Source organism: Olea europaea, chromosome 16, assembly GCF_002742605.1.
Source record: "Olea europaea var. sylvestris chromosome 16, O_europaea_v1, whole genome shotgun sequence".
Lineage (NCBI taxonomy): Eukaryota > Viridiplantae > Streptophyta > Magnoliopsida > Lamiales > Oleaceae > Olea > Olea europaea.
This window is the reverse complement of record NC_036252.1, coordinates 3201453-3273541: the sequence shown is the minus strand read 5'-3', so window position 1 is coordinate 3273541 and position 72089 is coordinate 3201453. Positions and strand designations below refer to the sequence as shown.

The window sequence follows — 72089 nt, the reverse complement described above, 5'->3', positions numbered from 1 at the left end:
AGTAGCAGAGGATTGAGACAAGGGGATCCTTTATCCCCGTCGCTGTTTGTCATTGTAATGGAGGTTTTCAGTAAGATGCTCGAGAAGGCCGTGGGGAAGAGTTTACTAAGGGGCTTTATGGTTGAGCAGTTACAGGTATCTCATTTGCTCTTCGCAGACGACACACTGATTTTCTGTGATGCAGAGGTAGAGCAAATCAGGAATTTGCGACGTTTGCTCTTGTGCTTTGAAGCTGTATCTGGATTGAAAATTAATCTGGGGAAATCTGAAGCTATCACAGTGGGAGAGGTGGCTAACAACATGGTGGAGTTGGCTACTATACTAGGATGCAGGGTTGCGCGATTGCCTATGACATATCTTGGGTTGCCTTTAGGCACTCGGTTTAAAAGCACACACATCTGTAATAGTATTATTGAAAGGGTGGAGAGAAGGCTTGCGGGGTGGAAGCGTATGTACCTCTCAAAGGGAGGTCGTCTTACTCTCATAAGGTCGACATTGTCAAACCTCCCTACTTACTTCATGTCGTCGTTTCCTATTCCTATTGCAGTGACAAAAAGATTGGAGACAATCCAAAGGGATTTTCTTTAGGGAGGATTAGGGCAGGAGAGGAAATTACATTTGGTTAATTGGGGTATCGTATGTTCTCCCATGAGGTTGGGTGGTCTCGGATTGAGGAGTCTCGTACTGTTTAATAAAGCTTTGTTGGGTAAGTGATTGTGACGATTTGGAACGGAGAGGGGGAGTTTTTGGAGAGAAATTATAGAAGCAAAATATGGTGTTATGGAGGGGGGATGGTGTTCAGTCGAGAGTCGAGACTCTTATGAGGTGAGTCGGTTGTGGTATATTCGGCGAGGGTGGAATGATTTTCGGGATAAATTGATGTTTGTAGAAGGGAATGGTAATACTATCAATTTTTGGGATGATTGTTGGTGTGGAGATCAATCACTAAGATTGAAATTTCCTTCTTTGTATCGTATTGCATTTTTGCCGCCTGCCATGGTAAATGATGTTTTAGATATTCATAATGGGAGTATCAGCTGGAACATTGCTTTTGCACGGGGTTTACAGGATTGGGAGTTAGACGACTATGCGTTGTTTTTGACATCTTTATATGAGGTACAAATCAGGACAGGAGATGGTGATTACAGCAGGTGGAGGTTGGCACGGGATGACATGTTTTCAGTCGGCACTTTCTTTAAGTCTTTATTGGGACCTGAGAACAACTCTTTCCCTTGGAAGCCGGCGTGGAAGAGTAAATTGCCACCACGAGTAGCATTTCTACTATGGACACTAGTCAGAAGATAGGTGCTAACGGCGGAAAACCTACAGATAAGGGGTTTTTGTATTACAGAGTGGTGCTTTATGTGTCGGAGGGATGGGGAGATTATCGATCACTTGTTCCCTCATTGTGATGTTGTTAGTTTACTGTGGAATGAGATTTTCGCATCGCAACACATAGATTGGGCGATGCCAAGTCGTATGGAAGACGTGTTAAAGGCATGGAGGAGAAAATTTCGCGACAAGGATAGCAGACTTGCATGGGAGCTTATTCCGGGCTGCATAGTTTGGTGTGTGTGGAGAGAAAGGAACAGCCGATGCTTTGACGATCAAACAAGAACAACAGAGCAATTTAGAGAATTGTTTTATTTCACATTGTACACTTGGTTTAATGCGGTGACTACTAGTCATATAGATGGGATGCCCAATTTTATGACGTTTCTTTTGGATTTGTATTGATAATACACTTTCTTTGTATTATGGTTTGATTAATAAAATACTTGATTACCTTTAAAAAAAAAAAAAAAAAGATAGTTCAGCCCATGATAGAAAACGAAACCACTTCTTGGGCCTGCCAGAAGTAAAGCAACACAAATATGTCTCGATACCCCCGTTGACTACCTCTGCTTGACCATCGATTTGCGGGTGATAGACCGAACTAAGCCTTAGTTTAGTGCCTTGCAGCCGAAAGAGTTCACTCCAAAACTTGCTAACAAACACCTGGTCACGATCAGTGATTATCAATATCGACGTACCGTGCAATTGAATTATTTCTTTAATAAAAACTGCCGCCACAGAAGGTGCTGAGAAAGGGTGTTTAAGGCCCACAAAGTGGCCATACGTACTCAAGCTTTCCACAACTACCAAGATTGAGTCGAAACCATCTGATTTTGGCAACCCTTCAATAAATTCTATGGATATATCGTCCCAAACCTTCTCTGGCACAGGTAAATATTGAAGCAGCCCTGCAGGCATGAGAGTGTAATATTTGTTCTGTTGACAGGAGGCACAAGCTGCCACAGTCCTGAATGTCCTCTTTCATGCCTCTCCAATGGAATGTTTCAGCAATCCTTTTGTATGTCTTGAGGAAACCCCCATGCCCCCTATTTTGCTATCGTGTCCCTCTTGTAATGCCAATAACACAAATGGAGAATCCTTGGGTAGGGCGAGTTTGTCATGGTATAATAGAGCACCCCGTACCAAAGCAAACTCTGGGCACAACGACGAATCAGCTTACAATGCCGTGAGAATCTGGCTCAATTCTGGGTCCTCTTTTACTGCTTTTGATAATTCATCTTGCAGTAGAACACATGGCATACTAAGTGTAGTCAAGGTTGAAGATAACTCAATGCAGGATAAGGCATTGACTGCCTTATGTAGCTCTGGCTTGTACTCTATGTCGAAATTAAATCCCAGCAGCTTTGTTAACCACTTTTGATATTTTGCATTTACTAGTCACTGTTCCAGCAGAAATTTGAGACTCTTCTGATCAGTCCGGACTACAAAACGCCTCCCAATCAGATAGTGTCTCCACTTTTGTATAGCAAATAAGATTGCCATCAATTCCTTCTCATAAATGGACTTGCTACGGGCTCGAGATGGGAGAACTTGACTAGAATAGGCAATGGGCCTCTGATGTTGCATCAAAACTGCCCCCAAACCATGGCTGGACGCATCAATTTCAATCACCAACGGTTTAAAAAATCTGGTAGTGCCAATACTGGAACCGAAGCCATAGCCTTCTTTAAACTCTCAAAAGCAGCCTTCGCCTTATCATTCCACCCAAAGTTATCCATTTTTAACTGTTGCGTCTGTGGCCATGCTTTCATCTCATATGCTTCTACAAACCTCCGATAGTACCTAGTTAGACAAACGAACCCCCGTAGTTCTCTAAGGGATTTTGGGCGCGGCCAAGCTATCATAGCAGCCACTTTAGATGCATTGGGTTTAGATTTTGGTGGAGCTCCTTATTCTTACACTGATGGCCGATCGTGAACTTCTCATCACAATGGTAGCACAATCCTCTTTCACGCTTGGTTTGTACCTTGGCATCTGTAAGTCGCTTGAAGGGAGCGGTCTGTTTTTGGAGTGATCAAGGGCCTGCCAAACGATTTGGGATAATATTAAGAGGAATGGTGGGCTTGGGTATGGGTTTGGATTAGATAAGCATTGGGTTTAGATTTTGGTGGGCCTGGGCTCTATTGTCCAACCTTAGTAACCCAATTTCTTTCCTCCACCATCTGGCTATTTCCATCATTTGTTCCAACCCAACTGGTCTATGTAACTGGACTTCTGCCCTTAACTCTGGCTTCAAACCCATTCATAAAACTCCCTTCTATCACTTTCTCCGACAGAATGTTCAATGGTCCAGCCAACATATCGAACCACTGTAGTGAAGATAGTCCCTTACGGTGGTGGTTTGCCGAACTGCCAAAAATTGGGCACACAAAATCCCTTTTTGTGAGGCTTGAAATCAATGCAGTAGCCTCACCTTCATCTCTTCCCAGTTTAGAATCGGCCGTTCGCTTTTCCTCCCATTTAAACCAGACTAACGCCTCTCTGTCCAGACATACAACGGCAGCATCCATCTTCTCTTCTTCTGTCATCTTATTGACCCCGAAATATCTCTCCACCCTGAAAATCCACCTATCAGGTTTCGTCCCGTCGAACAACGGCATATCCAACCGCCTTACACTCGACTCTCCCCTCCAATTTCCCAGGGTGCCATCTCCCTCATATTGGCTTCCATTTGGTCTGGAGTGGGCTGGCCCAGATTTAGCAGACGATGCTGGTTCTTTTGCCATTCCCTTCTCCTTGCTGTCCCTCTCCTAGTTTGCCCAGTTTTGCAGTAGAATATCCACCTTCTCCATCATGCCTGTATGCATTGAATGGAACTCTGATTGTAATGCATCTAGGTTAGTTTGTAGTTCATGATGATTGCTATCAACCGTTTGCCCCAACACACTTACTCGGTCTGCCAGAGTCGTGACTGCAAGAAGGAATTGGATGCTCTGATACCAAAATGTTAGGTCCCAATCTGTAGAAGAAAGGAAAAGCAGAAGAAAATGCAAGAAAAAGCTATTTGTATTGATTGAATGGGAATTACAACTCAAAAACAGAAACCAACAGAGGCCATTCGAGAGTGCCTCACTCTCCTACCATGACTTACAATCTTTTTTTCATATCCCCGTACTCCATGTATCTATTCTATTTATAACCCCCCTGTGTAACTAACTCTAGCCATGTCACCTCTGCTCAACAGAATTTGTTACTTATCTACAGCCTTCTCAACCCTTCTAGAATAGGTGTATTTGATTGGAGGCCTATCATTATACTACCAGATGCTTTTAATTTCTTTATAGGTTTCAATTTGATTGACTGGAATTCTTTTCTGAACAGATATTAGGCTGGCTTTTGTGTGGTCTGACGTTTACTTTGTTTGGCAGGCATTGCTGAACTTGGAGTGATGATGATGACTACAATCTTAGTAACTCTTGTAATGCTTCTTATATGGCAGTTAAATATCCTTGTGGTGCTGAGCTTTGTTATAATTTTTTTGTGGTTGGAGTTGACGTTCTTTTCGTCTGTTTTATCAAGTGTGGGAGATGGAAGTTGGATCATATTGGTGTTTGGCATAGTGATTTTCTTAATAATGTACATCTGGAACTATGGAAACAATATAAAGTATGAAACTGAGGTCAAGCGAAGGATGTCTATGGATCTGATGCGGAAGCTGGGTCCTAACTTGGGAACGGTCAGAGCACCTGGCATTGGCTTGCTTTACAATGAACTTGCGAAGGGAGTACCAGCTATATTTGGACATTTTCTTACCACACTTCCTGCTGTGCATTCTATGATCATATTTGTATGTATAAAATATGTTCCTGTTCCTGTTGTGGTTCAAAGCGAAAGGTTTTTGTTCCGTCGAGTCTGCCCGAAAAGCTACCACATATTTCGTTGTGTTGCCAGGTAATATATCATGCGGACTGTAATGTCTGATTTATTAAGTTGCGATGGTTAAACTTGGTCCTCCTATTTGCCTGCCCAATTCACCGTGAATGGAGTTTTTTTGGGGTAAAGATTATTTTGCTTCAGAATTAAGATAATAATGGACTGTATCGTGTTTAGTCTGCTGAATGTTATGGGTATTTCAAACTCATTTCACCCAGTGGTAATTAACTGGATTCTCTGATTTTGTTGCATGTTTATTTATAATTTGTCATGGAAGTTTGAGATGTTATTTTCTTCGACTAATGCATAATTTGAAGAAATAGAGGGGAGAGGATCGTTTTTCTCAATTTATGAGGAGCAATTTGGTTGCAGCACTCTGTACTTTTTACCTGGTGAACCCTTGCTTTAAAAACTAGGGATTATGACATGAAGATGAAGGTGGTCGGTTGTGCCTTGATGCACAATTGAACAATGTTGAACATTCTAAATATGTTGATCTAAATTATATTGTCAAACCTTCAATTTCATTAAAATGTTATGCATTGATATGGTAGCATTGGCTTGAAGTCATATTTGCAAACTTTACATAGCTGCATTTTCCAAAATATATTCGTATCCAACCCTTTGTTGTGATTCCATTGAGACCCATCTGGTGGTATGATATGCAGTTTAGATAAAATCGATGAATCTTCATGTGGGCATCTTGAGGCATTTTTAGAAAGAGAGAGTCACTCATTGTTTTGTTCAACACTGTCATGAACAGATATGGTTACAAGGATGTTCGCAAGGAAAACCACCAGACCTTTGAGCAATTGCTGATTGAGAGTCTTGAGAAGTTCATTCGCAGGGAAGCTCAGGAAAAGTCACTGGAGAGTGATAGTGATGAAGACTTAGATTCTGAAGAAGAGAATTCTTTCTCGAGGGTTCTAATAGCTCCCAATGGGAGTGTTTATTCGCTCAGTGTACCTCTCTTGGCCGAGTTTGAGGACATGACCAAGTCCATATCAGAAGCAAGCACCAGCTATATTTGGACATTTTCTTACCACACTTCCTGCTGTGCATTCTATGATCATATTTGTATGTATAAAATATGTTCCTGTTCCTGTTGTGGTTCAAAGCGAAAGGTTTTTGTTCCGTCGAGTCTGCCCGAAAAGCTACCACATATTTCGTTGTGTTGCCAGGTAATATATCATGCGGACTGTAATGTCTGATTTATTAAGTTGCGATGGTTAAACTTGGTCCTCCTATTTGCCTGCCCAATTCACCGTGAATGGAGTTTTTTTGGGGTAAAGATTATTTTGCTTCAGAATTAAGATAATAATGGACTGTATCGTGTTTAGTCTGCTGAATGTTATGGGTATTTCAAACTCATTTCACCCAGTGGTAATTAACTGGATTCTCTGATTTTGTTGCATGTTTATTTATAATTTGTCATGGAAGTTTGAGATGTTCTTTTCTTCGACTAATGCATAATTTGAAGAAATAGAGGGGAGAGGATCGTTTTTCTCAATTTATGAGGAGCAATTTGGTTGCAGCACTCTGTACTTTTTACCTGGTGAACCCTTGCTTTAAAAACTAGGGATTATGACATGAAGATGAAGGTGGTCGGTTGTGCCTTGATGCACAATTGAACAATGTTGAACATTCTAAATATGTTGATCTAAATTATATTGTCAAACCTTCAATTTCATTAAAATGTTATGCATTGATATGGTAGCATTGGCTTGAAGTCATATTTGCAAACTTTACATAGCTGCATTTTCCAAAATATATTCGTATCCAACCCTTTGTTGTGATTCCATTGAGACCCATCTGGTGGTATGATATGCAGTTTAGATAAAATCGATGAATCTTCATGTGGGCATCTTGAGGCATTTTTAGAAAGAGAGAGTCACTCATTGTTTTGTTCAACACTGTCATGAACAGATATGGTTACAAGGATGTTCGCAAGGAAAACCACCAGACCTTTGAGCAATTGCTGATTGAGAGTCTTGAGAAGTTCATTCGCAGGGAAGCTCAGGAAAAGTCACTGGAGAGTGATAGTGATGAAGACTTAGATTCTGAAGAAGAGAATTCTTTCTCGAGGGTTCTAATAGCTCCCAATGGGAGTGTTTATTCGCTCAGTGTACCTCTCTTGGCCGAGTTTGAGGACATGACCAAGTCCATATCAGAAGCAAGCACTTCAGAAGAGGTGAAGGCAGAGCCTTCAACTGATCCATCTTTTCTCGATGCAGAGCAAAGTCTTGATAAGGAACTGTATTTTATACGCAAAGCTAAAGAAGGTGGGGTTGTATATCTTCTTGGTCATGGAGATATTCGAGCGAGGAAGGATTCATGGTTTATTAAGAAGCTTGTCATAAATTATTTCTATGCTTTCTTGAGAAAAAATTGCAGGAGGGAAATTTCAAATTTGAGCGTTCCACATTCCAACCTAATACAAGTCGGAATGCAGTACATGGTCTAAAGAGAGTGTCATAAAAAGAAGGTTTTTTTTTGTTCTCAGCAACTCAACAAGGAATTTTACTGCCAAAAGAAGAGCAACTACTGTAACTTTTACTATTGATGTGGTTACACTTTTGGGTACGGCCAAATGATTGTTATGTTCATAGTTTATGCTTCTCAGGCTCTGCATTAGCCAGTTGTTGGAGCTTTCATATTTTCATAATGGGAAAATTTATTTATATGCTCGTGCTCTTATATGTATCATTATAGTTTTCAAGTATGGATTGTTGTAATTACCATTTAATACAAATACAATTATTGGTAGTGCAATTTTTGCTCGATAGTTTTGCTTTTCCCATTCCATTTAAGGTATCTGACATTGATGGCAAAATTTCCTTAATATTACGTTATATGAGGCTTTAATTTGAATGATTTGTCAAGAGTGGTTTTTTAGTAAATTAAAAGAGTTTGTAATAATGGAAATGGAACTTATTTTCATGAGATCATCAGCTGAGGGAAGAGAAGTCAAAATGGGAGAAATGTAGAATGGCTGCATGCTTTATACAAAAACATTTAAGTTTCTGTTTGATAGAAATTAATTTAAGTTAAAGAGAACAATTAATTTTCACCACATATTTTATGAAATCGAGATTTTTCAATTACACATTTCATTAATTTTTATCAAAATTTATTAAAAATCTGATGTTAATCCTCATCCAATGGAAGCTAAATGTCTTACACATGTTCGTGATCATAATCCGCGAGATAGGTTTTTCATTGTCAATATGAAGCATCTCTTTAGAATAGATGTTAAAGATGACTGATTTTCTTAGTCGAACGATTTCACGAGATTACTCTCCTATTGAAAGTAACTTTTCCAAATTGTCATTTTGTATCTTTTATAAACATTGTCGACTTTAGTACCGCTGTCACAAACTAATTAGGTAAACTTCACTCTCAAATTAACTTGTGAAGAAGTGTGCTTAGAAATTTGAAAAATTGGTCTTTAACAAATGATACAAGATTTTAGAGTGATTTAGAGTTTTGTGTAACTAAATTTTTACCAATTTTAATTTCCTTCTTTATCAATTATTGAAGTGATATAATAAACTTAAATATGTGATAAGGAAAAAATAGAAACTGATGTAGTTAATGCCCAATTTAAAGTAATGCCAGATAAACACAATTACGTATAATTAATTGTGAATGTTTTTGCAAAGTACTGTTTAATAAATATAACTGGACAGCATAATAAATAATTTTTTTTTTCCTTTCTTCTTTAATAATCTAAGAATTCAATCCTTATACCAAATAAATATACCATAAATGAATCGACGCAATTTATTTGACCAAACTTGCTCATTAAATCATCCAAATAATTAATTTTAAGACTGAACATTTCAATTCTTGAAAAGCAAATTGGCTGGTGGACATACAAAGTTGAATTGAATGCTGCACTATTGACTTCATTCAAACAATCACACCTACTTTAAATTAAAAGTAATTCTATTTTATCAAATAAAAAATATTTTCTCTATGCCTTTTAATAATGGTATAAAACAAACATCCGGTTGAAAACTTGTGCATTTTGATAATGTAGAAGAAAATCATTTGGCCTTCAAAGAAAATCTAGTTGTAATATGACTAACCAAAGAGTTCTTTGATACTTTCTTTAATTGCAATTTCATCATATAGGTTCGATGGCAATAGTATCTAAGGAATCCATATAAAACAATCTCTTTTTCTTTCTTTACAATTCTATAATAATTAATGGCTATTATTGATTTTTGGAGAGATTTGTCCGATAAGATTGTTTACCTTACTTTGTTATTCATTGTTTCAACATTCGATCGACACTCAACCTAGTTTTCTACTTTCTATATATGTTTAGTCTTCGTAATTGTAGATTGTGTAAATATTCTAATATTTGTCTTTTAAGGTAATTTTCATACTAGTATTTGTAATAGTAATAAGTATGAGGCTTTTTCTATGATAAATATATAATAGACCATTCAGCTTTTCTAGGTATAATTGAGTAATTCTCCTAATTGACTCTTGTTGTAGGTGACTTAAACGTCACCCTGTACACTAATTCTAGTTCAATTTCGATATTTAGCCTCTATCTCGTCCTTGATAGGTGGTTTCACTGTTGTAATCGTGGTTGACTCTTCTTTTGGGTAACTCTAAATGTCCTCTTTTATGCTAATTCCAGTTCAACTTCGATATTTAACCTTTACCTCATCCTTGATAGTTGGTTTCATCATTCGTGGTAGATATCAACTCTTTGTTAAAGTGAGCCCAAGGTAAACAATTGCTGAAGTAGTGAAAAAATCTTTTTGATAAAAAATATACACATTTCAATATTGCTAGTAATGACTAATGATTGAAGGAAAGTAATTAATTGATTTTTTTAATGAGTTAATTGTTCCAATGGTCATTGAACTTTGATTGGTGTCTTTAATTGATTACTAAAGTTTAAAATGTCGAATTCATTGACCTTTAATTCATGTTTTATATTGTTCACTAAAATTTAAAATATCAAATTTTGGACACTGAACTTTGAAAAATGGTGTACATTATAATTGTAAATCGATATTTTTCAGAATTCAACATTCATGTTAGTGAGTAACGTACAACATTTTTTAAAGTTCAATGGTCAAAACTCAACATTTTAAATTTGAGCGAGTAATTGAAAACATGAACTTAAGTTTAGTGACCGAAACTTGACATTTAAATTCAGTGACCAATTTAAGACATGGACCTAAGTTCGGTGACCATTGGAACAATTAATTCTTCTCCCTTTTTTTTTTTTTTTTCTTCAATATTATTCAATTCATTTAAGAAACATGCCATAAATAAATGGATGCAGAATGACATCTGCAACAAGTTTGACCAAACTTTCCTATCATTCAAATAATTATTTTTCAAATTTGAATTTAACTCTTAAAAAGCAAAGTTGGCCCGTTACATGTTTAATGATGCATTATTGACTTCATCAAATAATTACATCTACTTCTATTTTGACCAAGTAGAAGAAAATCATTCGGCTTTTTGGAAAATCTATTTGAAATGTCACTAATCAAAGAATCTTGAAAACTTTCTATAACATGTAAGAAATCACAACACAACTGTTAAACTTCAATAATAATGACATTTAACGAGCTTTCTCAAATACTATTACTTGTTACCGTAGAAATTCACTTAATCAATTTTTTTGCATTACGTCTCATCTATTTTGACCTACAACTTGAAAAATCTGAGTCTACTTGACCTATTTGATCATTGCATAGGGATTGATCATGTACCTCAATTGTTCGTCCAAACGTAGTCATCAGACTTAAGTTTTTAGTATATTGATGGCCAAGCGATAGGGTGCCACAAGTACGTCCTCTGTCCAATTGCATGATTATGTATGTCCATTCTTGATTTGGCTTAGGTAATACTTTTCTTCTATGTAATCAATTGAAGTGTGAGGAAATTAAAAATATAAATGTCTTTAGATCCTATTTTCTATCTTTTGAGACATTAATATACTTGAATACAACATGTGTATGTTTGTCACATTTAGCTATTTTTAAAAATTATATTTAATAATTTAATCCATATTTTTATTAAAAATAACTTAAACAGTATTGAAATTTTTTGGAAAAATAAAATTTTTTTGGTTAATATTGGACTTACATTTTCATGTAATAAAAATGTTCGCCTCTTTTGTTCATGCATTCAAACTCACGTGACCCTTTTCCTTTGGTTTTGTGGAAAACCAATTCCCATGGATTTTGGCGGGAAATGGGTTTTCCAGGTTTTTTTTTTTAATATTTTTTTTATTTTCAGCAATGGAAATAAATTCTATCGATAATTGTAATAAATTCTATTTCTTTAATTGAAAATTTTCATAAAAAATATAGTGAAATGAATACCAAAAAATTCAAAATTTCAATATTTTGAAGATGAAAAATTATACCAATCAAACAATTTAATTGATAATTCTCAGTAAAACAAGTTTTAAGCAATTCAATTCCTTGAAAATCGTTTTCTTTCCACCTAAATTCTATTCTTGTAATCAAACGACCCTAAGAGTAATATTATTTATACATTATGATTAACAGATCGATTTACAAATTGATGACATAGAACTAGAAGAGATAGAAAGAGAAAAAGTAGAGGGAAAAAAGGAAATTTATTAATATAATATACATCATCAATTTGTACATTAATTTGTAAATTATAATGTACAAATATCATTACAACTAATTCTTTCTTTCTTTTTCCCTCAAAATGGGTTGGATAATTTTTGTATTTGGGCAAAGAGCCGAATATTAAAAGAAAGAAATGAAAGGGCGGCAGAAAATCAAAGGCCCTTCCTTTGGGATTGATAAATTCTGTAATAGCTGACCCAAAATCACAACCCCTAACCCCACTCCACCTACGAAAGTACTACCTTTGACCAGTAAGAAGCCTCTTTTTTTCGACTTGTAAGAAACCTGGGACCTTAAATCAAGAAAAGAAACAGCTGTAATAAACAAAATCAAACAAACAGCGCTTCTGACTGGCTGTAACATTATTACAATACAGACATACATGGCATGAGCTTTTTTTTTAACAATAAAAGAAACAAAGTCAACAAGGGGAAGCTTGGCCTATTGGCAACCATTCTTGCCTGCTTATTTATTATTTATCCCCTTCCCCAACAAAGCTATAATTCCTGCTATCATTTCTTGATTTTATTTTGATCTTTATATAGATAGTTTTTGCTTGTATAGACCTATACTGTTTGTATAGAAATTAAGTCGGCAAGATAGTCAATTCTTGATCTGAAGACTGGAGGATCGGTAAGTGGAAATTCTTGGATACCCAAGTTGAGATTTTTGTTGAATATCTTGGTTCTTTAAGGAATTATATTTTGATTATGTTTTTCTTGGCGGGTTTGTGGTTTATGATGATCAAGATTGCTGTTTTTTGATTTTAAAGGTTCTGGATTTTCAATTTTGGGAAGTTGATAGTAGATGTTGAACTGGAGAGGTGGAACATCAGAATTATATGGGTAATTTCTGCTGTTTTCAGGTGAGGATTTGCTTGCTGTTATTTATCTGGGGTTTCATAGTTTTTCTGCTTTGTCTTGATTAGGTCATCAGAAGGCTGACGATCCCATGAATTTTGAGATGATATTTGTATACATACTGATTTAATTCAAAAGGGGTTTATCAAAATTGGTTCTGTCTGAGTTTTCAAAACTTTGTTAGTGTTTTTGATGAATTATGAGGTATGGTTGAGTTTCCCCGGGTTTGTCAAAATAGTTGAGGGTTTATGATCTTTTTGATGCTAGAACAGTGGGTTTTTTATTTCACAGGAAAATCGTTTCATTTCATTTTAGTTTGATGCTTTGGATAAGGTTGCTACCAATTGTTAGTTACATGTGTAATCATCAAAATGAGTAAGGAATTTGAAAAATCCATCAAATCTTTTGGTACACGCACATTGTAATTTTCCATCATTAAGATTGTTTGTTGGGCATCGAGTGCATCTTTTTGTGTTTCCAATGAGTTTAAAAGTGTAGGTTCCTCTTTTTCTTTAGCTTGCAGGAGGCCGTTCTTCGAGTGGCTCCGGCAAGGGAAGAAGTCATCAGGGACCTGTAAAGTATGGATTCAGTTTAGTAAAAGGAAAAGCAAATCATCCTATGGAGGATTTCCATGTTGCTAAGTTTGTACAGTTTCATGGTCGCGAGCTAGGACTATTTGCTATTTATGATGGGCATTTGGGAGATACTGTGCCGGCTTACTTACAAAAGCATCTGTTTTCCAATATCTTGAAGGAGGTTTGTTTCTCTTTAAATGAATTAGCATGAGATGGATTATGATGTATACAATATATTGAGACAAGCAGCGTTTAACGTAATGAATGTATAAATGGCATTATTTCCTGAACTTGACTGTTAAAGACCTTTTTCAAAGTTTCTCATCAGTTCTTTTGGGTTAAAATTGTTTAAATGATTATTTAAGATCGTTGTTTGAATTTTATGGTAGTTTGGATAATAGTAATACTTTTGGCTCTGTTTGAGCTCCATTTTTGAGAATTGTAAAAAAGTGATTTTTTATTTTATTTATTTATTTATTTTATTATTATTATTATTATTTATTTATTTATTTATTTATTTTGAGAATTTGGTTATATAAGGAAAAATTTTGAATTTACGTACAAAATTATTTTATTGAGAGAATATGTGGTTGAAAATGAGGTTTAAAGAATGAGGCTCAAACGGAGGCTTTTTTATCTTTTTTTTTCCCTTTAAACAGGTAGGTGATGTTTGAGGTGGGATATCCCCGAAAGGACAGTAGGAATTTGTTGTGGTGTGGAGAGTAAGAATGAGCTGAAAGTTCTATACATAAATTTGACAATAAGAAATGGATACGAGTGAACCTTCAAGAATAGATATATATATCACAACCTGAAAATATTCTGAGGGACCTCTGTTAATTTGTAGTAAAGAATAGTATTAGCCTTGTGTTTGTAGGACTTACATCATATGCTGGATGGTTGTAGCCGTTTTTGAAAGTTCAGATTTGTATTTGGTGCCATCTCGCTTTTAAGATGATTTGTTTATCATCAGAGTCGAATCTAGTCGCTCATTCATCTCTTTGCGTGTTTCCTCGATCAACTTTACTTTTTCCTTTCTTTTCATGTGTCACCTAACAGTTATCACCACCAAAGCATAGCCAAGAGCATCTAAATTCTCACTACGTACAGTCACCGAAGGGGAATAAAGTGCTTATATATAAGCTTAGCCAAACATTCTCCTAGTGGGAATTTATCATTCTAACTTTTAAAATACATATCTATTTTATGCTTACAATCTGCATCTGGCAACTCTGATGTGCTAACTTATGAGTTTCTTCTTTTGCACACATTTCACACACTGCAATATGGTCTCTCTCTCTCTTCTTTAATCAGTTGTTTGGATTACTGTATATATGACTTGCTTGCATGTGATGATTAAGTTACCACTTCATCAACTTAAAGGTAGTGATATGCTTTTGAGAGCTATATTTTAGGCATCAATTGGTTTACTCTTCCTACCGTTGTTATATTACTCCAGGAGGACTTTTGGACGGATCCAAATAGGTCTATTGCTAAAGCCTATGAAAGAACTGATGAGGCAATTCTGTCACACAATCCTGACTTGGGACGAGGTGGGTCCACTGCTGTTACAGCAATTCTCATAAATTGTCGACTTCTGTGGGTAGCTAATGTTGGAGATTCACGAGCAGTCCTTTCGAGGAAGGGGCAGGCTATACAGTTGACCATCGATCATGAGCCGAACACAGAGCGAGGAAGCATTGAAACCCGAGGTGGATTTGTCTCTAACATGCCAGGTATTTAATCCTAGAATTTTATTTTAAGTAGCTGTGTTGTACTTGTTATAACTAGCCTGAATCTGTCAGATGCATCTGGTAATCATCTTTGATGCAAGACTGTATATTTCTGATTTATGGCAAAGTTCTTATGACTCCAATGAAATGCTTTGGGAAAATTGCTCCATTAGTTCCCAACTGGTGGACCTTGTTGCAACTTCTCCATCAGTGTTGTCCCCAAATGTGATGCTTGGACTTTTCGAAATGATCGGAGTACGTATGGGTACTCCATTTGGACACTGCAATTTATATAGGGGTTTTTATCTTCTAATTGTTATACAATTTTCGTGATTTTAGTCAAATGAGTTATTTTATCCATTGCTACTAATGCTTTTAGGTTAATCAGATTGACAAAAAAGCCATATTAATAGTGTTGATAGGTTAATAAGGTTGACAATAAAACCGTATTAACCAAATTTGGACTTTTTTCAGCCTCGTCCTTATATCCTACATTTTAGAAAATAAAAGATCTGACACTTAGGTACGTTCCCGTATCCAAGTCCAAGAATCATAGGTCCCCAATGTATTACCCTTGTAGCGTCATTGATTCTTACTAGATGGGTTCTGTCATTTGACAGTTAAGAAGTTAATTTTTGTTTAAAAGACTATTATACCCTTACTTTGAGCTAAAATAAGTAAAAAATAAAGTAAGGGAAAATTGCATAGGATTTCCTAACCTTAGCATTTTGTGCAAATGGGTACCTTACCTTCAACTCTTGTGGCCACCATCCTCAACCCTTCACGTATGTACCAGAAATAGACAGAGTAATTAAGTGTAAGTGGTACCAATGCATCTTCTTTTTACTTCTAACAGTCATTCGTCAGATGACGATGACTACACATTCTGCTTATAATTTTATTTGGGGCAATTATATATGCCTCTTTATGTCTTGGAGTTCAAAATTTGATGACTTATGATATGATCTGCAATCGAAGTACAGTAAATCATGCAGAAAAGTGTTCTAGTAGTTCCACGCGCGTGATTAGAAATACCTACGATCTAATATTGAAGATATCAATTTGAACTCAAGTTGGAGATTGTAGGTCTTGGTAGGAGAGTTGGACAATATGTTAATCATAGTGGCTTTTGAGCAAGTGAATATCTCTGATGATTGTGCCAAAAGCTATGCGTATAGTTTCTCATTTTGTGGACTTATGCAAGTCTCGGATATGTACACATGCCGAGTTAATTAAATGAGTGCCCACTCAACTTTACCTATGGTTACTAGTTGCTCATCGAAAATTGAACGGTTACTCAATGCTCACTGGAATATTCATTAGATTACCCATCAATCACCATAACCAATTTCATTTGTACATATGGACAAATATTTATATATGGCATATAAAAAAACACATCATCAAAAATTTGTATTTTATAAATAAAAAAATTGAAATTAAAATTCCTTCAATTCACCTTCCTTCTTCCCCAAATCACTTTGCTCCCTAGGGATGGCAAAAAGGATGCCCAGACTCGAACCGCCCTGTGGAGACAAAATAAAAGGGGCAAGCTGCTGCCCCGTCTAATCTAAGGCGGGGCGGGGCCGTTGCCATCACTATTCCTCCCCAATTCCACATCCTAGGTTCATAATTCACATCCCCAAAAATAATTTAGGTTGCTCGACTTTTTTTTTTTTTAACTAAATAGTCATATACCCAAGATTATTGAGGAACATAAATAAATTTAAATTACACACACATGCACACTTGTTTGAAAACACACATCCTCAGCAATAAATGAAATTGGGGCATTAATTTTGGATGGTTCACATCCCCAATTTTGTCGATCAGAGCATGATTCAAAATTTTTTCATTTTGGGGAAGAAGGTGATCGATTAATTTTACTGATTTATGATGAGACAAGTGGCTGGTGTGATGAATTCTGAATACAAGAATTATTAGCCATAGGAACTTCGCCGGTGAAAGTTTTAACTGCAAACTCAAAACATGGTCGGCTCATATATCCTTGAGAGGCAAGTCTGAAGTGGAAACTGAAATTGCACTAGATGATGGCACAGTCATCCCCATCATGCTGATTTGGAGGAGAAAGATCTCTATGAGGCCAAAATAGCAGAACCTTCCTGTTTATTATCATCTGAATTTTCTATTTTAAACTTCTCAATTCCAAACTGGAAGATAATATGGGGAAGAAGGTGATTTGGCAATTTCAATATCACTTTCTTTCTTTTTCATTTATAAAATACAAATTTCTAATGGCATGGCTATGATTCAGTATGCCACGTCATTTTTTTTTTATATCCGATGAATAAATATTTGTCCACATGTACAAATGAAATTGACTATGATGATTGATGGGTAATCTAATGAATATTTCAATGAGCATTGAGTAATCGTTTAATTTTCGATGAGCAAGTAGTAACCATAGATAAAGTTTAGGGGTCACTCGTTTAATTAACTCGTACACATGCCACGATGTTGGGGGGGGGGGGCTGAGCATCTACACGGCATTTCACTCAATTTGAGTAAATATAGGTAACAAGTAGATCAAGATAGTTAATGCTACATCACTAAGGATAGAGAGGATGCATGAGCAAATGCACGGGAGCGTGCCCAACTTCTATTCCAAATAAATTGTTAATTATGCATCAGCCTCTCTGGTGCAAATATAAACTGTACACTGGAATTCATTGACAAAGGTTTTGCAGTACAAAATGTATCATCAACAATTCAGCATGAAGCAATTTTATATCTTATCGTGATAGTGCTTGTAACATTATGACTGGAATGCTTATGGTCGCTATGGAAAGTTTTTGACAAGTAGGAAGTAGAAAGCAAATATGATTGCTCTAGTTAGTGTATAATAAAATAAAGCGAGTGGGCTAAAGTTCTGGTAAATTGCATTAAGTCTCACCTTGTATTTCCTTTACTTTTTTTTGGCAAGTCCTAATAGTTTCTCGTAGTAAATCGTGAATGTAAAATCTTGACAAGAACTTTGTCTTGCAAAAACTTTTTTTGGCATTCTATTTAAATACATACAGTGATTGTTCATTACAAGGTCTTCTGAAGGGACTAGTAATCTTGTGTGATTATTTGAATGCAAATTCTCACTTCTTGAAAATCAATGTCGTTATTTTGATATAGAGCATATCCTTTTTACTGAAGCATAGCCTAGTTTTGAATGGTTTTACTTTATTTTAGTCATAAAACCTATCCCAATGCATTTTTTACCAGGAGACGTTGCACGAGTAAATGGACAATTGGCTGTTTCTCGTGCTTTTGGAGACAAGAACCTTAAATCTCACTTGCGGTCTGATCCTGATATTACAAACGCTGATATTGATGCAGATACCGATTTCTTGATCCTTGCTAGCGATGGTTTGTGGAAGGTGAAACCCCCATCTTCCAGAGTTTTCTTTCAATTTTATTTTGACTTTGTTTTTATTGCTCACGACCCTACTTTTCTTTTACCTCCCCTCCATTTCTTGCGGACCCACCTCTAGGTAATGTCCAATCAAGAGGCAGTTGATTCTGTAAGGACGATCAAAGACCCACAGAAGGCAGCCAAGCAACTCTCAACGGAAGCTTTGAATCGGGAAAGTAAAGACGATATATCCATTGTTGTTGTCCAGTTTAAGGGGTAAAATGTTACTTTCGTCCTTGTGCTCATGTTATGCATATAATGTTGCATGAGATGCAATTTGTTAGGGTACAGATGCTTGAAGTCTAGAGAATTTCATCATATAAGGTACTGGTTTTATTTGAAACAACATAAATGCTTTTCGTCCTCTTCAATATTATGTTTCGCCAGTTGTGTGGTTTATTTTAGCTCGATTTCTTAGTCTTGTAGATTTTTACCATTATTTCTCTGTAATTTGAGCAAAAGATTTCATTGGCTGATTGTTTTCTACCATAATTTCTTGTAATAAAGGCTATATATAACATGCAGCCTAGTTTCTATTCGTAGTATGTGCGTTCGTGCATGTGCGTGCGATACGTGGGTTCTCGCAATCTTTTAGCTTTAGCTTCGAAATAGTTCAATTAGGAAATCATATTCTTGTAGCTTGTGAATTATATAATTGTAAAGCATTTTTCATTTTTGTGCATATAAAATAGCTCTTACAATTCATATTCTGCAATAAAAGAAAAAAAGAAGAAGGAAATAATAATAATAATCTCTAACTACTGAGAGAATTTCAAAAGAAAAATAATTATTAAAAATTAATGTGCAACCATATTATGCCCCTATTTGGTGGGAATTAAAATTAGATTTTTAGTATATTTTTATAGAAGTTTTTAAAATGTGTGGTTGAAAAGTTGTGGAGCGATAAAATATGTGATTAATATTGATTGTTTGATTTTAACTTAAATTAAACTCCGATTTAAATCATTACCAAACATGTGCTATAACTGATTGAAAAGCAACTTTGGGTTTGACTATCTATTCATTAGACATCAATTTCACTTAAACAATTATGTCTTTAACTTGTTTATACCATCTAGATGACAATTTATAGATTGTATTGGAGATACTCTAGCAGACTAGCACTTATATCAAGGAACGAGTAGTGTTCTACGTTGTCTTCTTAACTGTCCACGTAGATCTTGACATGTTTGGTGAGATAGATTATATCACAATGATAATGAATTTTTTGTTGGTTTTATTCTCATTTCGCTAAGTAGCCGGTCCACCTAATTTCTCAATAGATATTATAGTTCAATTTTACACAATCGACAAAGATTAATACATTTGAAATCAATTGCTTTATCTAATTGTTTCTTCAAATACATATGTGAAAATTCAACACTATATACTATAATTTTTTTTCCATAATACGTTAATGAGAAATGCTACACTACCAGGGAAATTTTTTTCAGGGTTTGTACAGGCTCTCACAAACAGGTGGGCCCCACCTTATTAAAAAAATATCCAAAAAATCATGGGACCCACCTGTTTGTGAGTAACCTGCAGCAACCCTGTGAAATTTTTCCCTGATAGTTAGGCTTAATTGATAGCTTATGCTAATTTGTAGCCGGATCAGAATAACAAGATTTTGCTACTTATGGCTTAAACAATTATTTAAGATGTTGCTTCGTTATTTTTCATTTGATGTTTATAAATTTTTAAAACTTCTGAAAAGATATGTTTGCACTTTAAATTGGTTGCTTTTACATTCTCGTGAGTTCTCTCTCAAATGCAAGCCAGACTCAATCCTGAACAAAATTATTTTTCTCCATTTCAAGATCAACTTATAAGGAAAACACTTATCATTGGCCTGTCTGGCTTTAATATCGATGTTGTGCCCGATGTTGTGCCTGAAGATGACAACGATTGTTTAGAGACAAACACAGGGTCGAGGTGTTAAATGGGACGGACCGCATTTTAGGCCCTCTTTAGGTCTGACACTACTGGCATGGACCATACATTCTGGGCTGGCCGTGCTGACTGTCTTGAATCCAAATGGTCCAACTCAATTTAATGCATCACATATCAAGTTTAAACAGCCATAGAACCAGTCACATTGAGAAAACATGAAATATAAGTTTTAAAATCTTTGTTTTTCAATTCCTGCAGATTTTATTTCTTCATGAAAGTATAATTTCATAAATAAGAGCTGCTACATGTACAACGGGGATTTTACCAGGGTTTATATTGTCAATTTTTCATTTACAGTTGGCAAAAACAATAATAAAAAAAAAAAAGAAAAAGAAAAGAAAAACTGCCAATCAAATGCTGCCAGCTCAGCACGTGTACATTGCCTGGCCAAAAAAATCCCTCGTTACAAGGGGAATTACTCTACATAAAAATAGCTGATAAAAGTTGAGAAGCAACATCAGATGCTATGGGAAAATTGTGTGCATTCCTGCACAGAGTAACCAGATATTTTCTTCTGTAAAGTTCAAATAAACATTTGAACTTAGGACAAAAATGATCACAAGAATAATAGATTTTTGTCCTTTTCTTTTATGAGAAACTGTGGTAAATTTAAATATGTGATGTTGATGGAGCCATCTAAGCTTTATAGACTTGAGAAACCGAATCCCTGTTCTGTCTAAGAAAGCAGTTTATTGAAATCTAGCAACAATTTCTGAAGGTGTAACTTTCAATTGCAAGGTCCAACTGAAAACGGAAGCTTAATGTCCACACGGGATTTGATTATATAACTAGGTACTGCTGGTGTCATTTGCTGTATTACTTATACAAACTTTATTTCTTTATCTTCCAGCTAATTTATCGCCTACTTTCATTTCACGCTTCTGTGAAATATACACACTATGCTAAGTAAGTAGTTAAAGAGTTGAGATTCCAATTTTGTTGTCCGAATGACTGTCCATCCAATGAATTATTGACATGTCATTAACTTCACTACTAACCAATCAAATTGATGAAATGCCAATAATTCATTGAATGGATAGCCATTTGGACAGCAGATCTCATCTCAGTTGTTATATAAGACATTCAACTAAAGGATGGACATGCCTGAATGATGAGAAATTTTAGTATGGAGGCTTTCTACTTTGTTGTCCTCTTCACGTGTCTTGTGCATACAATTGAGCAGTCAAGAATAAGAAATTGTTTGATCATTTGCAATTGCTTCTTTTACTGCTTTTATAAATGTGTGTGTCATGGCACCAGTCATAACTTTATCTGGAGAGAGAGCCTGCAAGAAAAGTCATCCGAGTTGCTATTATACTGATCAATCTAAAAGTTTAATCTGTTAGAGACGTGATTCAACATGCCTCTCCGTGTTCAAGCTGCATTCATTAAAAATGGTAATAAAAGAAATCATGTGGCCAACCTCGCATTTGTTGAGAAAAATATAGTATACTCAACATCTTCTAAGAATCAAAATAATAAATCACAACAAATAAAACATGCTCGCTATTAACAAAAAGAGAAACACACACACACACACACGTGGTTTTCTTATAGCCTAGAGGCAAGTCAAGCATGGTTCCACTGTAACGAGTCAATGATCGCATGAGTTGTCACACCTAGCTTGAGTGTTCTAACAATCGCTTCACTTAAATTAATTATCAAGTATCATTCCTTCAGTTTTATAATCAATGGGGCATATTGTTTCGTTAAATCCATCTTTCCCATCCCAATTCAAATCAAGTTGTTGTAAGCCATGACCTAAATAGTTAAAAACCAAGGAGTCCCCAAATTGCAGGTCCCTTTTGTTCGTGCGAAACTCACAAGTATAGGGATCGTTAGCAAGTAATGGATTTAGTGAGTTAAGAGTATCATCTCATAGGGAATAAATTCAATTCAAGTTTACTAGTTTCGTATGGAATTCGAATTATGTAAAACAAATTGGAGATTTTGATTCTATTTTTTGCCAAATTATTCTAAGAAAGCAATAAAAGTTTGATTTTTAGTAAATTTTGGATGATTGTATTAGATTTTGATTCCGCCTATTGCTATCAATTTCAACTATTGATTCGTAACCTAGTTCCGTTCATACGTTCTTGATAATTGATAAAGCTATGATATATACCTTTTTTTTCAAGATAAGTTAAATCTATCATAACCACAACTCGAATCTATTCCAAGCCCGAATTCGAATGGTTATAATGCATTAATGTTAGATTATTTATATGATTGCACACGTTATAGATGTTATTCCTAACATCTATTGCATATATGTAAATTTTGCCGTGTTCTAAACTTATTGCGAATTTTTCAACATTACAACAAATAACTAATTATCTAATTGGTGACCAATCAATTAAATAATGCAATGGCTATACAAAATAAATCAAGATACACAAGAATTAAACTAAAATGTTAGTCTTGAATTAGAAGAAAATAACAAATAGAGTTCATCTGCATCTAATACAAAAGTGGATCTAGCCTAGGATATTAATATACATATTATATTACAAGAAGAATAATGGAGTGAAAAGATAAAAAAAATGTTGATCTTCAATTCCAAAGCCGAATTCTTCAAAATCTTGATGTAATTGAATTTCAATTCCTTGCTAGGGCTTGATCTTTTCTCTCAAAATATATTAATTTGTCGCTTGTTCCTAATGAATTTGACAAAACTGTTGTGTATGAAGAGGTAAGAGAGAGTCTTCTTCATTGCTGCCCTTGTCTTGTATCTGTATGATGAAATCGGGTTAACATTCATTTCCAAATTGCTTTCCAAAAGAGTTTTAATCAAATAAGGAAAGTTGCATTCGCGCGCGCATGATTTTGTCTTTGCACAGTTTTTAGCATTTTGGTCATAACTTTCTGTTCTGATGTCCGATTGAGGTAGTTCAAAGTGTGTTGGAAAGCTAATTAAAAGAGCTATAATTCTTTTAGAATTAAAAATTTTCCAATTCGAACATTTGCTATTCGAAAAATAGGTCACAAGTTGGAAAAAAAAATCTAAAAAAGATATCTTATATGATTGAAAGCCGATTTATGGTAATATTCTGATCATATCTATTGGAAAGTTTTCAAAATTGCCCAGTCAATCCTACCATATTCTGGGAGATTTAATTTCCTTAGAATTTAATTTCTTTTCCTTAATTTATTTCTTTTTACGTGTCTTTCTATTGTATATATAGAGACTGCCTTGTAACAATGGAAGAATGAAGGAGAATTATTTTTTCCTACAATTTAATCTTCATTCAAGATGGTATCAGAGCCGGCTAACCTGGTTCTAATCGTCGGATGCGTCTGAAGGTAATTTCAGAAGTGAATCGTTACTCGTTCGTGTGCCATAGTGGATTTTTAGCCGCCACTCTGCAAATTTCTAGTTGGGCTTTGCTTCCGGTGGTCTGGCAAAGCCCTAAATTCCTTGAGCCTATCACTTTTAAGTTCCTGGATCCAAAGACTTCAGTAGTCGCCTTCTCGTCGGTCATTTCTTGTGCACTGTCACTTTATTGCATCATCTGCAGGTCGGCTCCTCAGCTCCGGCTTCACTGCTGTTAGTTATTGGTCGCACCTGCTAGTTGTGGTTTCTTTTGTGGGTAGCCAGTAGCCATTTGGACATTGGGTCAGTGTTTCTCTTTCGGTGTTCCTTGTCGACAAGTAAAGTGGACTGGGTTAATTGGACCGTGGTTTTTGCGTCTCTGTCTCTTAAAGTGGATAACGGGTTGTATCCATTGTGTTTGTGTCTTGGGAACTGAGAACTGATTTAATTATTTAAAGATAAGGGTTTGATTAAAAATCCTAATTCATGGCTGATATTTCTGTATCCGATGTGGGAAGAGAAGATTATCATCAGAATGGCATGGTGAAAAAAATTAGGGAAGTAGATGCTAATTTCCTAAGTGCTGAGCAAGTGGTTGACCCCCTTCAATGGCTGAAATTCACTCCTACATGCGGTTCCCCTACTGGTTCTTTGGCCCAAACAGGCGATCTCCCTAGTATATACTGATAAGTGTGTTTTTACATACTTATTTAGCTCACAAACATGACTTAACATGGACAAAGTAGCTAAATTGTGACTTAATCTCGTTAAATTCATGCAATGTAGGTGTTTCTATGGAAAAGATGGAATTCTGAAGAAAAGAGCTGAAAAAGGACCAAAACGGAACAAAGCGATAGTTCGGGGACCAAAGGTGAAAATATTGGAAAGTTGAGCTAAATTGCAGAACGAGAATGAAAATATGCCAAGTATGAGCTTGAGGACGATACAAGATGATCGGAGGAAGAAAGAAGTAATATTGGACTGAATTGAAGAAAAGTGAAAGATGAAGGACTAAATTGCAATTAATCAAAAGATAGCCGAGCAAGTGATCAAGGAATTGATTGACCCAAACGTCAATTAGGATTCAATATTTGATGATGAAACAAAGGAAAGAAAGAAAAGAGATCAAGAAAAGAGAAAACGAAGTTCAGGGACCAAAACAGCAAAGTTGAAAGTTACAACCTTGTGGCAGGGATTCCATGGGCCATTTCACTTGAACCATGCGGTCGCATGGTTATAAAAAAATAAAAAAAAAATTCTGAATTTGCATTTTTGATTGAAACTCTTTCGGGCTCCGTGAGGACATGATATAAAAGCCAAAATTCATCAGAAATAGAGTAGAACGTCCAGGGAGAAGAAAATTACAACTTTTGGAGGCAAGAAACACGATCTTGAAGCCGATTCCACAAGAATTCAAGCGAGTTTTCAGGGCTTTATTCAAAATTTTAAGAAATTTTCATACGAGTGCTATTCTTTCAATTTATTAATTTCGTTTTTTATTCTGTAATTATGAATATTCCAGGCTAGGTTTTCAATTCACTAGGTGATCGATGAACCATTTTTTGTTATTTTAATTCCATATTTCATGATTTTAATATAAAGACTCGTTTGGACAATTTGATTGGTTTATATGAATTGATTTTCTTCCGCAATTAGTGGCCAATGATTGTGTGAGTGTTGATGACTTATTTCTTACATTTGAGAGAAGTGGAATATGTTTGATAAGGTGTAAATCAACATAGGGTCCGATAGGGGATAGAGATATACCCCTATGCTTTATACAATTCTCTAATTGTTCACAAAATCACATGCATTCTTGTATATTTGCATCATCCATAGAGATATAGGCTGGTGATGTGTAAGAATAGGTCTAATATATATCGAGAGAATATGTTGGATAGATTTAGGAACATTGAATTGACAAATTTCCATCGGGTCATTGATTTTATGAAATTAGGGTTTTTATAGCTTCAATTGGGGATTCGTGATCCTAGTGATTTTATTTTGATTCATTTCCATAAATTAGCTTTTGAATTTGCATAATTTCATTTACTTGAGTGTTTGAGTCGTTTAATTAGAGAAATTTCGAGATTAGGGTTCCTAATTGAGAAATTAGGATTTTTAATTGAAATTAGGGCTTTTTGCATTTGGACCATATTTTCACTCAATTAGACTCGGTTAAGGCTAGATTATATAGAATTGAACTACTCAATCTCTGTGGGACGATATTCGGACTTTTAAAAATCTACTTTATTACTTGTCACAATCCGTACACTTGCCGTAGTTTTAAATCGAAAGAATTATTTCGTGAGCAAGTTTTTGGCGCCGTTGCTGGGGATTGAGTATTCATTTAATTTTATTCAATTTAGCACTAATTCGAACTTTTTATTGTTAATTTTATTTTAGTTCATTTTATTGCTTATTTAGTTTTATTACTTAAGTGCTTATTTTAGTTATTTCAGTGTTTAAATTGGATTCTCTTGCAGAAGTGCATGCCAAGATCTGCTGAAGGAGATCTACTCCTAGCCGATCCAGAGATCGAATGAAGCTTAAGAAGAAGGCAGAGAGAAAACAGAGCAGCGAGAAATCAGATGGAGAATGTACAACACAATCCTATTGTACAAGCCAATGAAAAAGGGGAAGAAGATGAAGGAAACATGCTCGTTGGAGAGTTCATGACCCCTCAAATCATTCAAAGCCAGTCCAGCATTGTATATCCACCGTTCGGGCAGCCAATTTTCCATTTGAAGACAAATGTGATACAACTGTTCCAGAACGGATATCAGTTTTATGGAAGAATTGAAGAGAATCCGCACACGCAAGTCTCGCGTTTCTTAGAGATGTGCCAGCACTTCAGATATCAAGGAATCTCTGATGACGCCATAAGATTAAGACTGTTTCCACATACTTTGCGGGACAAGGCGATTGAATGACTTGATTCTCAGCCGATAGCCAGCATTACTACCTGGAATGACCTAGCTCAGAAGTTCTGTACTAAGTTCTTCCCACCGGCCAAGATAGCAAAGCTAAAGCACGACATATCTATCTTCAGGCAAGGTGAATCTGAGAATTTCGATGAGGCTTGGAACAGATTCAAAAATCTACTAAGGAAGTGTCCACACCACGGGATTAGCAATGGACTTCAGGTCTAATATTTCTATGCGGGGCTACTTCCAGCTTTCAAAAGCATGGTCGACTCTTCGGCTAATGGGTCATTGTCCACGAAAACAATTGATGAAGCATTGAAGTTATATGAGACAATGGCGACGACCTCAGCAATGTGGACCATGGAACGAGCAGTACCAAAGAAGACACCAAGAGTTTATGAAGTGGATGTATATTCAGCGTTATCCGCTAAGATTGATTCCTTATTTCACAAGGTGGAAAACATGACTCAGTCAGCTAACGCAGCGCAGACAAAGAAAGCAAACTGTGAGAAATGTGGAGCTGAGCATGTGACATCAGAATGTCCAATTTTGGCACAAGGAAAAGAGCAAGCAGATTTTGCTCAATGGGGACAACGCCAGCAGTATAACACGTATGGAGAGACCTACAACCCAAGCTGGAAAAAGCACCCCAACTTTTCTTGGAGCAACCAAAATCAGAATAAGCCACAGGGGCAATATCAACAGCAAGAGAAGAAGCCTCAATTGGAAGAAATGTTCGACAAATTCATGGAACCGGCCAACCAATATATGGAGGCGAACAACCAATTCATGAAGAAGACAGAAGCCACTCTTCAGGACCAGAAAGCCATCAAGAATTTGGAAACTCAGATAGGACAGATGGCAGTTGCATTAACAGGTAGAGCACCATGCATCTTGCCAAGTAACACAGAAGTCAATCCGAAAGGGCATGCAAAGGCTATAATAACAAGAAGTGGAGTGCAATTACCTGAGAGACAAGTGAATAACCCCGAGGCAAACAGAGAAGAGATGTCTCGTGAAGTAGAAGAGACTTTGGAGCAAGAAGAGCAGACAAAAGAGCCAACACCGAGAGCAAATAAAGGAAACTCAAGGGATAAAGTGACTACAACTGTGAACCCATATGAGCCACCCATATCGTTTCCACAGAGGCTGAAGAAGCAAAAGATGGAGCAGCAATACAAGAAGTTTCTCGAAGTCTTCAAGAAGTTCCATATCAACATCCCATTCGCTGAAGCACTGGTTCAGATGCCTAGCTATGCAAAATTCCTAAAGGACATCCTATCAAACAAAAGAAAGCTAGGAGATCATGAGATAGTTATGCAAATAGAGAAGTGCAGTGCCAGGAGTCAGAGAAAGCTCCCGCCAAAATTGAAAGATCCAGGGAGTTTCATTGTCCCTTGTACCATTGGTGAAGTTTATTTTGATAAAACTTTATGTGATCTTAGTGCAAGTATTAACTTAATGCCATTGTCTGTTTTCAGGAAATTGGGATTGGGAGAAGCTAAAGCTACCACAGTGACCTTACAGCTGGCTGACAGATCATTGACACATTCATGAGGAATAATTGAAGACGTATTGGTTAAAGTGGAGAAGTTCATATTCCCAGCAGATTTCGTGATTCTGGATATGGAAGAAGATAAAGATGTTCCTTTAATATTGGGCAGACCATTCTTGGCCATAGGCAGAGCTTTGATCGACGTTCAGAATGGGCAGTTGATATTGAGATTAGGAGAAGAACATGTTTCATTCAATATCTTCAAGGCCATGAAACTACCAATAGAGACTGACAGTTGTTTCAGGGTTGACATGATCGATAAAATGATTGAAGAGTCGTTTACACTGCAAAATCCATCAGATGCATTGGAGGCCTGCATTGCACATTCTCAATCCACAAAATCTGATTCTGTAGACATAGAAATGTGTGCAAGATTTTTGGAGTCCAACCCACCTTACACGCGGAAATGATACTTTGAGGAGCTTGGGACAGGGCCTGAGAAATCACAGCCATCTATTCTGAAGCCACAAAAGTTGGAACTTAAGTAGCTGCCCCCACACCTAAGATATGCATATTTGGGGGAGTCTAATACACTTCCAGTGATAATTTCAAACATGGTCAATGAAGTGGAGGAGGAAAAACTGCTTAGGGTGCTTAGAGATAACAAACAAGCAATTGGGTGGACCATAGCAGATATCAAAGGGATCAGCCATTCATTATATATGCATAAAATTCTCATGGAGGAGAATTTTTGACCAACAGTTGAAAGTCAAAGGAGGCTAAACCCAAACATGAAGGAGGTGGTAAGAGCTGAGGTGATCAAACTTCTGGATGCTGGAATAATCTACCCGATATCAGATAGTAAATGGACTAGTCCAGTGCAAGTTGTGCCCAAGAAAGGAGGAATTACAGTGGTTCAGAATGAAAAGAATGAGTTGATTTTACAAGGACGATAACAAGGTGGAGAGTTTGCATTGATTACCGCAAACTAAATACCGCTACAAGGAAAGATCACTTCCCTCTTCCGTTTATAGATCAGATGTTGGAGAGATTGGTAGGCCATTCCCACTACTGTTTTCTGGACGCGTATTCGGGTTATAATCAGATACCAGTGGCACCGGATGATCAGGAGAAGACCACCTTCACATGCACTTATTGTACCTTTGCATATCGAAGAATGCCATTTGGACTTTGCAACGCTCATGCCACATTTCAGCGATGCATGATGGTAATTTTCTCAGATATGGTGGAGAAATTAATTGAAATCTTTATGGATGCCTTCTCAGTCTTTGGGACCTCATTTGATGAGTGTTTAGAGCACTTAAACTTGGTTTTGCAAAGATGCAGAGAAACGAACTTAGTATTGAACTGGGAGAAATGTCATTTCATGGTTCAAGAGGGAATAGTCTTGGGACATAGAGTATCAGCAATAGGATAGATGTGGATAAGGCAAAAATTCAGGTTATTGAGAAACTACCACCACCTACATCAGTAAAAGGAGTTCGAAGCTTCCTTGGGCATGCAGGGTTTTAGAGGAGGTTTATAAAGGACTTCTCCAAAATCACCAAGCCTCTGTGCAACTTGCTAATGAAAGAGGTATCTTTTGAGTTTAATGAGAAATGTTTGATAGCGTTCAATACTTTGAAGCAAAAACTAACAACAACGCCTGTGATTGTGTCACCTGATTGGGATTTGCCCTTTGAGCTAATGTGCGATGCAAGTGATCATGCAGTTGGTGCGGTATTGGGACAAAGAAAGAATAAAATCTTTCATGTGATATACTATGCAAGTAGAACTTTGAACGACGCCCAAATTAACTAAGCGACAACCGAGAAGGAATTGCTAGCTGTGGTTTATGCATTCGACAAGTTCAGATCATATCTGGTTGGGTCTAAGGTCATTGTCTACACAGATCATGCCGCTCTGAAGTACCTTATGACAAAGAAGGATGCTAAGCCGAGATTGATCCGCTGGATATTGTTGTTGCAAGAGTTCGATATTGAGATCAAGGATAAGAAGGGCAGTGAAAATGTGGTAGTCGACCACCTATCAAGATTGGAACGGGATGAACCTGAGATGTCAGTTGATATCAATGAAATCTTTTCAGATGAGCAAATTTTTGGAGTAGAAAAAGTCCCATGGTACGCTGATATTGTTAACTACCTTGCTAAGTCCATTCCTCCACCCGAGTATTCTAGCCATCAAAGAAATAAGTTCTTCGCAGAGCTGAAGTATTACTTTTGGGAGGATCCCATTCTCTACAGAAGAGGCTCAGATCAGATCGTCAGAAGATGCATTCCTGAAGATGAAGTACCGGAGATTCTAGAGCATTGTCACTCTTTTGCATATACTGGGCATTTTGGAGCTTTAAAGACTGCTGCAAAGATCCTACGGTCGGGTTTCTATTGGCCTACTTTATTCAGAGACACATTCGAGTATGTGAAGAGATGCGATAGATGTCAACGAACCGGAAATATCTCAAGAAGAAATGAGATGCCACTAAACTACATCTTGGAGGTTGAAATATTTGATGTATGAGGAATAGACTTCATGGGACCTTTTCCCCCATCGTACTCAAATCAATACATCTTGGTGGCCGTTGACTATGTCTTTAAGTGGGTGGAAGCTGTTGCATTGCCTACCAACAACGCAAAAGTGGTAATATAGTTCTTGAAGAAGTACATATTTACAAGATATGGTACACCGAGGGCGATAATAAGTGATGGAGGCAAACACTTAATAAATCGTCAATTAGAGCAGCTGTTGAACAAATATGAGGTGAAACATAAAGTAGCAACTCCATATCATCCACAAACCAATGGGCAAGTTGAAGTTTCAAACAGGAAGTTAAAGAGAATACTGGAAGTTACAGTGAACTTATCCCGAAAAGATTGGTCTAAGAAGTTGGACAATGCACTATGGGCTTACATAACAGCGTTTAAGACATCAATATGAATGTCTCCATACCGCCTGGTTTTTGGGAAAGCGTGTCATCTACCATTGGAGTTGGAGCACCGAGCATATTGGGCTATGAAACAGTTGAATATGGATCTCAAGGCTGCTGGTGAAAAATGACTGCTGCAATTTAATGAATTGGATGAGCTGAGAATGGAAACTTACGAGAACTCAAAATTGATCAAAGAGCGCACCAAGAGATGGCATGATTTACACATTCAGAGGCGAGAGTTTGAAATTGGCCAGAAAGTGTTATTGTACAATTCTAGATTCAAACTCTTCCCAGGAAAGCTAAGAACAAGGTGGTCGGGTCCCTATACCGTAACTAAGGTGATGCAATATAGGGCTATTGAAGTGAGTCATGAGACCAAAGGCACATTCATCGTTAATGGGCAAAGACTAAAACATTATTGGGACTGTAACTTCCCTAAGCAGAAGTCCACTGTGCAACTCAGCAACCCAATGTGAAGAGGACGTAGGAAAGTCGAGCTATCGACTATAAACTAGCGCTGGGTGGGAGGCAACCCACTGTATCCTTCAATTTATTTTATTGCATTAGTTTAGAAATTTGTTTAAATTTCGTATGTTTTACTAGGTCATCGATCATTCACGCATGATAGTCTAGGCACTACACGCTTATAGTTGCATGAGTCGGGGCTAAATAAAGTGTATTGGGTGTTTGAGTGTGAAGTAATGCATTTTGAGGTTCAAAGTCGTTCGTTTTATTTTATTTTTCGAGATGCTTTTCAAACACTTTTGTAAAGAATTGGTTTTGGTGCCAAGTTTTCGATAAGCATATTCCCTTTCAAGTCAAATTTTTTTTTTAATTTTTCGGAATATGGCGAGTCGAGTCAATATTGAAATTGAAAACCAATTTCGGGGGATTTTTAAATTTCAAGTTGTGTTTGGGGTTATAATTGTAAGTTTGCCTTAGCTATATATATATAAAAAAGTTTGCTTTGTCCATGCGTCCGCATGGACAAGGGGTCCATGCGGTCGCATAGACCCCTACCGAAACAACAAAAGGGGGCCTCAACTACACCATGCGGCCGCATGGTGTATAAGTGATGGGTTTTAAACCCGTCACTTGCAAAATCCACCCCATGTCTTCCCCCACTTCACATTTCACACGAACACTCCCATTTTCCCCCCCAATCCACCTTCACACGAGCACAATCAATCAAACAAGCATCCACTCTTCATCCAAGCACCACATTATTTTCTTCATTGGCATTAATATCAAGAACATTGAAGCAAAGTTCTCCACTTTCATCTCACACAAAGCTCTCAAGGTAAGAAATTTAACTTTATATGCAAAGATTGAAGTACTTCTTTGATTTTATGAACTTTTCGAATTGGTTGAGTGTTGAAATGAGATTGAGTTGTGATTTGTGGATTAACTCTAAGTGTAGATCAATAACAATGTGTAAGGAATTCCCAATGCACTCAACGTGTTTGATTAAATGTCAATGAGACATATGATTTGAAATTTTGGACTTTTCATTTGTGTGATGATTTACATTGTTATTGTGAGGCGTAATTGACGAAAAATCTCATGGAATTTCATTAGAACACATTCGCCTCACATATTGTTGCACATAAACACATAATTGCTAAGCCATGTCAACTCACGTCACTAACTTCGTCCATGTATTTTCCTAACCAGACGACCTCCAATTGTAGTGAAATTTGGATATATGCTAGACCACAATGAGTACTCTCATATGTCCGGACCTTGTCCGGGGAAATTTCAATATTTCTCGGTGGTGCTCGGGGCTGAAGATGGTCACTTAGTCATGGGTCCAATTTTCAAAAAGTGCATGTTAGAGCCATAGTTTTGAGTTTTTCTCATTAATGCAATATTGATGTTACATTGACTTCCACATGTTGAATATTGCACATATTTTAAAGAAAGTTTGGGGGATTCTTGCATGTCAATGATATTCTTTATCGTTTTCTTATTTCAAGAACTTGATACACTTTGTTCCTTACTTGTAGGATGCCACCGAAAAGAACCTCAAAGGAAAAGAAAAAGTTGGTTCCTCCTCCGTTACAGCCCACACCAGAGAGCTAATAGGAGGTGTACGAAGATTCCGAAATGCAGAAACATTAGCTCGATACGAGAACATAATACGCCATTGGGGCATGATACCAGAGAGACAGGTCCAGTTAGAGGACTTCCGTGGTTTTGATTTGACAAATCTGTGGATAGGATAAGATTGTAGAAAAGCCACACCCGATTTATGAAAGTATAGTCCGCAAATTTTATACAAACTTCAATAGTGAAATTGAGACTCCGGATTCTAAATACTTACACCAGACGTGGGTGCGAGGTAAGTGGATAATGTTGTCCCCAGCCGTCATTCATGACTTCTACAATCTTAATTTTGACAATGTGGTCCCGATTTCCACTCAATTCAATTGGAATGAAGTGGCGGAGGTTCTATTGGGAAGAGAAAATACTTGGCCCCTACCCACAGCAGAGTGGCATCAAATTGAGCTTACTCCTTCCATAACCATCCTCTGGGTCTTCATGTGCCATAATATCTAACCCACATCGTATCGGACAACTTTCACGGATCAAACTGCTGGGTTCATATATCATTTAGTCCGAGGATGCAAAGTTGATTTAGCTACTCTTATCTATGACCAGATACAGAATTTTGGGACTTGGGGAGATAGGCGATCTTCGATGATCTTCCCTAGTCTGATTAGCGGGATATGTCTCGCCGTTAGTGTTACAGTTGAGACAGGGGAGATGCCTGAGAAATTAAGCCCACTGATAAAGCACACAACATTTGAAGTTCAGGAATGAGCTAGGGTGAGGAAGAGAAAACAAGACCAACTTGAGCAGCAAAGACATAATGAGCAGGGAGAAGGACAAACAGCTGAAAATATACATCTGCCACAAGCCCCGCCACAACCAGCTGAAATGGATTCGCAGCTACTTCGACAGATATTTGCCACCGCCACTGGAACTAGCAGGGATATGCAAAATCTCCAGCAGAGGTTCGAGACGATGACCACCACTGTTGAAAAAGTACAGAGAGACCTCTATTCTTCCCGAGACTACACATTGGGCGCTATGAAAGAAGCCACTGCTACAAGAAGGGAAATAGAGACAATGAATGGTAGGTTCAACATGTACGCTGGGAGAATGGATGGCATACAGTGGCGTGTGAACGAAACTTGGGATCGTTTGGGAAGTATAGAAAGTAGGCTTCAAGCCATTCAGGCCGAGCAAGCACAGCAATCTGAGTTGCTGATGTTGCGGGTCCCAGCTTCACACCACAGCCATTGAATTGATCAGGGGAGTTTTGTTAATCTCTTATTGCCAAGTTGTGTCCATGTTCTAAATTCTACCATTTTAACTTTACATTTTACATTGAGGACAATGTATTGTATAAGTTTGGGGGATAGTAGCATAATTTCAAACAAATATTCGGCATATAATTATTTTGCATATTCATAATCCATCGTTAATTTTGACAAGTTTTTGCATGATGCATGCTTGATGAGTGAGTCTTGATGAACTTTTGCATGCTTGTGTGGGTTTGGTAGCCTTACCGGCTATGATGTGATTATTGGACATGTATAAACTAGAAACTGTGGATTTAGTGCAGGATTTAATTTGCTAATACTTGTTGATGCATTGTTTGACATTCTTTTACATGCCACTCATGCTTCACGTGTTAAGTTATTGATTGGATTTCTAGAATAAATTAGGAGAAACCTAGAATAACCCTCTATAACATTAACTCGTAATTCCACTTTGAGATAGTTTGGAGATGGTTGAGCCTTATAGGGAAACATGGAGATAAGTGGGGGCTCCGTGCATGAAATTATACTGTGTGGATTGTTTAGACTCGGAAGGTGAGAATTAGGTGAAAGCTTTAAGTTGAGGATGGTTTTGAAAGTCAAATATCTAGAAAAACAAAGAAGGGGCATAAAATAAAAATTGGAAAATCATCACTTCTCTCAAAAGCCTTTCTGACTCGAGCGAGTAAGTCTGTAAGGGTTTAAAATCTGATGCCCTAAAACCAACTGGTTTGGGAGTTATCGACCTAAAGCTCGTTACAAGGGTCATATAGAAAGCAAGAAAATGGAGAAATTGATAAAAAGTCATCTTATCGAGCCTTTATAACTCGAGTGAATAAGACTGCAAGGGTTTAAAATTTGGTGCCCTAAAGCCAACTGGTTTGGGAGTCATCGCCTAAAGCTCGTTACATGGGTTATATAGAAATCGAATGAGAAGATGACACAAAAAAAGCCCTTGTTGGACATTTGGTTGATAGAACTCTAACTTTGATGCGAGGCAAGTAGCTTAGTTTAATTCTAAAGGTTGAAGCAATCAAAATAAGGAGAGTCTCTACTTGTTGATATGTGAACTTGTAATGGTAAAATTTATCCAAACTAAGAGAGGGTAAGGATTAAAATTGTTTAAACTCCTAGCCTTAGAATACACCCCGGAGTAATTGAATGAAAAGAATACATTTAGGGGTTGTGTATCTCTTGAGTGATGTAAGGATAAATTTGACCACTATGGGTCGGGAATAAACTAATCATAAGCTTGATATGTTGACATGAGTTCACACACACACGTTGAGTATTGCATTTGATGAGTAAAGGTTGATTCAATTCTCGCACTTTTTATATTGTTTCTATTATTATTACTAAGTTCCAATCCTGAGACACGGCAAGCTATTAAGCCATATTTGTTTAGCATTAAATCACTACATTGTTTGAGGATAAACAATAGTTTAAGTTTGGGGGATTTGATAAGTGTGTTTTTACACACTTATTTAGCTCACAAATATGACTTAAACATGGATAAAGTAGTTGAATTGAGACTTAATCTCGTTAAATTCATGCAATGTAGGTGTTTCTATGGAAAAGATGAAATTCTGAAGAAAAGAGCCGAAAAAGGACCAAAATGGAACAAAGCGATAGTTTGGGGACCAAAGGTGCAAATATTGGAAAGTTGAGCTAAAGTGCAGAACGAGAATGAAAATATGCCAAGTAAGAGCTTGAGGACGATACAAGATGATCGGAGGAAGAAAGAAGTAATATTGGACTGAATTGAAGAAAAGTGAAAGATGAAGGACTAAATTGCAATTAATCAAAAGATGAGCCGAGCAAGCGATCAAGGAATTGATTGACCCGAACGTCAATTAGGATTCAATATTTGATGATGGAACAAAGGAAAGAAAGAAAAGAGAAAAAAGAAAGAAAGAGAAAACGAAGTTCAGGGACCAAAACAGCAATGTTGAAAGTTACAACCTTGCGGCTGCACGGAACAGTGCCATGCGGCCGCACAGAAGGTTGCAGGGATTCCATGGGCCATTTCACTTGAACCATGCGGCTGCATGGCTATAAGAAAACAAATTTTTTTTTTCTAAACTTGCGTTTTTGATTGAAACTCTTTCGGGGCTCCATGAGGACATGATATAAAAGTCAAAATTCATCAGAAATAGAGTAGAATGTCCAGGGAGAAGAAAATTACAACTTTTGGAGGCAAGAAACACAATCTTGAAGCCGATTCCACAAGAATTTAAGCGGGTTTTCAGGGCTTTATTCAAGATTTCAAGAAATTTTCATACGGGTGCTATTCTTTCAATTTATTAATTTCGTTTTTTATTCTGTAATTATGAATATTCTAGGCTAGGTTTTCAATTCACTAGGTGATTGATGAACCATTGTTTGTTATTTTAATTCCATATTTCATGATTTTAATATAAAGACTCGTTTGGACAATTTGATTAGTTTATATGCATTGATTTTCTTCCGCAATTAGTGGCCAATGATTGTGTGAGTGTTGACTTATTTCTTACATTCGAGAGAAGTGGAATATGTTCGATAAGGTGTAAATCAACAAAGGGTCCGATAGGGGATAGAGATATACCCCTATGCTTTATGCAATTTTCTAATTGTTCACAAAATCACATGCATTCTTGTATATTTGCATCATCCATAGAGATATAGGCTGGTGATGTGTAAGAATAGGTCTAATATATATCGAGAGAATATGTTGGATAGATTTAGGAACATTGAATTGGCAAATTTCCATCGGGTCATTGATTTTATGAAATTAGGGTTTTTATAGCTTAAATTAGGGATTCGTGATCCTAGTGATTTTATTTTGATTCATTTCCATAAATTAGCTTTTAAATTTGCATAATTTCATTTACTTAAGTGTTTGAGTCGTTTAATTAGAGAAATTTCGAGATTAGGGTTCCTAATTGAGAAATTAGGGTTTTTAATTGAAATTAGGGCTTTTTGCATTTGGACCATATTTTCACTCAATTAGACTCGGTTAAGGCTAGATTATATAGAATTGAACTACTCAATCTTTGTAGGACGATATTCAGACTTTTAAAAATCTACTTTATTACTTGTCACGGTACGTACACTTGCGGTAGTTTTAAATCGAAAGAATTATTTCGTGAGCACATACTATTGTGGTTTAACCCTTCCACCATGGATTATTGATTCTGGTGCATCTGACCATATGACTAGTACTTTACAATTTTTTCAATCTTATTATCCTTGTCCAGGTAATAAAAATGTTAGAATTGCAGATGGAAGTTTCTCATCCATTGCAGGAACAGGTTATATCCAAATCTCTAAAAAAATTGAACTAAAATCTGTTCTTCATGTCCCTAAACTTGCTTGCAATTTGCTGTCCATTAGTAAACTCGCACGTGATTCTAATTGTCGTGTCATATTCTTTGATTCCCATTGTGAATTTCAGGACCAACTCTCGGGGAGGATGATTTGCAGTGCTAGGGTGATTGATGGACTCTATTATTTTGATGAGACCTTATTCAACAATAAACAAGTTCAGGGGTTGAGAAGTAGTGGTAATAATTCAATACTTGTGCTAGAACAAATCATGCTTTGGCATCTTAGATTAGGACATCCTAATTTCCTCTATTTAAAACATTTGTTTCCTAACTTATATAAAACTGTTGATTGCAACTCTCTTCAGTGTGATACTTTTCATTTATCCAAGAGTCATAGGAACAATTATCGACCAATAGGTTATCATACTTCAAAACCTTTTTATTTAATTCATAGTGATGTTTGGGGTCCCTCAAAAATCACTACTGCATCTAGAAAAAAAATGGTTTGTAACATTTATTGACGATCATACACGATTGTGCTGGGTGTATCTAATGAGTGATAAAACTATTGATTGCAACTCTCTTCAGTGTGATACTTTTCATTTATCCAAGAGTCATAGGAACAATTATCGACCAATAGGTTATCATACTTCAAAACCTTTTTATTTAATTCATAGTGATGTTTGGGGTCCCTCAAAAATCACTACTGCATCTAGAAAAAAATGGTTTGTAACATTTATTGACGATCATACACGATTGTGCTGGGTGTATCTAATGAGTGATAAATTTGACATTGAAAAATTATTTAAGGATTTTTATCACATGATAGAAAATCAGTTTCAAACACAAATCGGTATCCTTCGAACTAATAATGGTACTGAATATTTTAACAAATGTTAGGGATCTTTTTTGTCAACAAAAGGCATTCAACACTAGTCTACTTATCGTGACACCCCACAACAAAATGGCATTGCCGAGAGAAAAAAATCGTCATTTATTAGAAGTTGCACGAGCCCTTATGTTTTCTATGCATGTTCCTAAATACTTATGGGGTGATGCTATTTTGACTGCCTGTTATCTTATTAATAGAATGCCTACTCGTATTTTAAAATACATCACACCGTTAGCCTGTCTAAAGGAAATTTTTCCTACTTGTCGAATAGCATCAAATTTACAGCTAAGGGTTTTTTGACGTACCGTGTTTGTTCATATACCTACCCATCTTTGGTCTAAACTTGATCCTAGGGTGGAAAAATGTGTTTTCCTTGGATATGCCCCCAATAAGAAAGGGTACAAATGTTTTAACCCTATTACAAAGAAAATTCACATTAGTATGGATGTGTCTTTCCTTGAAACACAACCTTACTTCAGCCATGACTATCTTCAGGGAGAGAAAGGGAAAAGTGAAGATAAGTCCTGGCAAATTTCTGATCTTAATCTTCTTCCTAGAACATCCATACTCCTTTAACGGCCCAGACAAATGAAAATTTACTTAGTAGAAATGATGGAAATCTGAGTCCACCTACACAAGACATAAGTATTCTCAACCAAGGGGAGAAATACTGCCAAGTATTACTTCATCTGAACTTCGTGTTTATAGTAGAAGAAGGGATCATCAAAATAATAGAAACCCTTATAATCCGAGCAAAACCACTCATCATCTCCTCCACAAGTTGGTCCTTCAAGTACACTAGGTAACTCTTCCACTCATGCTACTTCTATTGACAATTCTGCTGATCTAGATCTATCTATAACATTTAGGAAAGGAGTTAGATCTTGTACCACACATCCTATTGCCAAATTTCTATCATATCATAGACTCTCTAATGCTCATAAGGCCTTTACATCCAATGTTTCTCATTTGTTTATTCCAAGAACCATTCAGGAAGCCCTGGACCACCCGGAGTGGAAATTGGCTGTTCAAGAAGAGATGAATGCACTAATTGCTAATGGTACTTGGGAAATTGGGATCTACCAGAAGGAAAGAAAATTGTGGGCTGTAAATGGTTATTTACAGTTAAATGCAAGGCTGATGGTAGTGTAGAGAGGTACCAAGCAAGACTTGTGGCAAAGGGGTTCACTCAAACATATGGAATCGACAACCAGGAAACATTTTCTCCTGTAGCCAAGATGAATTCAATATGTGTGTTGCTCTCTCTAGCAGTACATTTTAACTAGCCCTTGTATCAATTAGACGTGAAGAATGCCTTCTTAAATGGAGACTTGGAGGAGGAAGTTTTTACGGATCTACGATCGGGATTTGAAGACAAAGGAGGCAAAGGGAAAGTATGCAGATTGAGGAAGTCTTTGTATGGACTCAAGCAATCTCCTAGAGCTTGGTTTGTACGTTTTGGAATGGTGATAAAGATTCACGGCTACAATCAAGGCCAAGCTGACCACACTATGTTCTATAGACACACCGGTAGAGAGAAAGTAGCTATACTCATTGTGTATGTTGAGGATATTATTCTGACAGGAAATGATAGCAACGAAATTGAGAGATTAAAGAAGATTCTTGCCAAGGAGTTTGAGATCAAAGAATTAGGTAACTTGAAATACTTTCTTGGTATGGAGTTTGCAAGGTCAAAGAAAGATATATTTGTTTCCCAACGAAAATATATTCTTGATTTACTTGGAGAAACAGGTTGATTGGGGTGTAAAGCTGCAGAGACACCCATAGAGCCTAATCTGAGACTCCAACCAGCTAAACTTGAAGAAGTAATCAATAGAGAACAATACCTAAGATTAGTAGGGAAACTCCTATATCTCTCATACACACGACCTGACATATCTTTTGCAACAAGTGTGGTAAGCCAGTTCATGCACTCACCAGGATCTGAACATTTTGATACTGTTTACAGAATCTTAAGGTACCTATAGGGGACTCCAGGTCAAGGCTTATTGTTTGGAGGTCATGGGAATTTACAAGTTGAAATATATACCGATTCAGATTGGGCTGGAAGTGTCACTGATAGAAGATCAACTTCTGGTTACTGTACATTTGTTGGAGGAAATTTGGTGACATGGCGCAGCAAAAAATAAAGGGTGGTGGCAATGAGTAGTGCAAAGGCTAATTTTAGAGCAATTGCTCATGGAATTTGCGAAGCACTATGGATTAAAAGATTGTTGGAAGAGTTGAAAATTATGAATTCATTACCAATGAAACTGTATTGTGATGATAGGGCTGCAATAGCTATTGCCCACAATTCAGTTCATCACGACTGAACAAAACATGTGGAGGTGGACAAACATTTTACCAAGGAGAAAATAGATAGTGGGGTAATTTGTATGCCCTATATTTCTACATCTAATCAAGTAGTAGACATACTTACAAAGGGTCTACCAAAGAAACAGTTTGAAAACTTAATTAGCAAGCTGGCTATGGAAGATATCTTTAAACCAGCTTGAGGGGGTGTGTTGGAAAGTTTCCAAAATTGCCTAGTCTATCCTACCATATTTTGGGAGATTTAATTTTCTTAGAATTTAATTTCTTTTCCTTACTTAATTTATTTCTTTTTACGTGTCTTTCTACTGTATATATCGAGATTGCCTTGTAACAATGGAAGAATGAACGAGAATTATTTTTTCCTAGGATTTAATCTTCATTCAAGAATATCCCATTGCTTTTTGACTTCAATTTGCATTCAATTGACTCTTATCAATCTTCAAAGTATCTTTTGTGGTCCAAAACAACCATTGGATATTTACACTCCAGTGCCCATACTTTGGATTTCTATCATTTTTTCTCCTTTTTCATTCATTTCTTCCAATTTCACCAATTTGCATTGAGTTCAATCTAACAAATATATTTAATATATAATTAAGCTATAACTCATTCAAATCATTAACAAATACTCCAATTTATTGGTTTGGATAAGTGTACAAAATACATTTATCACCTTGTCAGCCAAATAAAACCATCTTCGATATTCTTCCTTGTTGGAGGTTTATGAGAGTCCTCTTTTGCAAAATTTTCAGTTTAGACATTTAACAAAATATTACACTGGAGATGTATTTAGCCATGGTCCACATTCACGAATAGAACCAGTCTTCAGCTCATTCTGTAGAAGATTCGATCGAGTGTTTAATTAAGAGAACGGAGAAAATTAGTTGTTATCTCATTAACATGGTATCCACTGCCTATCATGTTAGCCTATTTACTTGCAAGAGATAATCTCTGGAAAACCTCATAGACCTTATCTTTTGTCTCAAAAAACATTTCAAATGATATTGTTACAAGAACCAAATGAAATTTTGAGATATTTTTCTTAGGAGAATTCTATTATTACTGTGAGAGCATTTCGCCTTTTCCAAATAGAAATCCACTTATCCGACAGGGAGATTGGCATGGACGGATGGACCTCAATCTCCGTATAAGAAGAAGACATGACACACACAAGTCGAAGTAAACTAGGTCCATATAAAGCCAACTAAAAATATGTAGCAAGACAAGCTTTTCTAGCACCTACATCTAAAATCTTCATTTTTGTTGCACGTGGATCCCTAATAATCGTGTCACATCTCTGATTTTAGGAGTATTTTCGTCAGTTAACAGTCTCTTTATCTCCACAAAACTGTGGGAAAATAAGGAAAATGGAGAAGAAACCAACAACATAGAAATGAAGAAAATATCAAAAGAAAAAGGGAAAATGACAAAAAAAAAAAAAAAAAAAAAAAACCCCCACACGCATCGCAAGTGCCTCAACTTGTGCTTCCCCGTTCTTCTGATTCACAAACCCGGAGAGCAGGGGGTGGGTAGAAACCCCTTCTGGTTCTTAAATATGTTACAAACTTGCAAGTTCAATGAACATATCAACCTAGGGGTTACACGACTTTATTGCTGAGTAGACAGAGAAATTAATCGGTTGTCGCTGAAATCTTGGAAAAATCTTTAATTTAGGGCTCAGAAAACAACCAAACAACGAACACCATTGAAAGCTCCTTTGACCCTAAACTTCTGCTTCTTGTAACTCAGTGCATGAAGAAATGGTCTCTTCACTCTTGGAGGTCTCCCTGGATATGCTGACACTAATGATCTGCTACTTGGGGAAGCTATATATTGTTAAGACTTGAAAGCTCCTTTGACCCTAAACTTCTGCTTCTTGTAACTCAGTCCATGAAGAAATGGTCTCTTCACTCTTGGAGGTCTCCCTGGATATGCTGACACTAATGATCTGCTACTTGGGGAAGCTATATATTGTTAAGACTTGAAGTTTCATCTTAAAAGGTCAGCTTTATTTAGAAGAGAAGTCTAAACTGTTATAAATTGGTCTATATTTTTCGTCTTTATTCGATGTGGGATTATATTCTTTAACATGCCCCGCAAGATGATGGCACATTTTGAGCAAACTAAACTTGAAATTCGTGTTCTCATTTTTTTAAGTCTTAATCGGATCGAATTGTTCGTTAAGCTTAATAACCTCTTATTCTATGTTAGGATTGCATCTTAAAAGATCAACATTATTAAGAGGAGTAGTCAATTTTTTTATAAATTGGTCCATATTTTTCATCTTTATTCAATGTGGGATTATATAGACTCATTTTCCTAACTTCTCCCCAAAAAAAAATAAAAATAAAAAAAGAATAAAAATGGCGGATCCCTTTAGCATCAGAAATGATCTTGTCTTGCCTTTGGCTCAAACGTTTGCTTGTTCCCTGAGAACCTCTGTCTGTCTCTTGATCATTATCTGATGCTTCTGATGATCTTTCTAGGTTAAAGTAAAGAAAAGTTTTATGAGAACATTAGCTCGATTGAGTATACAATATGAACTGTATGTGCAGAATTCCATAAGAATTTATATTCTGAAGAACTGCGAGCACTATAACAACAACAAAGGCTACATGAATTCTCTTCCATCACTATGTTATATTCGTTTTTTTATCTAATAAAATATTTTTAATGTCTAGATTCTTAGTGACTATCAAGTTAGTTTTTGTCTAGCATTCCCTCTTTTACAGATTCTACCAAGATCGCTTCAATTGGCGTCACCACAACTTGTTGGTGTATACACCCATTTCTTAGTATGACTACGCATACATCTTAGCATCATCCTTAATACAACACTCGTGTTATGTACATTTTGTCCTAAAGATAGACAGTGTATACGTGGAATTGATTCACGATTTTCGTTTCTTGTTCCGTTACTGATTAAACCGACATATAACATTGAGAAGACATGAAATAAAAAGCTTAGAAATCTTTGTTATTTAATTGCTGCAGACTTTCTTTTACATATATCATGTCATTAACATGAACACTTGTTTTATTAAATTTATGAAAGTTGAGGAACAACATCAGCTTCTGGTGCAAAATTGTTTGCAAGAAACATAGGACAGCCTGTAGATTGTTATTAGTAGTATGATGTTTATTTAGATGCTGGAGTGATCCCTTGAGAATGTATATAATCCAGTGAATATTATCAGTCTCAAGAAATCTATATTCCACTTGGAATACTAGAGTTTGAACTCTGTGTTGATATTGAACTCTTCGGATGATGATAACAGCGGTTCCTGCACATGATGTAACAACCATGACAAAGTTCCTACATCTTCTTCAGAAATTATTTTATCGAACTAATAAATGTTGTGACCTCGAAAATAAATTAGGACAAGCCGATCACAAAATTAATAGGCTCTTTTCTTTTTTCATGAGAAACTGTGGTAAAATCAAAATATGTGATATTGGTGGCTAAGCCATATTTATTCACTTAGGAAACAGAATATCTGTTCTGCCACATGATCAGAAAATTATCAAAATCTTGTAAAGTTGAAAGGTCTAATTTCACAGGAAACTGAAGCTTAGGATCTAGATGGGATTATATCATATAACTAGATACTGTAACTATCACCTGCTGTATTTCATATTTGACCTTTATTTCCACGTCTTTCAACTACGTTATTTCCTACTTTGACTTCAGGCCTTTGTGAAATATGTATGCGAATCGTCTTAAAAATCTTGCTAGATAGTAAGTTAGAAAAGACATTTAACTGAATGATGGACATGCCTGAAAGATCTTGCGTTGAAAGAGTCGAGAAATTCTAGGATGGAGACATCCTGCTATGTTGTCCTTGTCAAGTGTCTTGTTCATAGAGTCAAGTATCCCACGATAACTTATTATTTGATTGTTTGTAATCGCATCTTTTACAGCTTTTACAAATGTGTACGTCATGGCACCAGTCATAGCTTTCTCTGGAGAGAGGGCCTGCAAGAGAAGCGGAAAAGTTGCTATTATATTGTTCATGTGCTGTACTAAAAGTTTAAACCGTTAGAAATGGGATTCAACATGCCCTTCACGTGCAAGACGGATTCATTTTCGCATCATAGTATGACACATGAACAATTTTCACAAATGGATGACAGCAAAACCTCACGACGTTTGCCTCCTTTAATATCTCGTTGAACCACATCGTGTGAAAGCTTTAGCTGTTAGAGATTTCATGTGATTGGCTGATGGCAGCCAGCTGGTGATCCCGGGAAGAAGAAATGAGAGGAAAAAGGTACTAACAGATGTGTCTGCAGCCTGTTGATAATCCTCACAAGCACTGAAACATATAGCCTTTCCACCATTTGTACCTTTAGGAGCTCCTGATAGAGGTCGATTATCGTCCCACTTTTCTCTGATGAAAACCCAAAACGAGCAACAATGAAGTTATATCAAGACAATGTTTTTTACATACTTGAGCATGCAAAGAAAGTAAGCGAGTGAATTTAGTTTTATGTCTAAAATCTCCAATCCTTTCTTCTGATCCTGGGAAAAACTCATTTTTGCATATAAGGTTTTTCCAGAAACTTGAAGCTGACTTTTACAATAATCTACGTTCACTAATGTACTATTACTTTTTCATTCAAGATTGCAAATGCCATGATATTGGCTCAATCTACTAAATAGACTTGAAAAAAAGCAGCAGTATGATTGAAATAATAAGGTACCAATTAGCATGAAACAAGTCTAAAAAAGATAATTATAATTAAGCATATGTAAATCTACTATTCTTTATGGTACTTAGTGCAGAGCCATTAAATGAAAATGTCCACAAGATGATTGCATCGAAAATAAGAATTAGAATGGTGAGAGAATCGACATGTTTTTGCATAAACTGAAAGAAGCCTGCTTAAATATGTACTCAATTGAACAGGTTTGAAGAGAGAGAGGTAAGAATTAAGATGAGCTCAAAGTTATAAGAAAAACACTTACTCGTTTTTCTTATACACTAGGGGTAAGTCGAGGACGGTTCCACTGTGACAAGAATCAACTATCGTGTGAAGTGTGACACCTTGCTGGAGTGGTCTAACAATGGTTTCATTTATGTGTGTTGGGAATCTACTTATACATGCACAGCGGAAATTAAAATTATTTCGATTCTCATCCAATAGATCTCATTGTGTTTGGTTAGGAATTGTGATAGGATTGTACCTTTTCCAGATCTGCAATCCTTTTGCTTTTCTTTTCGTTCCACAACTTTGATTCGCCACCACAGCTGTCCAATTGTCCAGCCTCCAACGGTGATCCACACAGAGAATATGATTGCAGCCTCTAGGGTTTTCTCTTGTGCTAGCAAGAATAATGAAAACCTTAATGGACCTCAAACCCTAGTTATATATTTATATAAACCCAAATAGGCTCGGCTAGCCCGGTCCGGTCCAATAATTAATTAATCCAATTAATTAAACCCGGTCCGTGAATCAATTAATCCAATTAATTAATTCGAAAATATAAATAACAAATCCAATTAATTAATTTATCCAACGATTGTTAAATTAACTAATTGGCAGTTTGCAATCTTCCAATTCTCTTTTGTGTGTGACCCATTAGGTTCCCGACCACGATGCCTAACGACGTGAAATATTATTTTGATCTAATCAAAATTGATAAATTAAAACACCCTTTTAATTTATTGTCAATTCACAATCGCCGTCCCTGATTGACATCTAGCAATGTGTCAGGGCAATACATGTGAGGGGAAATGTCACGTGGTATGACAAAACCAAATTCGTTCGTTTACCGTGAAACTATAATCCTTTCGTCAATATGATCCGATCAATTCCGAGATATGGAGTTGTGTCAATCTCGATCATCGATCATATCTCGACTATATTTAAAATGACTAGAGAAAGAGAGGTGGAGACAAAGTTATAGAGGTAGAGAGGGAGAGTATAAATAAGTTGAGGAAAGCTCAGTGTTGGGTTTGTCTCCTATTTAGAGTCCTTGTTTGAGCCATATTATTTTCATAAGAATGCATTCTTGAGTAGTGTATTGATGAGAAATGTGTGGATAAAATAAGGAAAATTTTTGGATTTGCATGTAATATTATTTTATTGAAGAAAAATGTAGTTAAAATGATATCAAATTACTATTTAAAAATGTATTTTTTTTGAAAGAACGTGGCTCAAACAGGGCCGTAGTGTAAATTCTTGACCACGTGTAGAAAAGTGAGAGGAAATAACTAGATGTTAGGCATGGTCAATGCATAAATGACATGTTGTCATAAAAATGATCCAATCAATACCTTCAATTATGTGGTCAAATCAATTCACTTGGCTTAAAACTTGGTGTAAATAATGCATATGTTCAAATCAATTCCTCGATTTATGTGGTCAAATCAATTACATTAGCTTGAAATGTGGTGTTAATAATGCTTGTGGTGAATAAATTATATTTAATCAAGACTAATTGGCATATTTACATATGTTTTTGTTGGAAAGCTTCCAAATCTGCCATATTCTAGGAGATTTAGTTTCCTTAAAATTAGCATTTAATATTTCTTTCTTACTTTATTCATTCTTTCCTTTTTTTTGTTCTACTGTAAATATAAATACTGCTATGAACCTATGTGGATAATGAGAATTATTTTTACAATATACTCTCTCATTAAAAGATGGCATCAGAACCACAAAACTGACTTACTTGAGCGTGCTTCATTCTGTGTTCCTCGTAGTTAGTAGAGGGCGCTCACGTTTCCAGCACCACCTGCAATTAGGCCCCGAGTTCCCGACGGTGTCGTGTAGTCACCTCTTAGTTCAGTGCAATTGGTATCTCCGTAGTCACCGTCGCAGTTTTTCGCTTTCGGCGCCATCTGAAGGTTCGCCATCACCCGTGCTTGGGTCCCAAATTTCCGCCGTCTAGCCTTGGGTTTTGGTTGGAGAAGTCTTCTCTCGTCGCCTGGAGTTCCTTCTTAGCCGTCGCTGGGAGTTACATCTTTTCATCGTGAATTTCTCCTTCGTGTGTCTGTGAGTTCTACAGTGGCCTTGTGTTATCTATTTGGGCCGAATTATTTTTTTAATTGGATTGTGATTTTGGACTTGGACTTGTTGGATTTAATATTTGTTGCTTTTTGGGCCATTGTAGTTAGTGTATTAATTCTTTAGGCTTTGGCTCATTGGACCGTGTTTAATTGTCTCTGCCAGTTAAATTGAATAACGGTGGTACTTGTATCAATTGGGCTTGTGTCCTTGAAATTGATTTAATTATTTAAAGTTACGAATTTGATTGAAAATTCTGATCCATGGAGATCTAGAGGAGGAAGTTTTTATGGATCTACCACCGGGATTTAAAAACAGAGGAGGCAAAGGGAAGGTTTGCGGATTGAGGAAGTCCTTGTATGGACTCAAGCAATCTTCAAGAGCTTGGTTTGAACGCTTTGGAAGGGTGATAAAGAGTCACGGCTACAATCAAGGCCAAGCTGACCACACTATGTTCTATAGACACACTGACGGAGACAAAGTAGCTATACTTATTGTTTATGTTGATGATATTATTTTGACAGGAGATGATAGCAATGAAATCGAGAGATTAAAGAAGATTCTTGCTAAGGAGTTTAAGATCAAAGACTTAGGTAACTTGAAGTACTTCCTTGGTATGGAGTTTGCAAGGTCAAAAAAAGGTATATTCGTTTTTCACCGAAAATATATTCTTGATTTACTTGGAGAAATAGGTTTATTAAGGTGTAAAGCTGCAGAGACACCCATAGAGCCGAATCTAATACTCCAACCCGCTAACCCTGAAGAAGTAATCAACAGAGAACAATACCAAAGATTGGTAGGGAAACTCCTATCTCTCTCTCATACATGGCCTAACATAGCCTTTGCAACAAGTGTGGTATGCCAGTTTATGCACTCATCAGGACCTGAACATTTTGAAGCCGTTTACAAATTTTTAAGGTACCTAAAGGGGACACCAGGTAAAGGCCTTTTATTTGGAGGATATGGAAATTTACAAGTTGAAATATACACTGATGCAGATTGGGCTGGAAGTGTCATTGATAGAAGATCAACTTCTGGTTACTGTACATTTGTTGGAGGAAATTTGGTGACATGGCGCAGCAAAAAATAAAGGGTGGTGGCAATGAGTAGTGCAAAGGCTAATTTTAGAGCAATTGCTCATGGAATTTGCGAAGCACTATGGATTAAAAGATTGTTGGAAGAGTTGAAAATTATGAATTCATTACCAATGAAACTGTATTGTGATGATAGGGCTGCAATAGCTATTGCCCACAATTCAGTTCATCACGACTGAACAAAACATGTGGAGGTGGACAAACATTTTACCAAGGAGAAAATAGATAGTGGGGTAATTTGTATGCCCTATATTTCTACATCTAATCAAGTAGTAGACATACTTACAAAGGGTCTACCAAAGAAACAGTTTGAAAACTTAATTAGCAAGCTGGCTATGGAAGATATCTTTAAACCAGCTTGAGGGGGTGTGTTGGAAAGTTTCCAAAATTGCCTAGTCTATCCTACCATATTTTGGGAGATTTAATTTTCTTAGAATTTAATTTCTTTTCCTTACTTAATTTATTTCTTTTTACGTGTCTTTCTACTGTATATATCGAGATTGCCTTGTAACAATGGAAGAATGAACGAGAATTATTTTTTCCTAGGATTTAATCTTCATTCAAGAATATCCCATTGCTTTTTGACTTCAATTTGCATTCAATTGACTCTTATCAATCTTCAAAGTATCTTTTGTGGTCCAAAACAACCATTGGATATTTACACTCCAGTGCCCATACTTTGGATTTCTATCATTTTTTCTCCTTTTTCATTCATTTCTTCCAATTTCACCAATTTGCATTGAGTTCAATCTAACAAATATATTTAATATATAATTAAGCTATAACTCATTCAAATCATTAACAAATACTCCAATTTATTGGTTTGGATAAGTGTACAAAATACATTTATCACCTTGTCAGCCAAATAAAACCATCTTCGATATTCTTCCTTGTTGGAGGTTTATGAGAGTCCTCTTTTGCAAAATTTTCAGTTTAGACATTTAACAAAATATTACACTGGAGATGTATTTAGCCATGGTCCACATTCACGAATAGAACCAGTCTTCAGCTCATTCTGTAGAAGATTCGATCGAGTGTTTAATTAAGAGAACGGAGAAAATTAGTTGTTATCTCATTAACATGGTATCCACTGCCTATCATGTTAGCCTATTTACTTGCAAGAGATAATCTCTGGAAAACCTCATAGACCTTATCTTTTGTCTCAAAAAACATTTCAAATGATATTGTTACAAGAACCAAATGAAATTTTGAGATATTTTTCTTAGGAGAATTCTATTATTACTGTGAGAGCATTTCGCCTTTTCCAAATAGAAATCCACTTATCCGACAGGGAGATTGGCATGGACGGATGGACCTCAATCTCCGTATAAGAAGAAGACATGACACACACAAGTCGAAGTAAACTAGGTCCATATAAAGCCAACTAAAAATATGTAGCAAGACAAGCTTTTCTAGCACCTACATCTAAAATCTTCATTTTTGTTGCACGTGGATCCCTAATAATCGTGTCACATCTCTGATTTTAGGAGTATTTTCGTCAGTTAACAGTCTCTTTATCTCCACAAAACTGTGGGAAAATAAGGAAAATGGAGAAGAAACCAACAACATAGAAATGAAGAAAATATCAAAAGAAAAAGGGAAAATGACAAAAAAAAAAAAAAAAAAAAAAACCCCCACACGCATCGCAAGTGCCTCAACTTGTGCTTCCCCGTTCTTCTGATTCACAAACCCGGAGAGCAGGGGGTGGGTAGAAACCCCTTCTGGTTCTTAAATATGTTACAAACTTGCAAGTTCAATGAACATATCAACCTAGGGGTTACACGACTTTATTGCTGAGTAGACAGAGAAATTAATCGGTTGTCGCTGAAATCTTGGAAAAATCTTTAATTTAGGGCTCAGAAAACAACCAAACAACGAACACCATTGAAAGCTCCTTTGACCCTAAACTTCTGCTTCTTGTAACTCAGTGCATGAAGAAATGGTCTCTTCACTCTTGGAGGTCTCCCTGGATATGCTGACACTAATGATCTGCTACTTGGGGAAGCTATATATTGTTAAGACTTGAAAGCTCCTTTGACCCTAAACTTCTGCTTCTTGTAACTCAGTCCATGAAGAAATGGTCTCTTCACTCTTGGAGGTCTCCCTGGATATGCTGACACTAATGATCTGCTACTTGGGGAAGCTATATATTGTTAAGACTTGAAGTTTCATCTTAAAAGGTCAGCTTTATTTAGAAGAGAAGTCTAAACTGTTATAAATTGGTCTATATTTTTCGTCTTTATTCGATGTGGGATTATATTCTTTAACATGCCCCGCAAGATGATGGCACATTTTGAGCAAACTAAACTTGAAATTCGTGTTCTCATTTTTTTAAGTCTTAATCGGATCGAATTGTTCGTTAAGCTTAATAACCTCTTATTCTATGTTAGGATTGCATCTTAAAAGATCAACATTATTAAGAGGAGTAGTCAATTTTTTTATAAATTGGTCCATATTTTTCATCTTTATTCAATGTGGGATTATATAGACTCATTTTCCTAACTTCTCCCCAAAAAAAAATAAAAATAAAAAAAGAATAAAAATGGCGGATCCCTTTAGCATCAGAAATGATCTTGTCTTGCCTTTGGCTCAAACGTTTGCTTGTTCCCTGAGAACCTCTGTCTGTCTCTTGATCATTATCTGATGCTTCTGATGATCTTTCTAGGTTAAAGTAAAGAAAAGTTTTATGAGAACATTAGCTCGATTGAGTATACAATATGAACTGTATGTGCAGAATTCCATAAGAATTTATATTCTGAAGAACTGCGAGCACTATAACAACAACAAAGGCTACATGAATTCTCTTCCATCACTATGTTATATTCGTTTTTTTATCTAATAAAATATTTTTAATGTCTAGATTCTTAGTGACTATCAAGTTAGTTTTTGTCTAGCATTCCCTCTTTTACAGATTCTACCAAGATCGCTTCAATTGGCGTCACCACAACTTGTTGGTGTATACACCCATTTCTTAGTATGACTACGCATACATCTTAGCATCATCCTTAATACAACACTCGTGTTATGTACATTTTGTCCTAAAGATAGACAGTGTATACGTGGAATTGATTCACGATTTTCGTTTCTTGTTCCGTTACTGATTAAACCGACATATAACATTGAGAAGACATGAAATAAAAAGCTTAGAAATCTTTCTTATTTAATTGCTGCAGACTTTCTTTTACATAGATCATGTCATTAATAGGAACATTTGTTTTATTACATTTATGAAAGTTGAGGAACAACATCAGCTTCTGGTGCAAAATTGTTTGCAAGAAACATAGGACAGCCTGTAGATTGTTATTAGTAGTATGATGTTTATTTAGATGCTGGAGTGATCCCTTGAGAATGTATATAATCCAGTGAATATTATCAGTCTCAAGAAATCTATATTCCACTTGGAATACTAGAGTTTGAACTCTGTGTTGATATTGAACTCTTCGGATGATGATAACAGCGGTTCCTGCACATGATGTAACAACCATGACAAAGTTCCTACATCTTCTTCAGAAATTATTTTATCGAACTAATAAGTGTCGTGACCTCGAAAATAAATTAGGACAAGCCGATCTCAAAATTAATAGGCTCTTTTCTTTTTTCATGAGAAACTGTGGTAAAATCAAAATATGTGATATTGGTGGCTAAGCCATATTTATTCACTTAGGAAACAGAATATCTGTTCTGCCACATGATCAGAAAATTATCAAAATCTTGTAAAGTTGAAAGGTCTAATTTCACAGGAAACTGAAGCTTAGGATCTAGATGGGATTATATCATATAACTAGATACTGTAACTATCACCTGCTGTATTTCATATTTGACCTTTATTTCCACGTCTTTCAACTACGTTATTTCCTACTTTGACTTCAGGCCTTTGTGAAATATGTATGCGAATCGTCTTAAAAATCTTGCTAGATAGTAAGTTAGAAAAGACATTTAACTGAATGATGGACATGCCTGAAAGATCTTGCGTTGAAAGAGTCGAGAAATTCTAGGATGGAGACATCCTGCTATGTTGTCCTTGTCAAGTGTCTTGTTCATAGAGTCAAGTATCCCACGATAACTTATTATTTGATTGTTTGTAATCGCATCTTTTACAGCTTTTACAAATGTGTACGTCATGGCACCAGTCATAGCTTTCTCTGGAGAGAGGGCCTGCAAGAGAAGCGGAAAAGTTGCTATTATATTGTTCATGTGCTGTACTAAAAGTTTAAACCGTTAGAAATGGGATTCAACATGCCCTTCACGTGCAAGACGGATTCATTTTCGCATCATAGTATGACACATGAACAATTTTCACAAATGGATGACAGCAAAACCTCACGACGTTTGCCTCCTTTAATATCTCGTTGAACCACATCGTGTGAAAGCTTTAGCTGTTAGAGATTTCATGTGATTGGCTGATGGCAGCCAGCTGGTGATCCCGGGAAGAAGAAATGAGAGGAAAAAGGTACTAACAGATGTGTCTGCAGCCTGTTGATAATCCTCACAAGCACTGAAACATATAGCCTTTCCACCATTTGTACCTTTAGGAGCTCCTGATAGAGGTCGATTATCGTCCCACTTTTCTCTGATGAAAACCCAAAACGAGCAACAATGAAGTTATATCAAGACAATGTTTTTTACATACCTGAGCATGCAAAGAAAGTAAGCGAGTGAATTTAGTTTTATGTCTAAAATCTCCAATCCTTTCTTCTGATCCTGGCAAAAACTCATTTTTGCATATAAGGTTTATCAAGAAACTTGAAGCTGACTTTTACAATAATCTACGTTCACTAATGTACTATTACTTTTTCATTCAAGATTGCAAATGCCATGATATTGGCTCAATCTACTAAATAGACTTGAAAAAAAGCAGCAGTATGATTGAAATAATAGGGTACCAATTAGCATGAAACAAGTCATAAGCATATGTAAACCTACTATTCTTTATGGTACTTAGTGCAGGGCCATTAAATGAAAATGTCCACCAGATAATTGCATCGAAAATAAGAATTAGAATGTTAAGAGAGTCGACATGTTTTTGCATGAACTGAAAGAAGCCTCCTTAAATATGTACTCAATTGAACAGGTTTGAAGAGAGATAGGTAAGAATTAAGATGAGCTCAAAGTTATAAGAAAAACACTTACTCGTTTTTGCTATACACTAGGGGTAAGTCGAGGACGGTTCCACTGTGACAAGAATCAACTATCGTGTGAAGTGTGACACCTTGCTGGAGTGGTCTAACAATGGTTTCATTTATGTGATTATCAAAAATCATTCCTTCAGTTTGAAAATCAACAGGGCATATTGTTTTATGAAATCCATCTTTCTCATCCCTGTCAAAATCAAGTTGTCGTAAGCCATGCCCTGAAAAGTAGAACACCACAGAGTCACCAAATTGCAGGTCCCTTGTCAGCCATTTAAAACCACCTTCAATATTTTTCCTTGTTGGATACATATATGGCTCCTCTTCTGCAAAATGTTTCCAATTTTGTCACTCATTTTCAAGCATAGAAATTTCATTTGACGGAATCTACATATTCGGCTCAATAAGTGAACAGAGAAATAATAAGAGAACATAGAAATTACTTGTTATCTATACTAATTTATCTATGATATCCACTGCTTAGCACATAAGGTCTATAAGGCAAACACATTTCAAATGATATTGTCACAACAACCGGATGAAATTTTTTGAGATGTTTTGTTTGGAGAATTCTATCATCATCGTGAGAATTAGAATGGCAGTTAGGCTTTCCAGATTTATTTATTTATTTTTTAACAGAAGTCCGTCAACAGGATGAGGGTTTAAGTGGGAACCCCAATTTGTGTATAAAAGGAAGACTAGACATACATAAGTTTTACATAAATTGAACCTCCTAAAAAACCAACAAAAACTGTAGAATGAGACGCAGAACATGCCTTGATGAATTTAGACGGACATCAGTAACTTGTTGAGCCACCTTATCGAATTCGGTTATCGAATTCCTTGAACCGAATTCGATAAGGTGGTCTAACATTGTATCAGATCCCAACACATATCTAGATTCAGTTTTCGTTGCCACCCATTTATGAAATTTGTTAGGGAGTCATGATGGAGAAAAGAATTGTGCATGCACAATGATATTTAAATAAATAAATCCCCCCTCCTGCGCTTTAATTAAGGTGGTTTAACAACCTGTAAGTACACAATTGCTATTGATTCATGCCAAGAATTTCATTCTTATGACATTGTTTACACTGCAAATAGACTGAGAAACTGATGATATATACCTGATAGAATGAGAATGGAATCATCTGGAAAACTGAATTGTTTAACAAGTAAATCTTTCATGCTACGCACATCATTTATAGCTCCTTTGAGCTTGAACTTCTGTCCTTTATAACTCACTCCACAAAGAAATGCTCTCTTCCCTCTTGGAGATCTCTCAGTCTCAGATATACTAGCACGAAAAGGATGCCGCCTGCCATTTGAAGAATCTGTATATTGACTATTGTTGCCTACACATCTCCAAAGAAAATTGCGGATTCCTTTAGCTTCAGAAATGATCTTGCCTCGATCTTGGCTTGAATGCCTGCTTGTTCCAAGAAAACCTGGGTACACTTCTTGATCATTGCCAGATGCACTCATGGCAGTAAATCGACGATTATCTGGTGTATACAAATATATATCCGCCATTCAGAACCTGATGGCTATATATATCTTTTCAGCCATGTTTTGATGCCTTGAGTTTATAAAGTGCCAAGAACATGATGCTCACTTTTGCACTAAAATGAACATCTAAATCCAGATGAAAAATTCCACTTGGGCAGTTGTTAATTATTGTCATTTTGATTCCATTCCCACAATCTACATTTCAAATCTCATGCTTGTCTTTTCTTCTAAGAAAATAGATATCAAGATACATTCACACATCCATCAAAGTTATGAGATTTCAATAATATTACATATAATATCACAAAGTAAATCTAAACTGTTTATTGAATTATTCGAACCATATTTATCCCCTGTTCGATAAAAATAAAAAATCTAGATTTTTGTCAAAGTCAACAATCAATTTTAACCACGTATTTCATGGGATCCACAATTTATCAACCACACGTTTCATCATTTTTTTTAATCAAAATCTACTAAACAACTGATTTTAATCTTGACCAAACATGGGCTTGATTTTTATTGGCCATTAACATCTAAAAGTACATATATTAATTAACAATGAGAAAGAATTAAAAATAGAGAGTTCGTGAATTTAAAAATGCTTTCTAATTATGCACAAAAAATTGTTTAAGAAAAATCCGACCTGCCGGATTCGAACCAGCGACCTAAGGATGGCTAACAGGATATCCCAACTACAGTCCTCCGCTCTACCAACTGAGCTAAGGTCGGTTTGTTTGAAAGGTTGATACGTATTATTAAAATATATAATATACACAAGGATCTTAAGAAAATTCTAAAAAATAAATTGTAAGACTATTCATACAAGTTCAACAATCTCTTATAATTTTCTTTATTTCGCTTTTTTCATAAGCAATTATCGATCAATTACTCTTTTTTTGTTTTTTTTTTTTTTTAAATTGGTTTCCCTCTTGAGAAATGCATAAGAAGTTGTGAAACAATGTATGAAAGCGTTAAATTTGTATAGATTTGGCTCTCTATAGCCGTATCCATTCTTTATTTTTCTTTTTGTGCATAAAGATTTTGTTGGACTCCACAAAATGAGGACCGACTCTCTAAAATAAAGAAGTCGAGACTAATAAAGAGGCTCTTGGAGATATTTTAACTTTTTGAGATGCTATCATTATGAAGTCAATAGAATGAGAAGGTGTACGATCTTGTTTCAGAAGGACTACTAGACCATATTAAGAAGGGGTTGATGCACCTTTCCTCATTCATTTGAAAAGGTGCAACAACCTGGTATTAATTAGGAGTCACCAAAATTACTAGTCAACTCATGCTGTTACGATAATCTTGTGCTTCTAATTTTATATCCGATAAACAAGGGGTTTTGAGATTTATTTTTATTTTTAATTTAAGTAGCTTTCCTTTGTTATAAACTTGAGAGAAAAAGACAAGATCTAGAATAGAGAAATCAATAAATTTGTGTGCGTTTTATTGAAACTCAATGTTCTATATTTGTAGGCTACAATTAGGGCTACGGGTACAATGGTCATCATAAATAATAATTAATTTACAATACTCCCTTTTTAATAACTATTTACACAATAATTCTTGAGTTAAAAACTTTGTTGGCAAAAATTCGATAGGGCAAAAAAATACTAAAGAAAGGAAAAAAGAGTTTAAAAATAATTAGATTAATAAAACGTTTCTTGTTGAAACCTTGTCAAGAAAATTATATGGGCAAAACTTGAACGAAGGAAAAAGAGTATCGTTACTCCCTTGATTTTATTTTCTGTTAAAATTCAGTTCCCGTTGGATTTTATTTATTTATTTTTTCAGTTATTCAAAATTTTTTAAAGTATTTTCTATTTCTAATTTTATTGTTGACTCATTGTTGCAAAACTTGTTATCAATACTGAATATAATGTGATGAATAATCTGACATTTTTTAGTCCTCAATAGTGTAGAACGGCATCGTTTTATTATGTCGTCTGATTGACGCATACACTTGTGCAAGCAGGGGGGGGACGCAGACGACTTGGGTTAGGAGGTCGAAAATAAAATTTATAGGGCATCTTCTAATAAAAAAAAGCTAAGGAAAAAAAAAAAGCGCATGCCTTTCATGGTGCAATGCGTGCACATAGAGGCTTGAGCCTCAATCAGTAGAGGCGAAAGTCTCATTAATACTCTAAAATGTTCACACCCCAAGGCTAATTCTCAACGCCTCACAATCGGCTTTTAAAACCATGTAAATGAAAAATGTTTGATATCTACTTATTTTATCTCTACATACTAGAGTAAGTCCGGATGGACTTAGATTTTAATCACATTGTAGCCGTACATTAATATTTGGCTTTATTAGAGTCATTGAATTAGGCGTACATTTTATATTGATCAAATTTCATTTTCTTGTTCATTAAGAACATGACCGCCCTCTGAATTGGTTTCTTGAATTGTCTAACCTCTATTAAAAAGAGGAAGGAGATGACACTATTGATTGAATAATGAATGAATCAGTTACTGTACAAAATACAGAATGACTTTTTTTTTTTTTTTTTTGTCTTCTTATTTCCATCACACATCACTTCTCTTCACGCAACTGTCTAGCTTCCTCCATTTCTCAAAGCAACCTCCCATGCTTATTTCATTCATTCTCCACGACTGTACAACTTCTCCTTTCTTGTATTCATTTCTTCTTCTCTTTTTTCTATTTTGTTTTTCTTTGATTTCGTCTTCTCGATGGTTGACATTCTAGAACTAGCCATTTATTTTTGTTTTCTTTTACAGAGGCTTTCCATTATAGAACAATCGAAAGAATTATTGAAATAAAGGTTTTTGGTAAGTAAATATAGATTGTTGCTATGAATTGAATGTATGTTGGTTTGATTTTACTGTGTGGTTCTAGGTAGATTTTTTAGAGGATATTATTCCCGATTTTATTTTGTTTTACAAGGGTTTTTTGATTTTCATTTCTGTTGTTAAAAGATAAATAGTAGTTCTAGCTCATTGTTATCTCCTCAATGTGGTTAGTTAAATAGGTGAAAAAATATGGTAAATTAAAAAAAATAAATAACCAAATAGTTTGATTGTTTGAAGCTGAAGAAAACCATAGAGAAAAAAAGAAGAAGAATAAACTAAAAAAAAAAAAAAAAGGCAATTGAAATCACTTGCTGGAGACACATGGGGAAAGCTTTTTTCTGCAAGGTAGATTGTCAATTTTCACTTTGTTTCATTACTTACATCATTCAAACGTTATATTTGGTGTGGTGGAACCTTGTCATTCTTTGGGGTTATGCATTGTGACATCGGGAGAATTTTCTTCTTGTTCATAGAAGGAGGAGACGAATTATTTCTCAAAACAATTGATTTGGGTTTATTCATATTCTTGGAGTCCGTACTTTCCAATGCTACGTGTTTTTTGTGATTGTATTTTTTTTAGCTTTTGATATCACTTTTGGTAAATTTTGTCATCATTGAAAGAAAAAACCTCTCTAAACAATGCCATCTTTTCGCACTATGTGGAGAGATTTGGTCTCTCTGCACAGTTCGGAGATATCAATTGATCTCTCCCAACTATACGGAGAGATTTTTTTATTTTTTTTAATCGGTATCATTACTTGAAATGCATTTGTCTTCTTTTCTTTGGTCCATTTTTTTATATACAATTATTTTAGTTTATTTATATAGAATACTTTAAAAATAATCATTAATAATAAATATTAAGCTAATAAAAAATACACTAAAAAAGAATGCAAATCAAATTTATCAAAAAATTAGTAACAGAAAGGTAAACAAAATGCATTTACTTATTTTTAATTTCGTTTGATTTACTAATTTAATAATTTAAATGAACAAAAAAATAATTATAGGTGTTGTGTGGAGCTCATACTGTCTCCACACAAATCACACAATTTGTGCGGAGTCTTCGCACAAGTGCGGAATCCCTTATTTTTTTATTTTTTTTGTGCTGAATCATGCAACTAATATTTGTTTACTTTATTATTTTATTAGTTAAAAATATGCGTTAAATTTAATAAAAAAATATAACTATAAGAATAAGTTTAACTTCAATATAATACAACCAAAAAAAAAAAACTTCCCCCATGTGTTGAGATTTCGCACAAAAATATACTAAGTCTCCCCATGTACAGAGTCTCCGCACAAAATTTGTGGAGTCTCCCCAAGTGCGGAGTTGCTCCGCACACTTTTTTTGCTAGAAATCATGCAACTTAATATTATATAATAATTGAAATTTGCCTTCTACAATTTTTTAATTTGTTACTTTATTAGCTTAAAAATATATATTAAAGTGAAAGATTACTATTATGATATGAAATAAAATTACAATATTCAGTTATTTATTTATTTTTTTATACAGCAATTAAGAAATTTAATATCTCCCCACTCTGTACAGTGCGGAGCAACTCCGCACTTGATGCTGTTGCTTCACACGATGTGCGGACTCACCGCACGGTCTGTGTGGAGACTCCGCACAATGTGGGGTCTTCGCACAGATTTTGAGGAGTCGCACAATCTGTGTGGTCATGCAATGACTTTTTTTTTTATAATTTAATCATGTAATCTAATATTTATTTAGTTTGTGATTTTATTAGTTAAAAATATGCATTAAATTTAATAAAAAATATAATTATAAGAATAAGTTTAACTTCAATATAATACAAAAAAAAAAAAAAAAACTCAAAAAAAAAAACAAAAATAAAAAAAAAAAAAAAAAAAAAAAAAAAAAACTTGCTAACAACAAAAGAATCTGAGAAAATGAAGAAGACAAAAATGAAAAAAAGTAAAACCTGCAAAAAGAAGAAAAAGAAAGAATGATGCCTAAAAATTTGGCGTTATTATTCGAATGGGAAATGCATTATTATTACACAAAAGACATTTGCAGTCACCAGGTTAAAAGTATGAATTTATTGTGTAGTGTTAAATTTTTTTAAATAATCATAATAAATCTTCTTATTACGCTAATAAAATTACAAATTTTTTTTTTTTTACAAATAGTATAAAAAAATCATTTTTCTCTTCAACAAAAAATCACATTTAAAAATTAGGAATTTCATAACCACCTTTTTTTTTTAATTCCCGAAAATACAATTATAAAAAAAGGAAACAATATTGAATTACAAAAATCAAAATCTGCCAAATACGATATCTAAAGACAATATTTGTAAATACGGTATGATACAAATACGATATGCTGTAAATACGATATAATGCAAAATACGGTATGCTGTAAATATGGTATACTGCATATACGGTATGCGTAAATATGATTGTCTACCGTATTTTCGATAACTTACCGTATTTACAGCTTACCGTATATACTGCCTACTGTATTTGCAAGCAATTTACCTATTTGCAGCTTACCATATATGCTACCTAACGTATCTGTAGCTTACCGTATATGCTGCTTACCGTATTTGTAGCTTACCGTATATATCGATTTTTGCACTTACAAATACAGAGAATACAGAACACCATATATTTATTTATCAAACCGAATGTCAGAAAAAGATTTCAGATTTTTATTTTTTCAACATAAGCAAAAATAAATATTGAAATATATTAAGCACAAAATATAAATGCATATGAATATGCAAGTCAATTTATAACTTTGCGCTCAATCTTCAATTTTTCAATATTGAATTATACAAAATTTAGAAATATAATCTTCACATTCAACTCAATCATATCAACACTATCAAATAAGACAGGCAAAATAGTTTGTATAACCTCATATAATACTTATTCAAGTATGAAATATACAAGCATATTTTTTTTAGATAACACAATACTATTGCAATTGTAAAAATAATTTGTAATTATTTTCTTATATTATGGAAATAGATCTAGATATTGCTTCAAAAACTCAAAAAGTTAAAATTCATACGCTAATAAAAATACGATAAATAAAAAATTCGTGCAACGCACGTGACAGTAACTAGTATTTTAATTAATAAGATATGGGAACGAAAGGGCAACTTGTGAAATATATTATGCTAAAACTTTCCAGTCTATTCACCAACTGATTTTCCAAGACATAAGAGAAGGTTTTTTATATGACAAATTTGTATTCTTGAGTTTTTCACTTTTGTGTCAAATATTCAGCCCCTAATTTTTCATAATAAAAGAAAAAAGCATTCTCTTACAACCATTAATTTTTGTTAAATTGGCACTTTTTGTCTCCAACCTTTGCAATCCATTATTAATTCACCCTCAACCTTTGTTTGGAACCAGCTACTCAACCTCTCAAAAATGTAGCAAAACTCATCCTTACTCGTATTTTGACCATTAAAGCCACATAAAATGATCAAGTTGCACCCCTTTAAAATAATTGGGCAGCTACAAATATGGCTACAATCAAAGCCATCGAGAAATCTCTTCAACCTCCAATAAATCATCATCATCATGTGTATGTAAACCATTATGCATATGTCACACGACCGTTGCCAGAAAATTTTGCCCACTACCTTGATATAATGTCACATGGAATTCCATCATTGAACTATTTAAAAAACAGCCAATTTTTGTACTCAATCATTTGCTGCAACATTGCACCTGTAAAGTAGGTGGGCAATTTTTCTGTCAAAGAGGCTAAATTCCTACATTAATCACATTTTCTTAATTTCTATGAAACTAGAAACATGTCTACATTTGTAGAACGAATGAAGTAGCATTCTTGTGTTTTTTCACTTTTCCATTAATTGCTCAGCACTTGATTTGTAATAATAAAAGCAAAAAGCATTCTTATACAACCCTTATTTTTTTGTGAAATTGGCACTTTTTGTCTCCAGCCTTTGCAAGACATCCTCAAACTTGCATAAATTTAACTAAACTCATCCTCCATCCATTTTTGCTGTTAAAGCCATGTAAAATGATGAATTTGCCGCTTCTTTAAATAATTGGGCAGATCCAAACATGGCTACAAATCAAAGCCATTGAGAAATCACTTCAACCACCAGCAAATCATCATCATCATCAGTAGCAGCAATAACATCAGCAACAACAGCGGTGTTTCCATAGGCAGAGGTGGCAGTGTTGAGTCTCCAATCCATTAGGCTCCAAGAAGTAATATTAAATGCCAAAATCCCACTTCCTGAATACTGAGAATAATTCTTTGATTAACAGTTAATAACACCGCATCATTCCACTTAATGGCCTCTCAATGAGATATTTTCAATTTTTTTTTTTTGTTATAAGATCTTAAATCTTTAAACTGTCCTTTTCTTCTTAAGCTCTGCATTTAATGCATTAAAGCTTATTTCAGATCTTGCACTTCTGTTTTGTTTCTTTTTTGTAAGTCCTGCTTCAATTAATGTTGGTATTATTATCTGAGCATATAAATACACGCACGGATCTTTTAGCATCTATTATATTAATTTTGTCATTTTCTTCAAAAAGAATTTCATTCTCATATACTCTAAAAGGTTCCAGACTAATTCTCAAGCCTCACAATAATGAATTTGTTGGGGTCTAATAGTTGTGGAATTTAATTACCTTCAAGCCTGGGCTTTTGGGGAGATGGTTGTGTCTCCATCAATTGGTATCAGAGTAGACTCATGTCACAGGTTCGAATCCCGAAAGGGGTGACACAAGGGAAGTGCCAAACACCAGCAACTAAAGAAGGGCCGACCGGGTAAAGGAAAGGTCATCTTGGAGTGGGCCGCCGTGGACGTCGGATCTGGGGCCATGGGCTATTGTTAGGGTCTAATAGTTGTGAGATTCAATCACCCTCAAGCCTGGACTTTTGGGAGAGATGGTTGGGTCCCCATCAGAATTTGACTATTTTTTTTCCAATAATTGGGCACCTCCAAACATGGCTACAGTCAAAGCCATCAAGATATCACTTTAGTCACCTGAAAATAATCATCAGTAGTAGCAGAAGCATCAGCATCAGCAGCAACAACAATAGTGTTTCCATAGGTGGACGTGGCTGTGTTTGAGTTGGGTCAAGGTGGCTCAGTCACTTCAGATTCAACAAAGAATCATCACTTCTCCAATGCATTAGGCCCTAAGAGAGTATTATTCGGTGCTGAAATCCTACTCCTTGAATACTGGAAACAATTCCGACTTACAGTGATTAATGTAAGTGTTATGCCCTACATCCAATCGATTTAGGTTGTAAACACTTTTAATATATTTAATGCATTTAATTTGGCAAGATCTATTATTTATTTAAATTAATTTTGTGATAAATAATATTAAATAATAGAATCTGAAGATCAAAGTTTAAGTGATTTGTTAATCACAAGGAGTTGTGATTGTGAGATACAAATTACGTATGATTGGATCTTGAATAAATCATGGTCGTAAGTAATAACGAGATACGGATATCGTTAATACAGATAGACCATCACGTGTGACATTTCTTACTTGTGAAGTGAGTAGCTGATCTCACGATCTAAAGTATGGTGACACTTAAATGAATACGTGGATGTTTTGTTATAGAACAAAATATTGGAGACCCGTTGAGAGATTTCACATGGATAACCATCTGAGTGTCGGTGGTTAATATCTAACGTTCGGTAGTGAGATTGGTCCTATGACTTGAGGTCATCATAGTGCTTTGTATGAAGACATTCATACTTTAACGGTGTTGGACGTTGCTCTGCTAAGGGTCGCTAGTACGACATCGTTCGAGTATGTCAAGAACCATATGAAGGTTGTGAATGACCAATAGAGAATTCGTCACTCTTAGATAGTAAGAGATTGTGATCTGCTTTTTGTTTAATTAAGTCAATAACGAAATCTTTGGCTAATGTATACATATAAGTCGAAAAGGAGTTTTCGACTCATATTGACTTAATAGTAGAATGAAAGATATGATGGATAATCGAGATCGACACACTTCCATATCTCGTTGTTGATCGGATCATATTGACGAAGAGATTATAATTTCATGGTAAACGAACAATTTTGATTTTGTCATACCAAATGACATTTCCCGTCACATGTGTTGCTCTGATACATTGTTAGATGTCAATTTGGGACGGCGAGTGTGAATTTGTGATAAATTAAAAGGGTGTTTAATTTATCAGTTTTGATTAGATTAAAATAATATTTCACGTCGTTAGGCATCATGGTCGGGAAACTAATAGGTCGCACACAAAAGAGAATTGGAAGATTGTAAATTGCCAATTGATTAATTTAACAATCTTTGGATAAATTAATTAATTGGATTTGTTAGTTATATTCCCAAATTATTTAATTGGATCAATTAATTCACAGCCCGGGTTTAATTAAATGGATTAATTATATATTGGATTGGACCGAGTCGAAGCCGTTTGGGTTTATATAAATATATGGCTAGGGTTTGAGGTCCGTAAGGTTTTCATTATTCTTGCTGGCACAAGAGGAAAAACTCTAGCAGTTGCAGTTTATTCTTTGTGTGAATTTCATTAGAGGTTGGACAATTGGACAGCTGTGGGAGGCGGATTCAAGTTGATGGAAAAGAATAACGCAAAGGAGTTTGCAAAATCAAGAAAAATGTATATTTCTCATCACAGTTCTTATCTAAATACAAAGTTGAATCCTGAATGGGAATTGAAATTGTTTAATTCCGCTGTGCATGTTTAAGTAAATTTCCAGCATTGGTATCAGAGCCAACTTTGTATTTGTTAAGAATTGATCTACATGATGATTAAATTAAAAATTGATTGAATCATGTTTATCCATGAATCTAGCAATTGTAGTTTTAGTTTTTTTTTTTTCAGAATCTAATTTTGAAAAAAATAATTTTTTTTTTTAACTGGATTGAAGGCGACAGCGGCGGTAGCACGGCCACCGCTTCATGGCAGCAACGACAGGCTCCGCTAGGCGCTGCAGCAGCAGCAGGCTCAGCTAGCCACTGCAGCAGCAGCAGCGCCTTAGCGTTGCTGTGATGGGGAGCTGCTGCCTCCAGGTGGCAGTTCCCCCCGGTTGTTAGGCGGGGCGGCGCCACCAACAATAGAAACAAAAATTTTTTTTTTTTTTTTAGAGTTTTTGGTTGGAGATGGGGGCCTCAGTTGCAAATAATGCAATTACGGGCCCCTGGTTGTAATTACGAAAATGGGGTCAATTTGTAAATTTTAAAATAGGGACCTGTTCTGCAATTTTTTAATTTGTAAGGGTCTGGTGTTAATTTCCAGCTTGGATCAATTTGTAAATTTCAAAATGGTTTTGAATTTGAATTTTGAATTGGTTTTAAAATGATATTTTAATTGGGTTTGACCCATACCCTAATTTTGACCCAAAATTAAATTTTATTTAAAATTGATGACTTTTATATTTTTGTTAAAATTAGATTTTAACTTAAATATTTAATTTTGACCATTAATTGAATTTTATTTTATTTGGAAATTTTGTCCTAAATTAAAATATTAATTCAATTTTATTAGAGTTGGACTCTAATATTATATTAATTAAAATTTGATTTCAATTAATACCACTTCCCAATGCAAATTAAAATTTAGAATATGACTCTAATTTAATAATTAATTAAAATTCGATTTTGATTAAATTACTTCGCCCAATAGTTATGGAATTAGAGTTGGACTCTAATTCGGGATTTAGTTAAAATTTGATTTTAATTAAATAGGCCCGCCAATTAAGTTAATTAATTATTTAATTATTTCGATCCAAAATTTTGAATTAGTTTTGATGACTATAATTGCTAGATTTATGAGACATTGCATATAATATTAGATATTATACATAGGAAATATTTATGTGATGAATGTTTATGGATGATTATGGACTCGACCACATTGATGTGTTGAATGATTGATTTACTTCTTGTTGTTTTATAGGCCTGCGAGCCTTTAATTATTTTGGACCTGCGAGTCCGTTGTTATTATTGTTGTTATGGGCCTGCAAGCTCTTTATTATGTTGGACCTGCGAGTCCGTTGTTATTATTATTATTATTATTATGGGCCTGCGAGTCCAATTTTTTTAGGCCTGCGTGCCAACTAGTATAGGATGCATGTTGCAGTTTGACAAATTGAAGGCGCACGAAGAGGTGGACACTATGGAGATGGTGTATTGGTGTTGATCCAATATTGTACCCTTTAAGAATTGACCAACTAGTCTTCCCTTTAGCTTGGGAAAACTAGATAAAACAAATCCATAATTATCCATACTATTTTTTATATATATTTATTCGTATAGTAGATGTATGTTTATATATATATATAATTACTTGATGAGACCATTGCACGTTAAATTCCTCGTTAAAATATTAAGTTAGTATTATTTGCCTTCCATCATTATAGTGAAAAACGAGAATCCTAAATCGATCTTAACTTGTTGAGTACACTTAAGGCTGGTTTATTAGGGATATATTTGACACTATGAAATATTTGATATTTCTGAATGATGGGTTTGACTTAACTAAAATCTATCTTTTGTTGAGTACACTCAAGGAAATAAGTTTTAGAGGCATGTTAAGCTAACACATAAGATGTGTAAAGACAAAAGAGTTGTTAGCTTAATGATCTGGGAGTTGTATGAAGATACAATTGATAATAATATCTACCCAAATGTTTTATTAAGATTTGTTGAGTAAACTCAAGATCTTGATACAACGAATGGGATCCCAGCCCACTGGGAATCAAATGTGGATTCAAATAATTTATGTATGAGGGTCATGAATTTATTTTAAACAGTGGGAGCACGTTTAATTAAAGTCCATATTGAATTTGTGCATATGCATTATAATACATATTAATTCTATGTTTTTTCGTCATTTATAGTTTTTGAATTATGAGTAATCATATGAATTTGAGAGGCATACTGGATGCCAACAAACGGATCGGACCGAATTTTCTTGATTGGCACCGCAATTTGAGAATCGTTCTCAAGCATGAGAAAATTGGATATGTCCTTAAGCAGCCATTTCCAGTGGGGCCTACTGAAAATTCCACTCAGGAAGAGGTGGCTGCTTACAACAAACACAGTGATGACAATAACACTGCAGCATGTGTGATGCTTGCAACTATGTCACTTGAGTTGCAGAAGCAACATGAGGGTATGGATGCTTATACTATGATTTTTTATTTCAAGGAGTTGTATGATGAACAATCTCGTGTGGAGAGGTATGAGACCTCTAAACAACTATACCGCTGCAAAATGGCAGAGGAATTTCCAGTCAGTGCTCATGTGCTGAAGATGATTGGTTTCATTGAAAAACTGGGTTCGTTGGGTTTTATCATGGATCATGAAATAAGTATTGACTTGGTTCTGCAATCTCTGCCAGATAGTTATTCACAATTCATTATGAACTTCAATATGAATAAGATCGAATGTACACTCCCTGAGTTGCTTAATATGCTTATAACTGTGGAGCCCAATGTCAAGGCTAGCACTGGGCATGTCTTAGCTATTCATTCCTCCAAGGGCACTACGAGGAAAATCAAAGGAAGTTTTAAGAAAACATCCATAAAGGCTAAGGGCAATAACAAAGCAGTCAAAGCAGGTAAGGACAATACCAAATCTGATGACCTATGTTATCATTGTGGAGTGAAAGGTCATTGGAAGAGGAACTCAAGGCTTACCTCGCTAGTTTGAAGGGAAAGAAGTCTTTTGAAGCTTCTACTTCAGGTACTTTTGTTATCGAGGTTAATATGTCTACTTCATTAGCTTCTTGGGTATTAGATATCGGATGTGGATCTCATATTTGTATAAATATGCAGGGGCTAAAGAGAAGTAGACCACTACAGAAAAGAGAAGTTGACCTACGCGTGGGAAATGGAGCAAGAGTTTCTGCATTAGCTGTAGAGATATACTTCTTACCACTGCTTTCGGGCTTAGTATTTGAATTAGAAAATTGCTATTTTGTTCTCGCCATTACTAAAAACATTATTTCTATTTCGTGTTTGGACATGAATGGTTTTTCAATTAATGTTAAGAACAATTGTTGTTCGTTTTATAAAGATGAGATCTTTTATGGTTGTGGTGTGTTGCAAAATGGAATTTATATTCTTGATATTGAGTCGTCTATTATGAATATAGAAAATAAAAGGCATAAAAGTGATAATCTAAATAATACATACCTCTGGCATTGCAGACTGGATCATATTAACGACAAACACATTTCCAAGTTGCATAAAGATGGATACTTGGGGTCAAATGATTTTGAATCATTTGACAAATGTGAGTCGTGCCTGTTAGGCAAAATGACCAAGTTCTCTTTTACTGGAAAACGAGAAAGAACCACAGAACTGCTGGGATTAATACATACTAATGTATGTGGACCCATGTCAAAAACTATTAGAGGTGGTTTTTCTTACTTCATCACATTCACTGATGATCATTCTAGATATGGTTATGTGTATCTAATGAAATTCAAGCATGAAGCACTTGAAAAGTTCAAGGAATTCAAACTTGAAGTAGAGAAACAGACTGGTAAAAATATTCTAAAGCTGGAACCAGATTGAGGTGGAGAATATTTAAAGGGAGAATTTTTAGATTATCTAAAAGATAATGAGATTCTCTCGCAGTGGACTCCACCATATACACCACAACATAATGGTGTATCTGAACGAAGGAATCGCACTTTGTTAGATATGGTGCGATCTATGATGAGCTATGTAAACATCCCAAAATCATTTTGGGGTCATGCTCTAATTGTTGTGTGCTACACACTTAATCGTATCCCATTTAAATCGGTCGAGAAAACTCCGTACGAGCTAAGGAAAGGAAAAAGACCAAACTTATCTCACATGAAAGTTTGGGGTTGTGACGTTTATGTAAAGCGAAATGAATCAGATAAGTTTGAGGCTAAATTTGATAAATGCGTATTTGTGGGATATCCAAAAGAGACAATTGGATATCAGTTTTATAATCCCGTTGAGAAGAAGGTGTTCATCTTAAGACATGTCATATTCCTAGAGAAAGAGTTTATTCTAGGAAAGGGTAGTGGGAGCAAACTAGAACTTGAAGAAGTTCAAGAATCCACAGATACTGTTGACCAATTAGATAAACCTGAGTCTGATCCTACACCTGTTGACGGACATACTCTTGATCAGGATGTAGAGAACCCTGAGGACACTCCAGCTCAGCATAAATCAAGTAGGATCATTCGACCTCCCAGAAGGTACGAATTCACGATTACTAATCAAGTATTATTAGTCGAGGATGATGAACCTACAAATTACGCAGAAGCGAAGTCAAGTGTTGACTCGAAGAGATGGCAAGAAGCCGTGGAATCCGAAATGAACTTAATGTATGAGAACAAGGTTTGGACCTTGGTCGACCTTCCAGGTGGGATAAAATCGATAGGTTGTAAATGGGTTTATAAGAAAAAGGTTGATATGGATGGAAACGTCCATACATACAAAGCAAGACTAGTAGCGAAGGGTTACACACAAAGACAAGGCGTTGACTTTGATGAAACTTTTTTGTCTGTAGCCATGCTGAAGTCCATTCGGATTTTGCTTGCAATAGCTGCATACCATGATTATGAGATATGACAAATGGATGTCAAAACTGCTTTCCTTAATGGAAATTTACAAAAGGAGGTGTACTTGACACAGCCTGAAAGTTTTGAATTCAAAGGAGCCAACAAAGTATGTAAGCTAAATCGATCCATCTATGGATTAAAGCAAGCCTCTAGGAGCTAGAATCTTCGTTTTGATGAGACAATCAAAAGGTTTGATTTTATCAAAAATGAAGATAAACCGTGTGTTTACAAGAAGACAAGTGGGAGCGCGGTCGTATTCCTAATATTATATGTCGATGACATATTATTAATAGGAAACGACATCCCAATGCTTCAATCGGTAAAATTATGGTTGTCAAAGAATTTCTTCATGAAAGATATGGGAGAGCAGCGTATATCTTGGGAATCAAGATCTATAGAGATAGATCTAAAAGATTACTAGGCTTATCCCAATCTTCGTACATAGATAAAATCTTGAGAAGATTTAATATGGAAGAGTTTAAAAGAGGTTTATGCCCCATGTCGCATGGGATTTACCTCTTGATAAGTGTGTTTTTACACACTTATTTAGCTCACAAACATGACTTAAACATGGACAAAGTAGTTGAATTATGACTTAATCTTGTTAAATTCATGCTATGCAGGTGTTTCTATAAAAAAGATGGAATTCAGAAGAAAAGAGCCGATAAAGGACCAAAACGGAACAAAGCGATAGTTCGAGGATCAAGTTGCAAATAATTCATAGATGAGACAGGAAATGGAATAAAGATTCAAGAGTGTTAAAGTTCAATCAGATGATGTAAGGAGTCAAGAGGTGAAATATGGTCGAAGTATTATCAAGTATCAAATTTTAGGCGAAAAAGTTATGCTCGTGATTTTGAGTCTCTATTTGAGATCCATTTTTGGCATAGTAAAAATCAGAATTTGAGGAAGCCTATTTGTATCAAAAGTGTACATCTTTGACTTTTCTTCCCAATGTACTTTGAATCACTTCAATCGGAGATTGGGAGAGAAAGTTATGACCAAAATATTGAAAGCTATCTGGAGGAAAAATTTTATAACCATGCGGCCGCATGATTATAATTCCTTGCGGCCGCACAGGGTATTGCATGGATCCAAATGAGCTGAAAAATTGAACCATGCGACTTCATGGTTTAACACCATGCGGCCGCATGGCTTTAAGTGCGATAAAAAATTTTGAAATCTCGTTTTTAATTGAAACTCTTTCGGGGCTCCGTGTGGACATCATATAAAAGCCAAAATTCATCAGAAATAGGGTAGAACGTCCAGGGAGAAGAAGAATACAACTTTTGGAGGCAAGGAACACGAACTTGAAGCGGATTTCACAAGGATTCAAAGGGGTTTTCAAGGTTTTATTCAAGATTTCAGATTTCAAGAACTTTCATACGGGTGTTCTTCCTTCTATTCATTAATTTCGTTTTGTTTTCTGTAATCATGAATCTTCTAGGCTAGGGTTTTAATTACTAGGTGATCGATGAACCGTTGTTTGTTATTTTAATTCTATATTTCATGAACTTGATATAAAGATTCGTTGGATATTTTGATTGATTTACATGCATTAATTTTCTTCCGCAATTAGTGGCCAATGATTGTGTGAGTATTGATGACTTGTTTCTTACATTCAAGAGAAGTGGAATAGGTTCGATAAGGTGTAAATTAACATAGGGTCCGATAGGGGATAGAGATATACCCCTATGCTTTATGTAATTCTTAAATTGTTCACAAAACTACATGCATTCTTGTATGTTTGCATCATCCATAGAGATATAGGCTGGTGGTGTGCAAGAATAGGTCTAATATATATCGAGAGAGTATATTGGATAGAATTAGGAACATTGAATTGGCAAATTTTCATCGAATCATTAATTTTATGAAATTAGGGTTTTTATAACTTCAATTGGGGATTCGTGATCCTAGTGACTTTAGTTTGATTCATTTTAACAAATTAGCTTTTAAACTTGCTTAATTTCAT

General features: G+C 35.5%; 3 protein-coding genes and 1 non-coding gene across 9 annotated transcripts in view; 2 read left to right on the top strand and 2 right to left on the bottom strand.

Moving 5' to 3' along the window:
- Positions 1 to 8001, top strand: part of LOC111411731 (potassium transporter 7-like) — a 20999-nt gene extending 12998 nt beyond the window's left edge. The window contains exons 10-12 of one of the 2 annotated variants that reach the window (XM_023042312.1): positions 4725 to 5099; positions 6263 to 6410; positions 7156 to 8001. In XM_023042312.1, coding sequence (XP_022898080.1) covers positions 4725 to 5099; positions 6263 to 6410; positions 7156 to 7693 — 1061 coding nt within the window. In that variant the 3' untranslated portion in view covers positions 7694 to 8001. The other variant, XM_023042313.1, reaches the window with a different exon arrangement.
- Positions 8002 to 12209: 4208 nt separating this feature from the next.
- LOC111411730 (probable protein phosphatase 2C 9) lies at positions 12210 to 19004 on the top strand. 3 transcript variants are annotated; one of them, XM_023042308.1, is made up of 7 exons: positions 12248 to 12503; positions 12643 to 12735; positions 13247 to 13486; positions 14765 to 14858; positions 14937 to 15041; positions 18273 to 18427; positions 18542 to 19004. In XM_023042308.1, exons 2-7 carry the CDS (start codon positions 12712 to 12714, stop codon positions 18680 to 18682), a joined length of 759 nt encoding a protein of 252 aa, XP_022898076.1. In that variant the 5' UTR covers positions 12248 to 12503; positions 12643 to 12711; the 3' UTR covers positions 18683 to 19004. The 3 variants fall into 3 exon arrangements, with proteins under 3 accessions (XP_022898077.1, XP_022898076.1, XP_022898075.1); XM_023042307.1 differs by having other exon boundaries at positions 12250 to 12503; positions 14765 to 15041; XM_023042309.1 differs by lacking the exons at positions 18273 to 18427; positions 18542 to 19004 and adding an exon at positions 15111 to 18266 and having other exon boundaries at positions 12210 to 12503; positions 14765 to 15041.
- Positions 19005 to 44011: 25007 nt separating this feature from the next.
- Positions 44012 to 55769, bottom strand: LOC111411728 (metacaspase-1-like). Of its 3 annotated transcripts, XM_023042305.1 has the most exons (6): positions 55319 to 55769; positions 54306 to 54517; positions 45924 to 46036; positions 45234 to 45345; positions 44733 to 44930; positions 44012 to 44238 (listed from the first exon to the last, which is right to left on the bottom strand). In XM_023042305.1, exons 1-6 carry the CDS (start codon positions 55722 to 55724, stop codon positions 44182 to 44184), a joined length of 1098 nt encoding a protein of 365 aa, XP_022898073.1. In that variant the 5' UTR covers positions 55725 to 55769; the 3' UTR covers positions 44012 to 44181. The 3 variants fall into 3 exon arrangements, with proteins under 3 accessions (XP_022898073.1, XP_022898074.1, XP_022898072.1); XM_023042306.1 differs by lacking the exons at positions 44012 to 44238; positions 44733 to 44930; positions 45234 to 45345; positions 45924 to 46036 and adding exons at positions 52198 to 52525; positions 53020 to 53217; positions 53521 to 53632 and having other exon boundaries at positions 54193 to 54412; positions 55319 to 55768; XM_023042304.1 differs by lacking the exons at positions 44012 to 44238; positions 44733 to 44930; positions 45234 to 45345; positions 45924 to 46036 and adding exons at positions 52198 to 52525; positions 53020 to 53217; positions 53521 to 53632 and having other exon boundaries at positions 54193 to 54517; positions 55319 to 55766.
- A 571-nt stretch (positions 55770 to 56340) lies between these two features.
- On the bottom strand, positions 56341 to 56432 carry TRNAY-GUA. Its single transcript is given in 2 exon segments — positions 56341 to 56376; positions 56396 to 56432. It is a non-coding gene; the product is annotated as a tRNA-Tyr (tRNA).
- Between the last annotated feature and the right edge of the window lie 15657 nt (positions 56433 to 72089).

Coding starts and splice junctions, on each gene's coding strand:
- LOC111411730 (XM_023042307.1), top strand. CDS start 12,712: ATGGGTAATTTCTGCTGTTTTCAG. Junction 12,736..13,246: donor GTAATTTCTGCTGTTTTCAG/GTGAGGATTTGC, acceptor CTTTTTCTTTAG/CTTGCAGGAGGCCGTTCTTC. Junction 13,487..14,764: donor TTTCCAATATCTTGAAGGAG/GTTTGTTTCTCT, acceptor ATATTACTCCAG/GAGGACTTTTGGACGGATCC.
- LOC111411728 (XM_023042305.1), bottom strand. CDS start 55,724: ATGGCGGATATATATTTGTATACACCAGATAATCGTCGATTTACTGCC. Junction 45,346..45,923: donor CTAGTGTATAAGAAAAACGA/GTAAGTGTTTTT, acceptor GGTTTTCATCAG/AGAAAAGTGGGACGATAATC. Junction 44,931..45,233: donor AACAGGCTGCAGACACATCT/GTTAGTACCTTT, acceptor CTTCTCTTGCAG/GCCCTCTCTCCAGAGAAAGC.